Genomic DNA, 72,089 nt, shown 5'->3' with positions numbered 1-72,089 from the left:
TAAAAATCCTGTAAAGTCAAGATAGGTGAGAAAAATGCTAGTTTATCGTTTTAAAGGGACATACATTCAGGAGGCCACAAATATAATGTAGCACATATTATTAAATCAGTTACTCCTGAAACACTTGCAAAACAAATTACGTTCACGATAAAATGAATCACTTTGAAATAATAAATAAGTTGTTATGCATATTGCCATGGTAACAGACGAGAAGCATATTTGCTAATCTTCCTATGGCGACATGTACAATTTTTTTTATCCTGGGGTACTTTTTAGAAATGACAGAAAACCTATGACGCGCAAACACAGAGATACAGAGGATATTGCACATGGTTGCATTTCATATGACATATATAAAAAGATTTCATTTCTTATTTCAGTGAATGCCACAGGCATTGGTGGTTTTTTTTCGAGTTGAATAGCAATCTAAAACATCGACATTTTAGCTCATAAGCTTTTCTTTTATTTCATCACAATGTAATTGGAAGTTTGAGATAACATGAAATTGTCCTAATTGTGACGTCACAGGTAAAACAATAGGAATATACAGCCAATAGCAGCTCCAATAGTCTTGTTTTAACATGTGGTCAAAACGCAATTCATGTTACGGTTTCAAACACGCTGATAACAGATTAAAAATCTGAATATGTCATACGCCTTAAACAATAACGTTACAAACTGTAACAATTTTCATTTAATGACTAATACTTATTTTTAAAGTTATAGACACGTGCATTATAAATGGAAATATTCTTATCTATTTCATATTAGACATTAAAGTTAAATTAACATATTTGTTCATGTTTCCAAAACAATTGAATTTGAGGTAATAAGAAACAATTGATTAAATGATAACAGATAACAGATAAGTCATACTTGATTTAACTTCAAATGAATTTCTCCTACCAAATTAAATTTAATATTGATATCTGAGGAAGGGATTTTATTGATAAAGATTATTAATGACCCCTGCTTTTGCATGAATAACTGAATGAATAAAACGTGAAATAGTGTGAACAAATGTCATGTTTGATAGCAATATGCAACACCTTTATAGAATAATTTAAAAATAAGTATGTGATTAAAAATTTGTCATCAAAATATGATAAATCAAAGTCTTCCTATATGTTTCAATACAGAAGTATACACATTGTTTTAGAAATCAAATACAATAGGTAATTAATCATATACATGATGATGTTATTAACAAATGTATAATTTAACACCTTAAAGGTGAAGATAGATGCATTGTTAGAAATACATTTTTGATTCACAAAATGTCCTAACATCAAATACAAGGAGACAGCAGGCTTTAATTATGATATGATGGATTAAATAAAATTCATGAAAAATCACCATTGGAAGATTAATTGTGAAAATTTCAACATAAATGAAAAAAATCCCACAAAAATGTCAATTGACTCTACATAATAATATTCAATACATTTTCTCGGAATTAGATTACGAAATATCATGTTTTATTTTAGGATCGTATACAAAATGTCTCCATAAGAATTTTGCATGAAATATCTGTCGACTAAACATCGTAATTTACACAAACTAGGAAGTATTGGGTTGAAGTTGTTTGCATATATCATAAGGTAAGATAATGATCTACATTATTGCATGTTTGCCCTCAGCGTGAAACAAAAAATGCACATATACAGGTGGGTAAAGTAGTAAAAAAGACAGAGCAATGAAGACATGGGTTTTAGACAATACAAGAATCGACTATATATACACTGTATAGCTTATTACAATAAATGGTCATGGTAGTAATAAAACCAATAATAGTATAGTAGAAAATAAATGATCAGAAAAATGGGTGAGTGGAATAAGATTATTAATTGACTTACACATAAAATTAATACATTTTATTAGTTTTGAGCTTATAAGAATGCTAATAATGAAAGATGCAGTAGTAGAATAGCCTAAACCAAATAGACAGATGACAATGAATTACATATATTTATTATAACAAACATTCTCATATGGTCAAAACTGTTAAATGATGGTAAATATTTATATAACTATATATAAAGCTACTATCATATAATAATGCTGACCACAAGAGAATGCTTGTTATAAAAGAAGTAGCAAGCAACAGAGTATACCCAAAACACAAATGAATAGACATTTAATGTATAGATCATTTAATAATTTACTATAATTAGTTTTGACCATTGGATACTCCTCATTATAACAGTACCAGAGAATAACAAAATCAAAGTATGGAATAGACATAGTATTTGGGAACCATGCACATGCACTTATTTACATATATTTTTATATAGTTAATTATGGGAAGTAATTTTGATCAAAGAATGATGCCAGAAATATAATTAATAGCAGTCGTGGTATATCTTAAATATACGGCTCGCCATCAAATTTCAGAATATTATAAACATGATCAATGAAAATGTTTCTTTAAGTGTAGAAGGAACACTCTGTAAGTGTCAGTTACCAGGTAAGGTATCAGACAGCCGACTGAGTCGGACAGGTAAGGTAATAGTACTAACAATAACTGTCTATCTCCTCCGCTGATTACGACCGTGTGTGGTTTACGAGCTCCTATTAGACTTAAATCAAAGTCAGGAGCCGTGACGTGTGAAAGACAGGTATAACACACCTGGTGACCACCAGGTAAAAAGTCTCTTGCATACTAATTACGATACGTGGCTTTTGTTTAAGTGTTACCTTCGCAGGTGTTATAAAGGTAAAATCGATTGATTTGTAAATCTTACTGTATTAATATGTTTCGAAATAAGATTTTTTTCTTCAAATATATGAATCACGTGACTACATAGCATGTTTGTGATCTTATTTGCATGTGATATCCTTTAAAAAATCTTTTTATGACTACTTCTGATATAAATCCAAGAAAATGTACGCTTTGCATATGGAATATATAACTTTTGTGTAAATCTTTAAGTGTACTTGTAGTATCTATGTACCTGAATGATTTAACAATTTTGGTAGGCTTCTTTATCAACGGATGTATGTAACAGATCTATATATTGATAAATGTTCTTCTCTATTAAATAACTATAAAATTAACACTACATTAATGCATAAAAAATAAACAAATAAATTGCATATGATCAGAATACAAATTGGCTAATAGATATTCATGTCATATCGGTTAATTTGCAAGAACTTGCGTTTGAAAAATCTGGAAAACAAATAATGATTACTTATATGCATAAGTTATAGAAGGAGTACAACAGAATTGTATTTAGCTGATTATCAAGTGTTCTCAAACCCTGAATCCGTTCATGAATAATTAAGCATTTTAGTGTTTGAATGAAACATTCTTGAGGAACTACATATACATGTAGCTTTACCAGATGATAAAACTAATTACTATTAGAAAACGTATTTAGATACACCATACAGTAATTGCAAGAACCATAAAGTAAGAAAGTTCAACGATACAGTTATACAAACAAAGTAAGCATTTAGTACACCGTATTGCCATGTCGTCTATTTAGCATTCATCAGTTGTATAAAGATTTATCGAAAAAAACAATTTTATTTTTTCCCCGAAATATCTATAAAAAAAAATCAGCAAATTATGTCAGTAATACTTTTAATGTTATTATATACAAAAATGAATAGCTCCCCATTAATCTGTAGGGACAAAATACCTATGTTGAATGCTTTAAGTAATTAAAGGATCTGTTAAAATATTTATGAGGAAGAAGAAGAACAAAAGAATCAACGAAATGCATAGTAAAACATTATAGAAAGAAACGTCTTATTAAGGTGTTATTAAGCTAAAACGCGGTTTTAAAGAGATGATTTAAGACTTTTTAAAATAACTGAGGATGCACATGCCTGAGGGATATTAAAAAGCTGTATCACATGTGTGCGTGTTTTCGGAAAAAAGGTCACTAGACTGAGTAAATGTAAAACAATTTAATCTAAGGACACACATAATGTCTTTATTTAACCTACATATGTATGTTGGCATATATATATATATATGAACTCAGGTGAGTACCTTCACGGGTGATCCTATGACAGAATAAACGTTTCCTTTGTTTGGCTTTATGCAGCGATTTTGTATTCTAGTTTGCTATGCATAAATAAAAACCTTCCAGATCAATTTTAGATCATTTGATGACACCGTTGATTTTACTCTAATCCGAACATGCAGTATATCAACGATAGCACGTGACTGCTTTGATTACGACCTAACAGGCAACGAAACGGTATTGAATAAGTTATGCTTTATGGAATTTTAGGGTATTGTGTGGTTGACAACACAAAATACTGTTGATACATGTAACCCTTTCACCACTGTAGACCATATTGGACTCATCCAAAGCAATTCATGGTAGAGTCTACGAAAATAACGTAGGGATGAAAGGGTTCAGTAATTGTTTTGTTTATGGCTGCCAATTGATTTGTACGATATAATTCTTAAAATATATATAAACATAGTGTACAAATCGGGCTGTAAAGGGGGGTCAAATATTAATAATTCAATTTCTACTGAAACTTGACCCCATGTTATGACCAAATGTTGTTTGTCGCGCTTGCCCAGGAAGTACCAATTCATCTTACCTGGGCGCATTAATTTGGGTCAAATTTTAAATTCATTTCGAATGTATAAATCCTCTCAAAAGTAGAACTTCTTGGTAAATATTTTGAACAGACAGACAGTAAACAGAAAACATATTTTCTTGTTTTGTAAAATTAAAGATATTGGATCATAAAACTGATACACCTGTCTATTGATTCATTGTTATGTGTCTTAACTACTTGGCATGATATAATCTCTTAGTGTATACAAACATGAGAAATTATCCTTGATATCATAAGATCAATAAAGATACTTTTATGCGTGATCACGTAAGATCAAAAATATTTGAATGAAGTTTTCAGTTTTTGTACCTCATCAAATATATCAAATAATTTTATACTCAATCTATAAATGTATGATTCATGTTTTTTTAAATAAAATTTGGTTTCAATAATTACATTACAGACCTAAAATTATATTCAGTTATTCTGTTTGTAATTTCCGATGAAATATATCAGATTTAATCAAAAGGAAGATCCCATATACAATTATAGATTATGCAGTCACTGATTTCCACCCACGTTGTTCTTTAAAGTGTAACCAATATACTCAAAAGCTGGAATACACAAATGATTAATTGATCTCGTAATGAGGTCTGCTATTAATCCAGACGATAACAACGCGATTACCTCCATGTTGATGAGAATCTAAAACGCTATTTATCAATTAAACTATTTCAGTAACGATCTGAGTAAACGCACTTCTGCCGTTATAGAGAAGAACAAAGATGGTGCGTTGAGTGACATAGTTTTGTGTCACGTGATCATAAGTCTGTGTTTCAATTATCAACCTTCTTAATAAAGACAACATAACAATAAATTATTAGAATAAACCCTTCTCTCAAAGCAAAGTGACTGTAGATCTTTCTTATATGTTGTGGTATGTAAGTGTTCATGTTTCTGTCCTGATAAGGGTCGGATTGCACTGAAATCCTTTGTCTGCACTGTCGTTATTACATATTATTATATATTAATATATAATTTTCAGCTTCACCAGTGTAATGTGTTAAATATTCAACGGATGATTTTTGAATATAATTCATATTTTTTCAATTTAGAAATACGTGTATAACAAATATATAGGTGACAATCGTTATATGTTATGATGTTATGAATATTTCAATTGCGATTCAATGTTTACAAAATGTAAATTCATTTGACGTTGATAGTGACAAATTGAGTATGCATAATTGAAATATGTCTGACAGACATGAGTATTAAAAAAGCATAAACATTTTGATCAATCAATTATAAACTTGACACATATTTGTTTCTTAATTTGTGGCTTTTAAAATATCCAAATAACAATTAATATACCTACCTCATCGGCGACATTTTTACAGCATAATTGACGAATTTCTTTTCTGTTGTGAAAGAAAGGAGTATAACCACTCAATAAAGATATGATTCTGTAATTAAGAATGATGTCTATTAGATAAATATATACAACATTAACTATTAAAGCAGTTTAATTGTCCTTGCCTACTTTTGCGCCTTTTTTGTCACCTTGCCCTTTACCGCTTTGAGGACATGAATCAGAAGACGCTTTTGCCCTTCCATAACACCTGGTCATATGTCTAGTGTACACTTTGTTTTGAAGGGTTAACCTTCTACACTGTTGTACTGCAGTGTTGTCAAAATTTAAAAAAATATATATTACATCTTATGTTTCAAAATTGTAGGACTAATCGAGTCTGTCTTATGCAAATATGTGGGATATGGATATTCTACCCGAGGGTGAACACATTTGTTTCAGAACAACGGCTTTGCCGAGGATCTAATAACAAATTCTGAGGATGTACTTCTAAACCGAGAGTTTGGTAACCAGGTGATTGACATTGCAAATGCAACACTAAAAGTAGCAAAATATTTCATAAGAACTTCTAAGGAAATATTTGGAAAGAGACAAAACAAATGTATGCTTTAGAAATAATGATCCATGCAAGACCTACAGGAAAATATTGTAACAATTTCTTTGTCACTTGCAGACTATCGTTTTAAGACAGGGAATAACACTAGTTATCTAGTTATATTATCATCACAAATAGAGGAATAAGCATTTATTATACTAACAGTACGAGTACAGAAATTAACAAAAGTTATACTAACAGTACAAGGAAAGGGATTAGCATTAGTTATATTAACAGCAGAAGGAGAGGAATTAACATTAGTTATACTAACAGTACAAGGAGAAGAATTAGCATTAGTTATACTTACAGTACAAGGAGAGGGATAAACATTAGTTATACTTACAGTACAAGGAGAGGGATTAAAATTAGTTATACTTACAGTTCAAGGAGAGGGATTAACATTAGTTATACTAACAGTTCAAGGAGAGGGATTAACATTAGTTATACTTACAGAACAAGGAGAGGGATTAACATTAGTTATACTTACAGTGCAAGGAGAAGAAATAACATTAGTTATACTTACAGTACAAGGAGAAGAAATAACATTAGTTATACTAACAGTACAAGGAGGGGAATTAATTAGTTATACTAACAGTGCAAGGAGGGGAATTAATTAGTTATACTTACAGCTTAAGGAGGGGAATTAATTAGTTATACTTACAGTACAAGAAGAAGGGTTAATTAGTTATACTTACAGCTTAAGGAGGGGAATTAATTATTTACACTTACAGTACAAGGTGAGGGATTAATTAGTTATACTTACAGTTCAAGGAGGGGAATTGATACTTGTTATAATAATTGTACAAAGAGATGAATAAACATTAGTTATGCTTACAGAATAAGAATAGGAGTTAACATTAGTCATTCTAACAGTACAAGAGTAGGGGATTTAATATTAGTTTTACTAACACTATAATGAGAGGGATAAACATAAGTTTTACTAACAGTAAACGGAGACGAATTAGAATCACTAAATGTTGTTCCTACTCTTCTTTTGGGACACAGGAAAATTGCGATTTCCCGACCATTGTTAGTATTTTGTTGTTCTGTTTCTGTGTGGATGTGTGGAAACGGTTTTACCATGATTTCAGTAATTGTTTTTGATTTTACAATAAGTCGTCTTCTTAACATGTACATCATAATATGTTGTTGTTGTGTCTTTTTTGTGTTTTGTATTTTATTTTGTAGAAGGTTTATTGGTTTTATGCTTGTTTTTTGTTAATCTAGTTATATTTAACTTCTACAGTTCCGACTGTCAAGGTGCAAATTGTAATTAAAATAATCACATAGTAACAATTTATTATATTAATATGCTGAAATTCGATTTCTTCAACAGACTAATATTCCAATGCTTAAAATGCTACGGAAAAAGAAGTGCTATTATTTCAAAAATTATTTGACCTTATTTGTTTGCGTTGATTTGGTCGTAAGAGCAACAAAAGGAATTTGCACGGTTATTACAGATATTACATGAAATAACATACACCAGGTAGAAAAAAAATATTGCTATAAAAATTACAAAGCAAAAGTATGCCCATTAGTAATATTGTGCATTTGTGTTAAATATAATTCATGATATGCAATTTTATTCAAACCTACAACAAATTGACGTGGGATTCATCTGTTTTTTGTTAAAAGTCATATGTCATATGCAAGATTTCCTTATTTTTCTATAAATATCAAGTGAAGCTCCTAGAATTACCTGGTTTTATAATCACACAGGTAATAAACGGCATCGCCACACCTGTATTGATTAATGTGTTTTAGAGTATAGTTCCTTTATCAAAATGTTCATAAAAATGAAATTCATAAATTGCTCTAAAAGCTCAAGGGCCAAGATTTTATCAAACAAGCTTAAATATATATAAATATTTACGACCAGAACAGTTTTACTCATGCTAACAGCAAAATATTCATGTCCGCGTCTAAGGTTGTAGACAGTGGGCTCAAGATGGTAAAGATAAAAATCATATTTTGATTTTTAAAAGAAAATAAAAATCTCAGTTATCTTTGATACCATAGCGGGAGGCCCATTTGTGTTGTAAACACAAACCATATCAATTAACAATGTGGACAAAAAGTCTACATATGTGTCAGTGCTATAAAAAAAAACCCTATTAATATTAAACCTAATATTTCAATGTGACTGTACACCTCAATCTTGTTTGTATGAAAACATATCAAACAATATACTAAAAAATATTAACAAGCATGGTCTAACCTACTTATGTTTTCGGTGTCAAAGCAGGTTAGCGTTTGATAAAATAGCATCAGAGTGCAGTTACCTTAAACTATATTTTCAGTAATATTCAAAACATATCATAAACTAGAGTATATAAACATCAAATCTAACTAAACCGAAACTTAAGCACATAATATTTTAGTCAATATACAACATGACAATATCATAAACGAGCTTATATATACACATCAAATCATCTAAGGAACAGAATGTGTATTATATAACTAAACTGAATCTTTAGCACATATTATTTAAGTCAATATACAACATAAACATATCATCATAAACGGGGAGGGGAGGGGGTGGGGCAATTGCTTGTTGTTGTTGTCATAACTAAAATTGCATCCATCTAAAACACCCCCTAACTTAAAACAGCATACACATATATCTCTCTTACCACAGTTATGAGGGTAGTAATTGTATGGATATTGACTTCAAGTTTTTATGTTAAATATATTGCTTTAAACTTCAGTTTAGAAGTTTAAATAAAAAGCTCAGTTTATAGAGGTTAATATTTTTTCCCCCAAATTAAAGTTAGTCATGACCATATCCATAACACACTAATGGTTTCTAAACATTCTGTTCAAACTCCAACGGTAAGAATATCTTAATTTGGAATAAAATATGACATTGTGTAATTTCAGGATCCAGTGCAAACTTATATTGAACTTTCATGTCAGAAAAAATCAAAGTTAAAATCTCATGTGATAAATTTTCAAATAAGTCGGTGCTGAAATTTTAGAATATTGTATGGGATGAATTAAATATATTAATGTCATTATTCAATTTGAGTTTTTATTCATCCATGTATAAATCATGGCAGCCAGCATCTATTTATATTAATAACCATTATATAGCCATGTAAAATACATGGTGTAAAATTTTAAAATGAAAAATGTTGCAAAAAACATTCACAGATAAAAAAGAAGTATATGTTTTTTTATTTATTCACTGACATGCATATTTTTTTTGGTTCGATTTTAATAATAATAAAAAAAAAACTAATTAAAATTTTCCTTCATAGAGGTATCACGCTAATTAAGTTTTATATATATGAGCCAAGCCCTGTGTAGACTAAATGTTCCACGCTGTGTTAGCTTATATATATATATATAAGGTATTTATTAAAGAATAGGATGGAAAATAAAAAGGGACTTAACTTACACATAATACGACTATTATACAACATGCTCGAACTAATACAAATTGAATACGAAAAACCAATGATGATGCAAGCAATTTTCTTTTCTGTTCAGAAGGTTGAGCCAACACTACCACGTTGTCCCCCATTTAAGCGGTAAGTTGATAGCCAAAAGTCACAAGGGCGACAGGTATAGCCGAATGATGAAATAAGACGTTTGTCTCTTTCAACATAAATTGCCAATAAATAAGGAACGTATTATGTTCTTGTTTAAACAGTGCTTTATTTATTTTTCCAGAGCCCATGTAAATAACACCGTGTCAGAGACGGAATATAGCAATCTTAAAGCGACACATCTTCTTAAAATAGAAACATATCGCCAATATATTTTGATATATAAAAAGTTGTTATACTTTAGTCAGTTTACATACCTCTGTTTTAGTCAAATATTTTCTTCGTCAAAATACATAAAAGAACATTTTAAAGTGACATATCAATTGAGTTCTGAATTCTATTAGCATTTAATATGTTGTTTTTTTTCTCAAAATATAATATTTATAGACAGTAATGATAGATAAAAGATATACTTTTCCTGTGTCCGTACCTTGATTTTAAACATGTACATGTAAATATAATATTATGAAATATGAAGCCATCAGTTCATGCATTGACATTATATATATTGTCATTTTTGTTTACTTTTATTTTCATATAATATGCTTGTAATATTTCTCCTATCGAAACAATGGAAATAAAATGATATATAAAACGCCTAATAGTATGTATCAAAAATACTTAAAACCGCATACCCCATCCATCACTGTTGACAACATTGGACTATAGAAGGTATCTTGACGCCTTTTTAGCCATTGAATTTTCCGCACTGTCGCGCAAAGCAATAATCTATGGTATATACAGGCGAGGGTGGGCCTTTGTTGGCCTCGTGGATCCATGTAGATATGATATGTATATAACTCCCTAACTGTTCTCTTCTCACCTGTCTGTGTGTGGGCAGGCCTCAAGGTATACCTCGTACACCTGTAGGTAGTATACGCCGTGTGGAAACTTCATCATAGGTTTACAACTGGTATAAATATATACATGTAGTACCGCTGTATAACGTCTAATAATGTTTTGTAAAAGGGATATCGTCAACATCTTAAAGGTGTTTTTTATTCTACATGAAATATAAGATAACGATATGTGTTGTTTGCGCTGAGTCAACCTGTTTGATTGATTGAGCACATAATGCGACTATTCACCAAATTGAATATATTGATTAAGAAATAACTTATAAACATTAAGTGAAATGTAAAGAAAAACATAACTATTAAAGGGACTTTCATGCCGACAAGCCCCTTATTAAGGGGTGTTGGACTTTCGAGTTTTTCAAGCACGAGTACAAAAAATTCTTAAATAATTTATGGGGGAAAAGATAACCTTATTACAAGCACAAATATGTGTTAAAGCTATAGCTGAAAATCTATTTAAACAGATAACAGACAGTGGTAGTTTTTTAGGTATTGCCGTAAGCCGTTTATCATTGAGTGATTACAAAATAAGATTGTTTATGTAACTTGCAGCCAACAGTACGCTTATATATATAGTTAACCAGTAGTTATTTGACCAAAATAACAAAATATTTTCTTATTTAAGCAAATACATTCTGAATTCCATATAAATTATTTTAGTTTGATTATTTATTTTGTATTGTTTTGATATCCTTTCACAGTTTAAGTCGTTTTTGCCAATAATAATTAAAAATAGACATTTTCAAAAAGGTTTCCCCCACCCTTCACAGTTGTGTCTCCCGTTTTAGCCGGGACAGATCAGCATGTCACCCCCTAGGGGGTATCCTCGTGCCGATTAGCACGTGTTCAATTGTGACGTCACTAAAATGTGTAACCAGTAATTGTGACGTCATCAAAAGTGAATGACGATATTCATATCCCACGACAATCATCATCAACATAGTATAAAAACGGCACAGTCGTGTCCCGTCGTTAAAACGAACACATTGTCATGTTTGGATTCATTAATACATATTTATCAATAATTAATTAGGGCCTCCAAAAATCTTTCACACAACCCTTTTCTAATTACATCTGATAAACGTATACACCTCAAAGGTAAATTTGATCCTATTTATAGTAATTCTGAGCCAGGGAACATTAATCAATATCTTATTAATGAATGACAATCGACAATTGGGTTTTATATAAAATCTAATCTGTTAAGGAGACCACCTATGTAAAGCAATCAATTCACAAGCTCAATAACAATTTTCTGATCTCAGACAAAGCAGATTACTATCTATTAATAATCTATTGAGAGAGCATTTATATTAAAGGACCACTTCTGAAATTCAATTGTTAAACGCCGCGAAATACAGATTCGACATTTGTTGTTATTTTGTTTGTTTGTTATATTTGTTGACGTAAAAAAATATCTTTGCTGTTTACAACCTTATATTTACATTTGCTCTGTATCCTTCAATTGTAATGCATTGCGAGACAATTACATTATTTGCTATTGTAACGTCATTAGTTTCATAATTGTCAACACTTGATTTACTGTTCGAAATAACTAAATTAAGCGTAATAATCAAAATGTAAATATAAATAATGAATATTTTAGCAAATATTGTTATGGTCATATAACACACATTTATTTTGCCGACAATCTTACATAAATCGGGCTTTATTAAGTTTGTCATCAATAGAAATGTGTGTTATAGGACCATAACAACATTTGCTAAAACATTCTTTATTTAAATATACGCAAAAGCAAAAGTGAAACATTTATGTTTGACGTTTTGATGACTTTAGAACGACGTTGCATACTAGTAAGCTAGACTTATTATTGAAAACATTTTATAGGTAAGCAACTACACTCGGGTTTCCCAAATGTCCCCTACACCGAAGTCATATAAAAGAAATAATCGAGTATACATAGTTCCTACATTAGTCGCCTTATATGATCATGCAGTGGGAAGCATCAGGTTTACTCGTATACGTTCACAAAAGGAAATATATATTTTGAGTCTTAAATAACTTGTGGTGTCAATATTTTGAATTCACGAATTCTTCTTACCGTGAAAATTAACCGAACAAAATATACAGATTTTGAAGATATGATGAATATCTGAAAATAAAAAATGAATAAAATTAAACTATACACTTTTATCTGTAAGGTTGTTATCCTTGCTAAACGTAAAGAGAGATACTGTCAAGAAATTTATACATTTATAAAAGTGCATTACCTATAGGAGACAATAGAAATTAAGGAAAATACAACAGTGTAACAAATCAACAAAAATTCCTTCTTACAAACTACCCAGTCATGTAGCAAATTGAAAAGATGAAAAGATGAGCAGTATCTAATAAGAAGCGGAGTCCATACATCCTTATGCTCTTAAACAATTGACAAAAACAAAGTTCAATTGATGCATCATCAAAACCAGTCAATTTAATGTTAGACCGAACCAAACATTCGATAATGAAAGTCAAATGTGTTTTGAAATAGAACAAGAAGAAAATGTGGCAATAGTCTAGATGGATGTATCACCGATATTCCAGGTGTTACGCCCTCGTAAGTTCTCTGCACAGAACTAAAGTGAGTTTAACCCCTTAAGTTCCGAAGATATGTAAGATGTTAAGTACTGTGAGCTAATTTGATAACAATATTTATGTTATTATCTGTTGCAGATTTGAAGAAAAGATCTAAATATTATTGTTATATCAGACATTTTCGTTATGCCCTAATTTCTTAGTTTCCACCCTATAAAACACAATTTCGTGGGTTTAGAGTTCCCAATCAAACGGAGAATAGCTTTATGTCAAACCTTTAATTACTTTGTTGACACTATGAATTCTTGGATGAAGAGTATCCTCGAAACCAACAAAATGAAAGACCCCACGAAAATGTAGGACTTCAAAGCACGTTGTTTGTTTAACAAGAGGTTACTATGAAATATTAAACATACTATCAGTATTTACAAATGATATAATGGTATATAAAAACGTATCATTTATGCATAACCGATAATATTTTTTCTTGAAGAATAATAACAATATTGTACGATTAGGGTGATTTATGTTTTATTTTTCATGAGTGCATAGCATGAGTGAAAAAATATGAAAATACTTACACCTCGAGTAAACTTTATTAATCGTCAAAAAATACGAATATACTTTTAATTACATTGCTATTATTTTAGTCACATTGGCTTCTATGAAGTGATAGTAAATCTGCCACAAACAAAGTTGTTTTGGCAAGGGATACTGCGTTGTGATGTCACAATAGGTAAAACGTTAACGCTATTGGGATGCCAGTTTGGGCATTGCACATTATTTTTCTCTCTAAGCCTTGCTGTCTGATTTGTCGGTAAGGTGTTAAGTAACCAAGAAATGTTAGATAACATAGTCGAACATATCACTGTAAAACCTTATATTTTAACTTGTAAAAATGTTATAAAATGTGTCAAAACACTACTTTCGTTATGGTAACTGTTCTTCTAGAAGACAATGGTGGAATAACGTGCATTCATTTGGTAGAGGACAAAGCATGACAATAGCATGCAATGGCGATGAAGATGTTTTCTAGATATGAGATGATTCACTGCGAAAGATTAGTACCATTGACATCATGTCAATCAAAGATTAACAAAACTGAAAAAAATATACGGAATATATATTTCCATGTCAGTCAACAATATCCCTGAGGAGAAACAAGTTCACATTTCTTGTAGTCAAAAACTTTGAACAGTCTTACGGAGGACGTTGTATCCGCTTCAAACATGAACACATTAAAGAAGAGAATAGGTACACATTGGCAGAATAAACAACTTTATTATGACTAAAGGGTAAATGCAATTAATGAACTTTATAATTTAATTTGTACAATCGTTCAATTTTGAGTCCAGTGTTGAGGAGACTCATCCTTTGTAAACGTCAGAAAAAAAGTATTATGTCAAATATGTGAATATAATTATCATGTATAACGTTGTTGTACGTCATATATTATTATATTATATTTGAAAAAAAATGAAAATCTCGGTTGTGGAAATCTTCGCGTTGCCACTCTTTAAAACGATCGCAATGTGAAAATATCGCGTTGGCAGCGGTTTTGAAATCTATGTGCTTTTTATATCTAAAATCTATGTTATGCATTAAAAAATATGCGAAGATTTTTGCGCTTATTCACTCACGCGAAAACAAGCGAACATGTCCCCACACCGCAAAATAAAATCCAGTATTACATATACCCAGCATTAGAGATATGATGTTAATAAAATATTTGCAGGTACATTAATATAGTTTATTGGTGGCTAAATTAGTGTGTTATATTCTTATATGTGAATAAAAGGAACGTTCTCTAACATCATTCAGCACTTTCTCCAATATTATATATATTATGAAGTGTATGTGATAAACAAAATATAACAATTGACCTTTAACCTTTCATTTCCAATTAAATCTAACCTTGTTCTGTTAATTCAACCTTTACCTTTATCTCTTCCGATGTTTAATTGGTTACCTGTCAGTCCTTGTCGGTGCTAATGACATCCTTAACAAACAAGCTCCTTGTATTTTACTTCACATTTTTATAAAGTACGGCATAATTGGAAAAAGGCGATAAACGATATAATGTAATACCTATTTAATAAAAATGTTCGTAAGATGCTAGATTTAGAATAGATCTATATATCTCGTAACTCTTAATGACATTCTAGTTTATGAAACATTAACGTTCGGCAGAAGAAAAAAACCATTTTCCTGACATTATTACTTTAACATGAACCATATGGTGCTAATTTCGATATGAAAGTACACCAATAATTGGCCTTTTAGGTTTGCTTATGTGTAATATCTTATTTATGAGATAAATATGACCCTTGAAACTGACCTTGATATATCTTTCCGTGAACTAACAAATTGCCTATTGGAAGTATGCGTCATATACCGCCGGCGGGGTCAGCGTGCGTCCTGTGTGTCGCACACAGAGGTGCAGAACACATCCACTGAAAACATCATTCGTATATATATGTACTTATCCTTAACTACATGCTGGTATTTTAGGAATAAAGTGAATAGCATTTTAAAGTGCATCTGTACTTTTAAATTAAGATATTGCGTTGGGGATCCTTGAGGGGAAATACCGATTTTTTTTATAAATTCTGCAAAACACACATGTATTGTATTTCTTACATGCATGTTCTCTGGAACGTTCATCGACAAAAATCACTCGGTAAGAATAAATCTATGTTTGGAGATATTTTGTTTATTCTATTATAAGCAGCTGTTATTGTATGTATTTATTATTTGTTATTATTTATGTTTCTTATTGATTTTGATTAAAGTTCACAATAATTTGTTTGCTTGGTTCAAATGTAGGTTGCATGTAGCTGTATTTTCAATTTGCAGCGATAAATATGTTTTATACAGTAACGATTCATAACTATCAGATTATAAATAATTACAACGTTCATATTGATCATTAATAGGGAAATCAATCTGCTGTACTCCATTGCGAAATGCCAATCGTGAGAGAAACGGCTACACCACGAGAAAAAACTGCTAGATCGTGAGAGAAACGACAACACCTCGAGAAAAAATGTCAGATCGTGAGAGAAACGACTACACCTCGAGAAAAAATGTCAGATCATGAGAAAGATGCCAGATCGTCAGAGAAACTGCTAAACCACGAGAACAACTACCAGACCGTGAGAGAAACTGCCAGATCGTCGTGAGAGAAACTGTCTGATTATGAAGGAAAATAATACGTGTACTGTATACCAGTAAACTGTCTCCCTGTCATATATTCGCCCTTAGCCGGTACAATCCATATCCGCACATTGGTAATTTCGCTTTACACACACTACTTTATTGTGTATGCTGTTTTGTACTTATATTCGCTGTTACGATGTTAAGGTCCCGTTACGAGGGGCGAAAAAGGCAAAAGTTAAACTGCAGTGAAAATTTACAGTATGGAGTTTCCTGAAACATCATATTCAACTTTAAAAGGGCTTTTTTAAACACTAAACTTTATCATTCAGAATATGCTTTGATAAATCAACCATCTTTACTTCCAGTAGCTAATCTAGCCCTCTTCGTTCGTTGCAAAAGAAGCACGATTGTGAGATGGCCAGAAAAAAGGGTCATTCGGTCCAGTAAAAAAACAGGATGGATAATGGAACAGCTGAATAGGCAGTAATATGATTAACAGGAGACGACAGTGCCTACAATCGAATTAGACATAATGTGGCTTTTCTCAGTGACCGCTGCTGTGGAAACTGAGGAGACTAACATTGATCAGCTCCTTTGTCTTACTTTACGCCTATGTTTATCTTCTCGACTGTTTTTCCCTTGACACCCGTCATTGTTTTCCCGTCGTCGCATGACTGAAAGCATAAATTTAACCCAGTGTATGAAAGTCACTTCCGCAGCATATTTTTGTAACACAATCGAATATATCTTATCAACATGTAATTTAACACATTTTAACAAGATTGTTCTTATATAAATGTATTGTGTCGTATAATGAGAAGACATAGACGAAACCACGTTGTTTGTAATCCATGTTTTTGTGTAGTTTATCATATCAGGAAAGCTGTTGTCGACATGTTGTATTTATCTTACCTTAAATATGAAGCAGGTCGTTCTGAAGTGAAATAATTCATATTATTTACTGATATTTGTAAACATATAGTGTGGCAACTGTTTTTTACAGCAAAAAATAAATAAAAAATATATTCAGTCTCCATCCACACAAAGGTAAATATTGGAAAAAGTCTTAACATTATCAAAATGCATTTGGGACAGTGACCGGTTAAGTACGAATGAACATGTATATATATATATACGTATGAAATAGTATTGTACATTTTGCGGCTTCACTCTCGTGCTAATGATTCGTTTGAACAACCATGAAAATATGTGTCCGCAAAAATGTTAACACTTCCAGTAACTTTATTTACAGAAACTATTATCCATTCATATCAAGATGGCCTCCATTGTTCTCCGTGTGCATCAATCAACTAGATATATTTTCCCACTCCCCTCTAGATACAAATTACTAATTAAAGTGACTACTCTTCTGCCGTCAATGTATGCAATACACTTTTAGTGGAACTGCCGAGGAGTAGGTCAGCGCTAGGAGAATCAATACTACAGAGTTAGTTTTTTCGTTGTGATGTCCTAAAAATTAACAAAGGTTGACGGGGCTACCGAAAGTGCTAGCTCATTTATGACTATGTACCACCCCAGTAAAATATGGTGTATTTATTGTAAAATTCCTTAACAATTATAGCATCAATACGCAAACTTACGTTCTTTGCACACCTGTAATTTATCATAACAAATCAAGACACTCAGCTAGCCATTTTGTTACCTGTCCTTTGACGTTTTCAGAGAAGCGAACACCCGACTTCAAAACCTGTCCCTTTTACAGTTGAGGTGCCGCGCGATTCTTTTGATATACAGTAAACGACTATATTAGCCTATTTGTAGTATCCGCAAGCTTGCGTGTACGTAGCTTTTAATTTTGTCATGACATATCCAAGGGGTGCATAGAACCTGAGAGCGTTCCCCCTAAACTTTCGAGGATGGCTAGGTACTTGGTATAAAAAGCCCTAGCTGTACTTTATATCGTACCACATGATTGGTAGAGATAGTTGATATTCAAGGGTTTCTCACTCACTGTATTCATCTGTGCATATTGACGGAACAACCAGACATGCACTATTTCACTTCATGATTGTACGAGGTGATAATAGTTTTGGCCTCATTAAGAATCTCATATTTCTACTGTGTCCCCTACTTAAAGGATATTGACGAGACCAAACATATCTGTTACACGAGTTGAGATCTCAATCTTTTCCATTCCTTAGATTTTATTTAACATGTATGATTTGTGTCTCTCTTGGCACGCTATCAACCCATTTTCTACCATGTAACTCGGTATGACATTACTGTGTTGACGGGCAATTACTATCACATATTATATCATATTATATCATATTATTTATTATAGTTTTTAAATTATGGAAGCATCCCACTAGCCAAAATACTACAAACACATTAGGACGTGTATGTATTACACACAGCTGTCTATTGGCTTTCACGCACAGTACAATAAATAACACGAAACATTGATAGAAATTGGCACCACAGCTTAGTTTAATTACAAGTCTGTCATTGTCAACATTACACATAACGCAAAATACATTGAAGTATCACATTACATAAACATCACGTGACCGGAAGAACAAACAAAGTATTACTGTATACACACATCACGCGAACATATAAAGTATTACTTTATTTACAAATCACGTGACCTTAATAACACATAAAGTATCACTTTACACCAGTCACGTCACAACTAAACCAAAAGACGTAGTACATCAGGCCAAAAACACATTATCAGGTAACGCAAACCAATGTCACGTGGCATTAAACACCACGTGATTAACCTTTACACCACGTGACGAATACAAACAAACAAGAACAAGTACATCACGTTATGTTTACTTCACATTATTTTAACATAAGGAAATATAAAGATCACGTGACGTCATATCACGTGCTGTAAACATGTTGCAAAGTAGTGCGTAACATAAATAAGAAATTGAATACATCAAATCAAATCAAGTTATGACGTCACAAACCATAAAACTTCAAATAACGTAAAAAGTGTGAAGTGACGTAAAATAGTTTGGTCCAAGTGTAAAAAATATAATTGTGGTTATGAATAACCGGTATTCTCATCACATAGCTGTCAGCATCATACTCCATCACAAAAGCAAGTCCTGGAAACTATAAGCACTACTTGTGCAATTTTTACACAAAATGAAAGCAATGCTAAACAGAAAATTCACAAATAAAGGCGACAAATAAATGCGGAAACATAGTTTCGAAAATTGAACATGGTTAAAATTTAAGTTTGTCGGTTTATGTAGCTTACCATCAAAATATATTCTGCAATTATAATTAAGCAATAAAATTGAATTATAAGTAACGAAAGCTAGGCTTTTCTTAATTTATTACACTTAGATTACCGTTTTGTTTGCCAAATTAATAACATGTAGGAAGATAAAAAAAAATAAAACTTTTATCACAAACAGTCAACATCAGCACAAATTTTCAGAGCGAATTTCATTCATATTACTTACCTCTCATGAGTATCTTTATGCCCGAAACACCACATGAAATAACCAGGCAAAATACTTTTAGTTAGGTTGATCTTGGCTTCAGAACATTATAATATATGCATGTATCAAAATTCATTTAAAACATGCGAATGTCGCCTATCATATTCAGGTAATGGGCCACCAGTATCAAAAGGTAAAAAGCTTAAGCTAAAAGTATACCTCCCCATTATAGAAAAACATTAAATTTACGTTCTGAAACCGCAGACCATTTCTACTCCACGGGTAGTTGTTTGGGTTCTTTATCTATAAATAGCCATCACGGGTGGTATTCGTTCCGTTTTATAGCGCCGTTGTCATAAAAATGCTCTAAAAAGGTACTTCAAACAAAATTGATCTGTATATGTCTATAAAAGAATTTTCGGAATGCCTACATATGCAGTAAACACGTTAAATGTGTACAGGTAGAAAACAAGATATATCTAAGTGTTATAAAAACGCATTACGGGACAGAAGCATGCTGTCGCAAGACTCTGTGGCTACGAGTATATTGTTATAATAAATGCCATCAGAAACCATTACGTTTTCTTTACGTACGCTGTACCTACCACGGTGTTTATTACAAGTTAAGATCTTTGCTAATATACTAGTCATCATTCTATGGTAAACGAAACAGCAACCATTCGGCACATGTGCTGTGTAACAACATAGGCCTTTGATTTCGTGCCATTGGATAAAGAAAGTCTCAATAATTTTCTTGTCAGTGAAAGTTTGAAAAAAAATTCCTATGGGTGATATTTTATTCAGGGTTGTTAAGAAATAAGAATTAATTACAGGTATATTGTAATTTCATCTTAAACTAGCGAGGTGAGGGAAACTCATTGAAATAACTGGATACTTATTTTAGGAGGGAATTGAAACGAAAGCTCCTAAAAAATTATCCTCAGTGTTCCCAATGAATTTTAGACTTCTGGGTTTATTTGATATTTTGTATTTCATTTTTAACACAGTAAATTGAACCTCAGGTCAGGGTATTTACTATAGAAATAAAATATGACTAAGACAAACTTAATGATACGTCTTGTTGTTTAGTGTTTCAAGATACAAATCCTCATTAAATAAAATTTCTGGACAGATCAACTTCCATCACTATTTTAAATATAAATATTTTTGAAATGTATTTCATTTTCCATTTTATCTACGCATGTCATCTGTGTTTATACAAGATATCTCCACCGTGTTTAAGAGTACAAGGCTGTGAAAACTCAATTGTTTTATCCCAGAGTTGAGATTTCTGTCTGCATCACGAAGGGAACGTTTTTCAAGTGTGCCATTTTGACAAATCATCATTGAAATACAACATTCACAGCATTTGAGTAGCGCGCCACATATTTGTCGTTGACCAGCGTATGTATAGACCAGACGCCAGTTCAGAATATCTAGCAACTGGCACGAAATGTGGAAAATGCTCTTCAGTAGGCAATTAAAATTACAACTTTCAATTGCCGAAAATGCAATATTGATATAACGCCCTTTAATGCAAGAAACCTTGCTCCCTAAAAAAGGTTCCCTATAAAAATGCCCCAACCGTTTTCAGCATTCTTCTGTGTAGTGTTTGTACAGAAAACTGAGACAGTGAGTAGTAAACTTCCAAATTGTCTAAAAATCATCTAATAAAACCAGTTGAATCAAATAGGGAATAATTTAGCCATTCCAAAAATGACCACGGCAATCCATATGTAACACAGATTGAACTGAATATTCAACAGTAACCGGTAATGCAAACACTTCCATCCAAATAAGGAATATTTAGAACTTCGTTTTCCTTTTATGGCTATACCACATTTTTCTCAAAATATAACATTAGCTGCTTTCAGACTTTCAATAATCACATACAGCGAAGTGATTTAATCCACCATAACATACAACCACCGTTTAGTTACTGATGTGTCCATTCAGAACATGCGGCGTATAAATGCCATTAAATTTGGACGATTTCACTTTCCCTCTGATATCGAACAGTCCTTGCTTCTTCTCTTTTGTTGTTGGTTTGTTAGTTTTCGTTGAGTCTTTCGTTACTTTTGTCTTACTAGAGATAACTTGCTCCTGTAAGCGTGATTCGGCTATATAAGAAAGTTTACCGTTTGCTAATTTTCTTTTCTTTCCTGATGTCTGTTTTAAAGCCCCTTTACTGCCGTTTTCACCACCGCCACCAGAGGGCGACGTGAAAGCTGGAACGGGACTATCACGACCATCGTTAAAGTCATACACACTACCACTGTTGTTGCTGAAGCTGTTCACATCCTCCAAGGGTTTGAACCCAGCACTTTCTACGGGATGTTTACTCAAGAGTCCCTTGCTCAAAGAGGTTGGTGCCTGACAGGATAGTCGGTCCATATACTTGGATGTATTTTTCTTGATAACCGGAGCACTGGCTTCCTTTTGCGCTGGATCTTTTCCGTTCTGTTTCACTTGAAAGGAAGACTCTTTTGCATGTTGTGTTTCATCTCGTGTCACGGGCGTCACCGTCTGCACAGGTGCAGGTGCAGTAGCAGGCGTTGGCGTCGTCTGTGAAGGGGGACTGGCTTCCATGGCTGGTTGCATAGGAGATGTATCTCTCTCGGCTACTGGTGTTTCCTTCGGGACATCTTCTATTGTAGATGGTTGTTTCTCCGTAATTACCGTCTGTTCATTCTCATATTTTCGCTTGTGGTTTCTTGCCAATTCGAACACGGTGTACACAAGTCGTAATGGCGATTGCTGTAATACAATGGTATAGATAACATTAGTTGTTTAATACAGCCCACGTTAAAGAAATGTGTTCTTCTAGACACATACAATACATTTTGATTTATTTGTGTCGATCTAGGAACACAACAAAGTCAACGAGTACCAAACATTGGCAGATATTCTAATAACAGTAATGCCATGCTGCATTGCCACTATCTGAAGTGCAGTTAAGCAACAGCGATGAAGAGATTTGACTCATTCACCCCATGAAAACACATTTGAAGTCCAACAAACGTTGGAATAGATCATTACGAATTTTCAGTGGTGAATGAGTTAAAAAAAACTATGGTTAAGAAATATTCTAGTTTGTTGTGATTATGTTGTGAACTTACCCGCCTCCACGTGTAAATATATGCTACATCCATCAAGGTGAACAAGTCGTCTAACGGTTCAAATGAGTGGAAAATGTCAATCTAGAAAAGAAAAAAATAAATAACAGTATGGCTACACATGTAATACTGGACAGTCTTGTAGGAAGGGGATAGGTGGGTGGTGGTGGGGTTGTTTGATTAGAAGATGGTACATTGTTGGGCTATTTTCAGATGGAAAGATTTGGCTGGATGACGGTTATGGGTTGTACGCATGGGAGGAGGACACGAGTTGTAATGAACTGTTGGATTGGAGAAGTTGAGTGGTTGGTTGGGTTGTTTGAAAGGGACGAGATTGGTGGGTAGTGATGGGGCTCCTCATGTCGGGGCCTAGTAAACTAAGGTCGTTGAGTCGTTAGAAGGGGATGAGCAGGGCAAGTAGTGATGGGCCTCTTTAGGTCGGGGTGAAGTGAGCTAGGGTGGTTGGGTATTTGAATGGGATGAGTTAGGTAAGCAGTGATGGCGTTATTCGGGTCGGGGTAAGTGAATAAGGGTGGTTGGGTAATTGAAAGGGATGAGATAGGTAAATAATGATGGGGCTCTTCAGGTCGGAATTTAGTGAGCTAGGGTGGTTAGGTTGTTTGAATGGGAAGGGAAAGGCGAGGGGAAATAGGATATTCGGGTTGGAGGAAGTAGTTTTGGTATCGTAGGGGTTCCAATGTTATGATATGGATGAACACAATATCTCAAATATATTAAGACACGGATGAAACAAAAGGAAGGAAGACAATCAAGCAAGTAGCGGAAAAAATTAGCTTAAGTCTACAGGTACTCCAACGAATAGTGGCTGGTTTTCAGGTTTTTCCTTAGTCTAACAGTATAATTTTCATAATTTAAATGCCATGGGGTCTATGTTTCACAAATTGCATTTTTACGAATTCAGAATAAACAAATGATAATTCAATAACATATCCAGACATCACTGTGACGGTCGTGTGCTGCCAAAAAGAAGTATTTTATATATGTTCTATTGTATCACCATGTACGTACACGTTACATATGACGTCACAGGTCATAGGTCGTTATTTTATCCATATCCTTAGTTCTCACAGCGGTTAACATAGGCATTGATGTTACTTCCAACCTTTTCACCACGTGTAAAATATTTTCACTATTGTGGATTTTTTAAACAATATCTGAGTTGTAATAACAAACTAAGTTATGCTATACACCGAAGTTCCCAAAGGAAAAATAATTGTTTGTCATTCGAGTTCATTAATTTTCAAACCCAAACAGACAGGAAGTTTACCGAGTGTATGAGTGTTGGTTGGCTAGTTGTATGGGGTTTAACGTCTTTTCAGCTTTTAAGGTCATTTAAGGATGGCCCCAATGTGTGTTGTGCATGCGTGCATGTGTGTATTTGCCCTGAGAAAGGGTACGTGTCGGTGTGTAATCTAAATAAGTTTTACGAAGATTTAGACGACAATGTTTGTCAAACATTAATCGTTGGGGAACAGTTTTTATCATAGCAATACCAATAACGGCTGCATTTGCCAAAATAACAGGGGATAGCTAATGGCACGTAGAAATTACGTTGTGTTGGAACTTTTCATTGGGCGTCAAAATTACATATGGTTTTATAAAATCTTATAGTATCAAATTAAAACCAATACAACTTAATCCCTTATGCCACATCATGAATTAGCTACACATGTGAAGTACCTTGTAGCGAGGTGGCAGGTCAAATTTCATCCTGATGAACTTCTTCAGATGACCAATGGTCACTGCTGCCGGACACTGCAGATACCGGACATCCCTCTTCTGTGGCGGAAAAGCATCAAGTGTGACTTACATACAAAATTAATGAGGCTCGCAGGGACTTGTAATGTTTGATATAAAATGGTAGATTACAGTGGACCGTGTCTTTAGAAATCTGCTGAGAGTATTTGATGGGATGGGGGTATTTATATAGCATACCACTTTGACCTTATTTTACAGATGCATACATTGTCGGACCATTCCTTGCAACAAATATATTGTATCACATGGTACAATCTGTTGTATTAAATAGGTCACATGATCCCATTTTCCAGTAAAACCTACTGACTTTTGACTCAAGCATTCGCTGATAATATTGACGGGCTGAAACATTGTCTCCAAGGAATTGTAACCATTTTACAGTATATTGACACAATGTCATTATTTCATCTTCGTCTTCGTTATGCTCAGCTCCGGTCTTCGGAAATCAAACATATGATTTATTCGTATTTATTCTATATTCTATAGTGTTATTCTATAGAAATTATAACAGGCATCTGATTAAAACCTTTAGCTGTGCAATAGAATGAATAGGACACTTTTTATGTGACGTCACATATGATCTACTATCGTTACCTTCATTCGATCGGGATTGACTATTCCTGTACTGAAATCAAGGACTTCCTCTGGCACACATCTGTTAAAAGTAAAATATATAAACAATGAAAACTCGTTATACGGCCACTACTTGTCCATATAATTTTTTGACATAATAGAGGGGTTTGGAGATAAATGTGGGAAAACATATAAAGGAATGCTTAAGAAAAACGAGAAATGGACCATGGAATATATTGGCGGTAGGCGAGGTGGCAAACGAAAAGAGGGACATTATATAGAGGTTATACAGTAGCATATTTAGTTTTTAGCAATATAAATAATAACAATAACAATATTTGTGTTGCAAACCATCTAAATCGATACTTTCCCGGAACTGTCATGATTTAAGCGTTCAAAAGATTTAATTGATAAGTTCGTATTCCAGTAACAGGTTGTTTACATCGAATTCTTCCAACTTGAGGTGAAAATCCGAACATATTACCAGTGATAAAAATTTAGCCGATTTCCATTCTATAAATAGATGTTATGTAGATTATTACCCATAATGGTATACGTTCTTCTGCTTGTGTATACAAAGCAGCCCCGATGATAGACGTATGACATGGAGATCCAAGTATGCATCACCACAATAAATATATCTTTCCCTCCGGGACTTTGTTTAAAATTCCTTATTGTTGTAAAACAAAACTTGGCCGAATAAAATTGTCGGTAGGATTGGTCATTTCGCACATGTACAACAACTAAGTGTCCACACGTGTATAGCGTGTCCGAATTGACTTCAATTATATATCGCCAACTCGTACATGTATATGCTACACCTTTATGTACACACCCTTCACTGGCCATTTGTCTGACGAAGGTGACTTGGTGCGTATCGTACTTGTCACTGAAACGTCACGTATAAACACTTACTGGTTGTGATTCATAACCTTTCTACTACTTATCGGTATTATTTTCAAATAAGCCCATTATAACATTGTTTTAAAGTCCTTAGCTCCGACAAACTTTAAGTACTTACTCAGAGTACAGCTCAAGGGAAAGGCTGATTTTTTCGTCGTATGTGTAGATGAGACGGTCCTGGTCCTCATCTCCTTTCTCCTCACATGGTCCAGTGCAATGATGAGCTGGAAAAAAAAACAAAAAAATCTTTGTTTTATTTGTTCGAGGTTTTACATCTTTGCAACAGCTGAGGTCATATACAGAGGGGTATCCAGGAGGAAAACACCAAACAAAAAGGAGCGGGGAAGTCAGAAAATATTGCAGCAGATTTATTTTTTGTTTCATAATACTAACTCGAGGTTCTTATGTACCGCTTTATCACAACCTAGTTCGTAGGTCGTCTCAAAGCGGTTCACAAATTATTATCCGTGGTTATAGGGCCTTTGCAACCATCGAATATCTTTCTCAACTCCCCGGGGAGCACACAGCCGGTGGTGCCATAGCTAGCATTCAACAATTCCAGCACTTCTCAAACACGTAACTCATTTACAGCTGAGTAGACTGGAACAAGCGGAGCAAAGTATCTTGCTCAAAAATACAACACAGTGCCGTGACGTGACTCGAACCGACAACCCTTCGATCACGAGCCCAGCATCCTACTACTATAGACTACGGTGCCTCATGAATGTCCACAAAGCAGAATACACAGAAAAACGCCTAATCCCGATGAGCAAACATAAGTTGCCTCTTACAATAAAATGATGTAAAATACAGTAGGCCTCTCTTTTTTCTCAAACAAGTAATGGGTTAAGTCAAGATCTCTCTTGATTCTCACATAATCCAGTGAAGGTTGCATCGCCCAGTTCTGTGTTCAGTTTTGTTGAAATTTTGTAGCATCACGGCTGAACTTTATCTCAAAACAATATCAACAACTTGCATGTTAACAAACGTTAACGATTATTTTAAGCCAATTGACATTTATACCGCCGAGGTTCAAACGCTTTGTACCGCCGAGGTTCAAACGCTTTGTACCACCGAGGTTCAAACGCTTTGTACCGCCGATGTTCAAACGCTTTGTACCGCCGAGGTTCAAACGCTTTGTACCGCCGAGGTTCAAACATTTGTACCACCGAGTTGATTGATCATTTCAGCCTCCAAAAAGTTAATGTCATATACATTTTTCACGTTTTATAAGCTAACATATATTCCTCATCTTCTGAGATTCCGGATCGATCGAACTCTTTCTTAGAATTTTCTTAAACCTAAAACTATATGCTGTCTTACAGCGAAATTTATTACTCTCCATTATTAAAGAGCTCTGTAAAATTTAATGATCTTCGCAAATTAATTCACACACATATTTCAAAAGACCAACATTAGAATATATGAGCAATACTAACTTTCGGGTAATGATGAATCAGAATGGTCGAAATATGTTATTTAAAAAAACGATGCAAAGTTGTTTTTATGATCGCTTTATACAGTCTGTTACTAGCGGTACAGTTTTCAACTGACAGCCTGGGTGGTGAAAATAACACCAATCTCTCATACATGTCACAGTAACTTAACGTCACTGTCTGTATAAAGTGTTAGATCAAGTTTCCCGTGGACGCACGTGCTCAGTTACGCAACCGTTAACATAAAATAAACAAATAATTCATCACCCTGTCATAGCATAAACAAAGTCAAACTCGTTCGAGCGGAAGTGTCAAAACCTCTGACGTCACAACTCGCCGTTTTGATATTTGCCATTGAATTGGATAGTTTAATTTTGTTTAGTGTTTTGTTTAAAAAAGATGTCCCATTTCAATTCTGATATTAATTATGCATACGGAAATTATCTAAAATAATTTATGAGGTACATTTCCGATCTTACCTGCTTCTGGGTGGGCATTGTATAGGTCTCGTCTGCGTTTCATCTCACCTGCAAAAACAAATCGTGTTCGTGAAAATGTCACATTAACATTTAAATTGTAAAATGACCGATCTTCTTATGAATAGTGAACGATTTTCTGTCGTAGATTTGTGCAGTTGTAGTAACATACCTCAACGGTAGAGAAAACAAGGTTCAAACTTCCTGTGAATCGTATCCCCTATAATCTAGATACGCCGCTAACCTCGGTCGATCATTTACCTATATTTTTATACGGGCCAACCTACAGGGACGACCCTATTAATCAAAAACTGACACTTTGTAGTTCTTACCGCTTTACACTGCACAGCATGTAATTGACTATGTATGGACAACCACGAATCGAGTTTGAAAGAACGCATGTATCTTCTACAAAGTTCGAATGACAACTCATTAATTACGGTATATTGGACAGGAGGCGACATGTGTGTATATAATATATAGTGGGAAATCCTCCGGGCGGCTCTGTAGAAATCGTACCTACCTGCTGAATAGCTAGGCATGTCTCGTGATATAGGTAATTATTGTGACAACAGATCCAATGGTATACATTACTACAGGGTTACAAATGTCGAACAAATTCCAAACTACCCCCTTACACTGCCAAGGCTCCGTGTCTAACTCTGTTATAGGCCAAATATGAATAAAACTGTTTCTTTTTTTCACCTGTCTTTGCTCAATGATGGATGAAACGAGAAATATTTTGGACAAACACTTGCATGAATTTACACATGTACTATTGTAACGTTTTTGTGTAATACAACTCAAAATAAATATTTTTGTATACTCCAGTTACTAGTTACAAGAAATTAGAGCATTCTTTGCTATGGCCTAGCTACTAAACAAAATAAAGGTTTATAGTACAACTACACAGTGTAATATATCATCTATTGTGATGTCATAAGTACCAAAACGATGACGGGAAGTGTTACAATAGGGACAATGCTATATACAATGACAAATAGTGTAGTACTTACTTTTGTATAATCCTGGTACTAGCTTATACACAAGGTCCTGTAGTGTTTTGTCTGATCTGAAATTCCACAGTATAACGTTATTAGCATACACAACTCACCCTTTCGTGATGACCGACATTAAAGGTTCGAACTATAGAACACACACGCACTAACTAAAATGACTGCTGTCTTTGAAAAACATTTTTTTTACTACATTTTCTTTTTTGCAATTTCTGTGAGATTTCAAGGTCTGTACGGTTTATTGATAATGCTAAAAGAGGTTCCTAAGAAGAATATGAAACTGAACACTGTTTTATAGGATTTCGGATATTATGTTAATGACACTGTGATACTGTGCTGAGGTGCCGCTGGGTTTCAAATATCCAGTTACATCAGTGTTTCTTGGTCCTGGTCCTAGTTAACTGACTTGTCGGTAAGGTTACTTACTTGACATTCTGTAGCGGTTTTGTCTTGTGTACCATGACATCACAGATTGGACAGTACTTGCTTGATTCCAAGTAGCGGACGATACATGTCCGGCAAACTGTAAAACAGGGAGCGGCCAAAAATTAGATATCATATGCAATACCCGATATCGACATTCGAACCCTGCAGCTTCAGAGAACAAGTAAACCTACTGAATCCAACTGTATAGTAAGAGGCGACTTATGTGATGCCACTTGTAGAATCGGGTTTTTTCTTGTCTTCCTATGGGGCATTCACGAACCAAATACAGATCTATTGACCCATTTCAACACTTATGATCTTTTCCATATATTTGCTTTTCTCACTTCGCGAATTTTTATTTTGTCATTGTTTGCCTCGGCACCCGTCTTTTATTTGACCTTGGCTTTTGCGAGGACATGAAACCTTGTATAAACATAAACTCCACGCCACATAGCTATGCTGAACAAGGGTGTGAGAAATGTCCTCACTTATTGCTCTCAGCGATATTGCGTCCTCGCGAACTTGGAACCATGACAAAGCTATGAGCATTGTTTTTCCAATATGAGAAGCAGTTCTCGGGTATCAGTTAATACCAATGAGATATATACCGTGTAGGTCATTACTGGGATTTGGTGTGTTATGATCTGATCTTCATTGCCTACCAACACAATACACTCATACAGAAGAAACATTGGGAAATTAAACGGACTGTGTGCCTCTAGAGACAATGAAATAATCAAAGTATCAGTGTGCTCTTAGTTCTATCAATTTGTTCCCTAAGCAGATGCTTTGAAGAGGACCCACATAAGTCGCCTCATATTGTCAGTCTTGGTATATTTTTTTCCTCCGATGATTGTTTAGGGTTTAACGTCCTCGCAACAGCAAGAGAGTATTTAAGCGGCAACAAAACCATCATTCGAACTCAAAACCGATAAAACGAGAGCCAAATATAAAAAAAGGAAATATTAACATGAAGACTGGTGTATAGCGAGACACCACTTAAAAGAAAAAGTAGGGTAGTGGGGAAAAGAATAGATTGATATCGGAAGTGCTACAAATGGGGCTTTATATCTGTTTGGGTTTATTCAATACCACCTAAGCAGACGGCACAGACGACCCCTCCCCCAGTTCTGTAGGGAAATGAGGTGGAGTACACAAGTCGCCTCTTGCGATAGCATGCAATAGGAGATACAACAGACGTTTTCTTCACCCGAACATGATAGGGAAAAAATAAAGGGACCCGTCGAGTCCCGTAAATGTGGACAGTCTGGCACAAAATAATTCCGTAATTTCCTTAGTTTTATTTTTTGTCTCTACGGCAGGACTATAGTATATGAACACTGAACAGTGGCATTGTTAAGTACTTACAACACTGCTGTTTGCAATTGTGCTCTAAACGACATTTTTGCCGGTATTTGAATTCATGAAAGAAGAAATAACAATATCCAATTCACTAAGGTTAGCAGGACTGCGGGAAATTATCGACTGACAGCCAGGAAAGCTTCCCTGTATTAAGTAAGTAGTACATTAACGAAGTGAAACAGCTAAATCCGGTTTAAAATAGAATTACTTTTCTCTTTTCGGATTTCATATTGGTGCTTATCCGCAAAGCATTTCCCCCTTTTCAAGAAATCAACAATAAAATGTAACCGATAATGCTTTATTTTGTTTGTATGGCTATCGACCCCCTTGCAGAATCGGGGGTGGTTTCTTTTTTTGTCTTCTATTTTAGGGGATATTGAGATACCAGGAAAAGACCTGCTGTATCTCACTGCATGTGTATATTGTAACAGGCGATTTATGTGTGGGCCCCTGCATAATCGAGGGATTTCTTCTATGACTTCTACTTGAAGGACATGGAACAGCCCAACATTGATCTGCTGCCCTTCATTGCAACGCTCGTGATCTTTTTCGTTTCCTACTTGTGCTCTTTTTCGTTTCGTTCTCATGTGACCCTGGCTTTTGCGAGGAAGTTTAACCGCAAACAAACAAACAAACTAACAAATTAACAAAATCATCGGCTACCGAGATCTTCAGGATGGTATTTATGCTGTAAATATATAAGAAAGCACGTGTCAAGTTATTTATAATAAATGTTGTTTTTACTCACACGAGTGCAGACATTCAATAATGGTGGCCGCGTCTATGTAGTACCCCCCGCAGAGCACACAGATCAGGTGGGGGTTGAGTTCCGTAATCTTTATCCGAGTTGTCCTGTGCATCTGTAATCAAAGCAAACACGTGACATTAATATCAGTCTCATGAACTATGACCTTCAGGTGTAACGGTTTCCTGTGACCTTCGCATATATACCATGAACGAACTTCATACATAATGACCGTAGGACATATTGAGTGAACTGAAATATAAATAGTACTAGTGGCTTTATACATAGCAATATCCGAGACCGTCGTGCAAACAATATTTTAACAGTCCCCATCAAACGACAACATTGATCGTCAAATATCATTTGCAATGACATTAAAAACAACATAACCACTGTTCTCAGACATCATGGACATTGGACATCAGACAACAATAAAAGTTAACAATCAGAAAAATAAAACGAAAACGATGACGTGCTGGCAACAATGGTCATTCAAAAAGCTATGCAATATAAGTGTTCTGAAACAAAGCATAACGATGTTATCTCGTAATTAGAGATTCGTTCAGTTATATGTCCCAAAGTGCATCTGTCCAGTTATATTATGTCTGGTGGAAGGGTCAGAATATACTCAAGACAAAACTACGTTTTTATCGGCAGAAAAGCTGACGTCCTCCCCATTTCGATATCTTAATTGTGATGTATTGGTGCAAGCTGACATGTATTGTATACCACACAGATCCATATATTTATGTTAAAAGTGACAATTTTGGAAGAGACGTAACAAATTGAAGTTTAACGTCAATTTCTCCCTGTTACCTGAAAGCTGTACATTGTCGCGAACCCTTCTATTGTTTGCATTTTGCTGCAACATTCCGTAGAGAAACTGTTTTACAGTTCAGTTAGAATGAGAAATCCATGGTTTGAAACATTATTTTCGATGAAATTACTGTGTCAGCATGCCAAGAGCTCCGAATCGCTCCCCGTGGAGTTGACAATAGCACCAAAAAGCGCTATTTATCGAAGCAACGGCGATAATTGGGTTTGGTTTACGAGGGCGTCACTAAAACGCGGAACCAATAATCGATATGTTTCGTCCGGAAAAATTAAATTGCCAATCGCGTTATACGTCATGAACCTACGTGTTCACGTTCATGCTGGTTTTTATGCCGGTACACACAATACGAGGTCCGTACACGTCACGTGCAGTTCTACTATAGTAAATACCGAAGGAAATGAGAAGGTTTGGGTTAAGCCTGATATCTAATGCCTTTGTGTTTTTGAATAGAACTATATTTGGCCATCCATAACAGTCCACGCCTATACTAATCTAGAATGCATGTTCTCGTCAAAGGGAAATTATATTTTGATTTCTAAAACCTAATTTTATTATCGTTAATAAATAAAATTAATTTAGGTTCTTATAAATAGGTTTTTCTAATAGCTTGAAAGGCGCAACACTTAGTAATGCCAACGGCTATGAGGGAAGTGTTACAATGTAAGTTAGAATATGCACTGCGATTCTTGAAACGAAGTTTAATTACAGTAAAATTTCGATGTATTTTGTACTTTTTAAATAAAATGTCAATTATCTCATTTATAAGACAGCAATTCGCTAGTTATCCTGTATCGTTTCTGTTTTTCTTACTTATTACCCTGTTTTTCTTAAATATTTTTTAGTTATTACCCTGTATTTCTTCTACATGTATATTTCTTATCACAATTTTAGTAATTACCTGTGGCAGTGTTTTCAAGGCAAGAGAAAGCAGATCGACTGACATGAACTCCGGGATCCACACATAAAATATTAACGCTATTACAAAAGAATAAACGGAATACTACGATTTCAATCGTACGCAAATAATATAAGTAGGTTTCATTGTACGAAATTGTTAACGTTAAAACCTTGGACCATATTATATAATTATTGCAATGAACAGGTTATCACAAAAACTGAGAGATATAATACCAGATTCACAGTTAGAGGAAGCGATTATTGCGTATAAACATTCTAGGGATACACAGCATATCGCCGCCCGGCACCGCGCCATCAATGTGTTTTGCCTCACAACTCCATACGTTAGACTGACTATACGCGTAGTAAATGTAGGACAGCGAATTCTGACAAGTGTCAAAAACAACACAGAAAATACCGTGGTTGAATGTCAAAACAAGACTCCCGAGATGCCTCGATTCATAATATGAAATTACGATTTATATACAACTTTGACATCTTCTAATTATGGAATCCAAAAACACACAAAATTCTTAGATGCAAAAGATACGATCTTTAAACTGGCAATTGAAAAAAATATTGCCTCGACGTTTTAATAAACTACGACTAATTTTACCAACCTGACAAACGATTTACCCTCTCGCTCGGTCTATGTTGTTCGCCCTCCGCTGCGCCAAAGTAGTGCATGAGGACCTCCGCAGGTTTCTATACGCTAAATGGACGCCTGGCTTACGTTGACGAGACTTCCATAACACAGGATACTAACATGATAAATTACATTGCTATTAAATGCAGGGAATTTGAGATAATAAGCCGTTGGAGTGTCGGACCATGAAAAGCCCCCACGATATCATTTTATGATAAGTTTCACGTTAGCTTTTGCGAGAGGCTCACCACTTGCGCGATATATATATATACGTACATTTTTATACGTAGTTTATCTTTTTAATGGATTTCTTCGTTGGCTGGGCATATCAAGACACAGCGCGTTTAGACTTTGTACACACGGAGCAACGACTCGTGATTTTAAAAATTTACATAACGTCGATTTTTCCATTTGTGGGGTCGAAAGCGTGTGTGGTTTTTATCCACGAGAGTGCGTACAGTAGATATAGGTAAAGCAGGCTAGTGTAGGACCATTACCCACCGGGACACACAGCACACAGACATAATGCCATTCACAAGAGACCCCAGGCTAACTTACTTTAACTAATGCCATACTTCTTGACGGCGAATAAGCAAGAACATATGAGGTATTTTCAAATGTTTCTCAAGTTGTTTTTGTTAAAGAAAAAAAAATCATTGATTAATGTCTGTTTTCATTTGACAAGCGTTAGACTAATTTAAATTAAAAATACATTTTTCAAGAAAAAGATAAAAGGAAAAATTTACTCGATGCGACGTTTGGAAGTGAATTTTATGTTTAGGATAGGTTTAATGTGACTAATTCGAGAATAAAAATATTTCAGTGTTAATAATAGGTGAAGTGGGAGCTCTTCAAACTAACCATCATATTTCAATTTCAATATCTGACAACACAAACTTCTCTTTATCACCATATATTTTAATTATTTATTTATTTTTATTTATGAATCTGCATATATTATTATCAATATGTAATTATCTTGTAAACAAACATTTCACTACGTTTCTCTTTCACGTTTTACATTTTTTTCATACTTTTTATATTTTTGTCTTTCAGTGCATAAAACAGACTCTTAATTAATTAATTTGATGATCTGGCGTAATTCAGAATATATAGCATAAAATACAATCAAAACAGATCACAGAACGTAGGGTTAACAACACCAAAGATTCGATTTTTTTTTTATTAATAAACAAAATCTGTATTTACTATGTATAGCATCTTGTGTAAACAGTATCAAACCGTTTGAACCAAACTTTGTGGATTCAAAATCCCATTCGAAATCTCATAATAGGCATACATACAATCAGAAATAAACATTAAAGGTCCTTGTGATGGTTAAATATAACAAGAAAATATGCTAGGGAGGTACTAAGACACTCTTCGTATTTGTTTTGGATGCAGGTGTGTTACGGAATTGGTCCATCACTCATATGGTGTGACGTCATAATGTGCTTTGGTTATTTTCGGACTATGGGAGCCACAAAACGTCCTACTGTTGATGTCAGAGTTAGACTATGATTCTTATTCATAATGATAAGTTATCTGTCATGCTTGCTTATTGATCTATTCGGTCAAGCTCGTAGAACTATACTTGATAAATAACCCATATGAATGTATATAATAATCATCAGTTTCATAAACTCTCGGTCTATATTTCTACAAGATTAACTATCGAGGAAATTGTAATTACGTAATTTGCTCCATATATCGTTTTCTAAGAACATGACTTTGTCTGTATCCCTATATCAGGAGAAAAAGATACGATTGTCCACTGGGTTAGCTGAATGTGAGTGATGCCAACTGGCCCAACCAGCCCCTTCTAAACATGTTTTCGTAAGTATTTCAATAAAATAATTTGAGTATTCGTGAAGGAATGTTTTCTAACAATTTAGATATTTATGTAAGCAGAACATTCGGGTCAGGGAGGGGGGCTTGTTCATTTCAAAATGAATATGACCACTGAAAAAAAACTCACTTGCCTGGGCAAGAGAGCTTCTTGCTTTAACTAAACCCTGTTTTATTGCACGTTAATTAAACATTATTTTTTATACTTGATAAGTTCTCACCATAATATACTTCTCGGTCAATACCACTTGTTTAAGGTTCACGGCACATTATATTCACCTTCACAAAGGTAATTAATTGTATAATATTATACTGTGTTATATGGTATGTAGCATAACTTTAAATGCATTTGTGGAGATTTCTTCAAAATATCCATTAAACGAAAATGTCCGATCAAATTTCTTCAACAAAAATAACAAAATAATGAAAGATAAACATTATGGCTGCTATACTGTACTCTGACTTTTCAAATTGGTCTGTATTTAGTGAAAACAGAAACGTATATACATGTACAGATATAAAGGTCTCTGGTGAATTCTTTCACTATGATATATAGTCATAACTTCGTGGTAATTTTGCTGTTTAATCATTTTAACTTGTTTTGAAAATTATAATTAGGCGATAAAATAAAATCGAAGTTTATTATAGTAATTAAAAGTTTGCTTGAGATTTTTTAAACCGGCAATATTACATAAATTTTGTTTATTTCACATTTATTGTATTCTACAACTACAGTTTTACAACTATAGTTCATTTACTGTCTTACTTTAACTAAAGTATTAGTTACATGTAGATGTATAGTATATTAAATAAATAATTAAGATTGTAAAAAACAAATCTTGAAATCTTGAAAAAATAAGTAAACGAACCGTCAACGATACCTAATAGCTGATTTCAAATAGTTTTAAACTGTAAAATGTGATTGTATGTTCTTGTTATTTTAAAGAAAGAAAATTGAAACACCATAGGTAATGTATTGTCTTGCCTCGACTTTTAACTTCCAAGTACATTAAATTAAGAATTCACAGCAGCTTACAGCGTATTTCATATATTTTTAAACTTTAAAATGTGTTTGTATTTCCTTGTTACTGCATAAAAAGAAAATCGGGGTATATACATGTTGAATATTTTTTGATCCCTTGCCCCTTTGTAGTTTTTATTATATACTTAAAACTTTCAAAGCTAAACTCAGTAGTCAAATATTTTTCTATATCTATTCTATTCAGCATTTGCTATTAATTTTGCTTTTTGATATGGAGCATATCTGTTCACATGAAATGCTTAACAAATTTGGATTTGTAAATCATACATGCTACAATATATATATATATATATATTCCTTTTTATGCTGGACCTTCCAATAAGTATATTTCAAGTTTTTACATATTGTAAAAAGTAATATATTAACGTAGCATGTTGTTACTTGTCACGAATCAATGTGTACCACTACCATATTGTGAACATGTGTAGTTCGAGGACAGTGATGTCTATTTCAAAGGAATATTATATTATATTGCATATCACATTTTGTCGTCACCATTTTGAAGGCCGTCAGTAACGTCGTATACATGAGGTTACACAAATAGATGACAATGTTTTGAGTTTATATTTGATTTAGTTTCATAAATAAATACATTTATTTTGAAAAGCAATATGTGAAACAAAGATTTCTGAATATCTCGATCCAGTCCAACTTCATAAATACCTGAAATTCGTTTCTTTCATCCGTAGTTTTGAGGTTCATCAGAAAATATAGCTAAAATGAAAGTAGCATCTGTGTACTGATGTGGTGCTCGACTGCCATTCGCCCATTAAATCCTTCTAGAAATTATATTTCTGACACAAAGCTAGACCTGCTAATATATGGATATGCAAATTATGCATACCCAGTAAATGTGTTTTACTGAGTGAGTAACCAATCAGAATCGCTATCCTAAGTCACGTGTTTTAAATTCCAAAATCCATTCACACGCATACATGCACATACCGTGTAGACGCGTGATAACAAGAGTTCAGCTACAGTCTTCGATAGGTTCAGCAGAACCAGGATAGATGAAAATAATAGTATAAAATTTGATACAAAAATGATGGCCCTATTTCGTCATCATGAATATGACCTTTTTCAAGGGAAGGTCAACCCCGCGTGAGAGGAACGAAACCACAGCCACCATGAAAGGATGACTGACCACCCTGTAGAGTTAATGCATTAAATTCCCATCAATCACATCACGTGATGTAGCAACCAGGCTGATAACGATCGGCCACATAGTAAAGCCTTACCACAAACGACCGGGCCGACTCGGAGATCTTAGACAAGTCTGTAGGTCTATAGCATACATATGCATTCTGCGGGTGGAAATTATTACAAGTGGTAATGTATAAGTGTCATTAAAAAAATGATAGACCAAATTTATATTTTATTTTACACGAGAAACGGTGAATCTGATCTAGTGGCGGTATTTTCACTCCTGAGTGGCTTTGTCGCCGCTAATCATGGTATCAATACGGAGTTGAACACGGTATTTACGCATGGTCAAATAGCATACATCATATATCCTTTGAAGCAATATTTATCGCATTCGTCACAAGATTGTTTTGTGCAGACATGCAATATGTTATCATGGAATTGCGAATCAAATCTGTCACAGAGCGGGTTACCTGACGGATGGTTTATTATACTACACCGCTAAAATTTGATTTTTTTTAAACAAGAAACACTAGCCATCAAGTAAAATATGGTTTGGGAATTTAAACATTATAGTAAAATATTCAGAAGAGCATAACGAATCTCAGCAACCATCAAGTATCACTTACAATCAGGAAGCATGTTATCGTATTTGTATACGTGACATATCATTAACATGCATGAACTTATTTGCATGAAAATTAACCATCATATAATTATGTATACAGCAACATTCGGTTATATTTTTCCGGTATCCGTTTCTTATGTTAGTTTGTACCTGAGAGAGGTCACGGGAGGTCACGGGAGGTCACGGGACAGACTTAGGTACCACCCCGGTGTCCCGCCAAGGGTGGCGAGGTCACAAAAAAAGCTTTTGTCACGAACTTCGAGTAAAATATTCCAAATAAATATTAAATGAATCCGATTTCACCGAATACACTTCACTCATAAAATATGTATTTACTGTTCAGGTATTGTTTCTGTTGTCTAAAGATATATATTTTTCATGTGTCTTGTAACAATTCAACTGTTTGATAAAAATATATATTCAAATTAAGATACACATTTTTAAAATAATTATGAAAATTAATGTTCCCCAACTAGTAATAATTACGATGATAATAATCATACATTGATGAATACAACATTTTAGGAATTGAAATATATTTGTTTATTAAGGTAAATAAACATCATGTTTAAAGCTCATATCCAATATCTTTAATTTATTTTTCACAATAAAAGAAATGGTAAACAAGGTAATCCTATAGGTGTCAGGTCCTGTTGCTTTCTGTAATAGCTAGCTGTGTAAACATTAGTTGTATGCAAATTAGTTGGCGAAGCAGCTGTCGGGCCGTTACGAGAAAGACCCTGGCAAAAGCTGCGCGCTGATTGGCTAATTCGTATACGTACTGGGAGAGTACATCACTGGTCCATATCGAGTATACACACACTATTCAATTACAGGTGAGAATTGGGCAATCTTCACAGGACTTCAAAATCTTTTGTTTCGTTTTCTTATAGAAATCATTCTCCAACATATTTTTAACGCAGACCCTATATTGGAATACATCTAACCTTAAATTAAATTAATCTTAATTAACTCAGTGCAATATTTTTCCATTTTTTTCACTATCATAATACCGTTTTTGTTTCCTTAACTATTGATAATTTAATAAACTTTACTATATTCATAACTATTCCCCGAGTGATATTGCGGGGTAAAAAGATAATGCTACTTAACCTTATATTATTTGAATGTCTATTTCATAAGAAACATAAGTAGCATATATTTTATATGTTGATACGGTTTCATTATTTTTTAATACAAAGATATTCGTAAATTGTTTAGTTTTTGTTTTCATTCGTTTTGATAAATATAATGTATAACTACATTATCTGTCCATCAGTTTTCTTTTGTAGAAATTATATGCACAGCATAATTTATGTTTGTCTCTCTTTTCTAGAAACACAATATTTGCACGTTATTTCTTGTGAAAAAATAAATGTGTTTAATCAATATATGTGATGCTTCTGTTGGAATTGACTGGTTTCAGTACATTTTTCTTCTGACATTTACTTCGGCTTTCACAACTTCTTTTCCCTTTTATTTGTAAATGAGTTTTAATTAGTACAAGCCAACAAAACAATGAAAAATATATTTTTCATAAAATTACTAGCATGCAATATATATGGTAAGTGTTATCTAGAAGCCTGGATCATGTCAAAGTTCAAACGGGGCATTATTTTAAATATTAGGTATTCATATAAAGTCCAGCTACCATATTCGACGAATTATAATGTTCCTTTGATAAAGTCTTCTCATTTTCAATTACCTTGACAATTGCTTGAATGATGGGGGTATTTCTATTTTCAAAATATCATTCTTATGTTTCTACCCCTTTATTTTTTATTAATTGTTTTGCGTTTTAAGGGTCTTCGGCGCCAAGTAACTCAAATACCGGGCTAAAAAACGTATATTATCAGGTATCAAGTAACGGCAAAATATCGAAGTCTAAATTATGTGCCATTTAACTACAACAGTAGAATTAATGTTCTGCAAAATATCTGATTTGTATTAAACTAGATTTAAAATTTAAATGCACATTGGACAGACACTGTAATATAATGGAGAAAAAAAAATAAGCAAAGGTCTATCACAACAATCGTCTTAGCTGGTACCTTTGGAAACCTATAACTTTTCCTATCATGCATTTTTCTTCGGAAGATATACTACATTCATGATCTAATACAAGTGCTACCTCGAAATCCACGTGTTCTGTTCTCTGCAAAACCCTAGATTTCAAGAATGAAATAAGTTTCATCCTCATCTATACAGTACGTTAAATTTACTACCTCAATAGCAGGGTTGTAACGAATCTGTACCGCAATTTGATTGGCTAAGAGCGTGAGTATAGTAAGAAATGTCTACGTGACGGATTCTGAAAATTTTCAATATCTATTGAAGCCCATCTGAGAAAGCTTCACATGATAAAATTGAATTCCTGCATTCCATTATTTTGTAGTTTTTCATTCCGATTCATTCCCCCACCCTGATTTTGACGAAACATTCACTTGGCTGCAATGATAAAAACTTGGGGATAAACAGATTATACGTTCTAACTGTCAAAACGGATACGGAATTTTACGTTCCGTTTAATTGAAAATGTCGTTTAATTAGTAAGATCAAAACAATATATTCCAACTGTATTTTTCAAAGATGTCTCTTGTTTAGTTCTTTTCCGACAGCTGGTAACCGTAACTTAGTGTGAAGAGGAATACAAAGCATGGCCTTTTGAATTTCAATACTGACTGGCTAGTCTAAATATGGGTTGATTTTTCCCTTAAATCCAATTTAGTTTTTCCCTGATAGAACATAAAGAAAAATGTTATTTCTATATTTCCGGTCGGGACACAGTTGCCTAACTCTTTTAAAACACGAGCGAAATTACGAAGGACAACAATAAATCTCGTGAATCGCTCCGGCCTGCCCATCACATGGCGAGCAAACACACCTCTGGTCGGTCGCTGTCACTGTTACATGATCCGATTCTCAGGTTCTGTTCGGTAAATTACATAAGTTTAACATGATTTATGACACACACATTACCCACACACACGAGGTTGGAGGTACTCTACACACAAGGCCACGGTGACGTCCCGTAATGCACAGGGACATGAGAATCTGTAACAGTGTAGCTCATGTTTGGACCTACACCGATGTATATATATATGGTAATATTAGACATTCTGCAGGGGAGTTTAAATCGACTTATAATACAATTTTGACATCAATGAGACGTGTATATCTAATTATCATTGACGGTAGCATTTGTAACGAAAGCTGATGTATAGCCTTAAAATTGATTAGTATATAAACCGCATCAGTCAATTTTGATCAAATCATAACTGAACTGTAACAAATTTCCAGGTCCCTGTGTCGTAATGTACTGCTAAATGATTTACAATCATTTTTGACGCTTAGATGGAGAAGAGGTGGCCTATTAATGAAGCTGGTAATATAGTACGGAACCCGATGTGACACGATATTTACATGGGCGATAAATGGGCCATTATTCTCACACTTTATAGCGGCGACATGGCGACGGCCGGGTCAGGCTCAACGTAGTCACGTGACGGTCACTTCGCACCACCGAAGGGGACACACGCGGGCAATAAGTGTGACGGCTGATCCAATCTCAATATAAATTCATGTAGTGATTTTTTTTTATCACCGCCTTATATGCATGGGATTACTGTTATGACCGGGCGGTGGTTACAAATACGAATGTGCGGGTCAAATATCATGACACAGAATTGTATGTATTTCAAAATTGTAGACAAGGGCCTTCACTCATAGGTATGATGTTGGACAGAAACATACATGGACAATTCCCAACCGTTGTGAGATGGCTGATTTGATTGGACAATACAGGGACTGGCAAGTAACGATGAGCCAATTAGTGTGATTGGTCAGTTACATCATACACAAAGTCCGATTGAGTATGAGACGGTTTCTTTGAATGGTTTCTTTGATTGCAATATCATATAGACAGACTGAACAATTTCATATAAAATGAACCCTTTCTTTTGCTGATACCGAAAAAAATCAATGCTTTATGCAGTAATAGGTTACCGGGAAATGTTATACGGTACTAGGTTTGCAAATATACGATAGGCATCTGCTGCGTACCGTATGCATCTGCTGGGAGAATTGTATCTGTTCCTTTGAATAGTATCGGTAGATGGATATAGCTACGATCAATAGAGCACTATCTCTCGTATACGTAGCACATAAATGTATGAACTCACAAAGATTTGTTCATAGTCACAGGTCATCGTGGTCATCGTGGTCATCGTTCGAGTGTCCAGCATGTTTTGGTTTTCGAGATTTATCAAATATTCGCGGATAAGGAATGCTTTGAAGGCCTTCACAATGCAGAAGTCAACCTGTGACCTTCATCAACGACAAACAAACATGTCCTCTACGATCTGTATTCTCTTGTGTCATGTGGTGATTGAGGAGGGAAAGGCCATACCATCATAACCCCTTAATGTATTAAGAGTTGAATATATATATATAAAAATATAAAGGCATGCAGATTTATCTATTTTAAAGACATACGTTCCTAAACTGAATTGTCGACAGAGGTATCAGCTGTTTTTATTTCCGTGTTATTTTCCGGTCTCGGTAATAAACTTCCAGTAGAAAAGTATAATCTATATGAAAAGGTCGCCACTGGCGGAAGGGTAAACACGTAAGGTGACGTAACGAACCCCGTGGTTTTACACCAGGAACACCCACACACGAGGTCAACAAACACATTTATTAATCTCAATCTTTTACACACGATAACAAGTGTAAACACAACATTATACGGAGCTGTATCCCGTCGTTTATGCACAGGGTATGAATCGTGTTTTTTAATGGTTACTATATATTGTATATAATGTAATCCCCCCATCCCCTACCCCCACCCCCTACCCCCACCCTCTCATGCCCTGCTGTATCGTATCAACACCAGTCTCCGTATCAATCTATTGGTCTGACTAAACTTATTTTGTTCCACGTATCTCCGACCAGTGTAAGCGATAAACCTCGTATGATTTTGGCAGCAGGGACGTTCTGTTCTCTTACAAAGTATTTGTAGATTGTAGCCCTACTTAATATCAATCAAAGTGGACCAAATCGAGAGTAGACTTCGTATGTTTTCAGTAACTAGATCTTTCTGCTCTCTTGAAAAGTATCTTGTATAGTGTAGCTCTGCTATGAATCGAAATGGACAAATTAAAAGGCCCATCGCCAATGTCATACCCTTGCATTTCCACAAAAACTTTAAAGAATACAAATGCAGGGCCTTATACTTACGATAATTACGATATATTAATTATCACTTTTAATTATTTTACACCGGCACAAAATACATGAATACACTAGTTGGATATATATGTATAGGATTAAAATTCATTTTTAATGTGACAGGCCCCGGACATAAGTTATTAAGAACCAATTAAATGATATGTGATTTTATATAGAATACTAAGTGAAATTCTTAAACACTGTGTTTGCCCATATGCTATTATATTATACATATATATTTTGTACATTGTATTTATGATAATGATAAAAGCATTAAGATCAAAATATACTCAATTTCCACAAAGAAAATGCTCTTTAAAATTATCATTAATTACAAAACACCCTTAATTTTCATGTATGAAATATACTTACAAAAAAAATGTAAAACAGATTTCTCCATAATAGAAATTTTAGAAGCAGGAGCAGAAACACTATGTGTTTCCACAGAAACACCATGTGTTTCCACTGATATTACCTTCATGACTTAGAGCATTTATAAACATTTTTTTCCCAAAATAAAAAAAAACCCTTTAAAACAACTTACCAGCATGGAGTAGTCTGTAATGTACATGTATAGTCCACTCATTACACTGAATGTTGAAATTATCATACACAAATATTAGGAATGTAATATTACTGAATATAGGATCAAATTCACCAATATAAAATTATATTTGGCAGAGCATCCTCCTATGTGTGAAGTTCAAAATATGTAATGCTTTTTAAATAGCAAAGAGAAAATTACTTCTCCTCTGCACAAAATACCGACCGACTAATTTAGTATGAAAATCATGACGCCTTTGAAAATTTACCACTGTTTTAAGTGAAAACAGACAAGTTACAAGGATGGTTCGGTAAAAGTGTTATTTATATATCAAACTAATTATTTGACCTACATTTATAATCACACTTATTTTCAATATAAAGGATCTTACACAAGTTTCCACTTAATTTAAGTATATAATTCGTAACGAGTTTAATAAAAACTTAAATTTGAAAAGGAGGGATATTTCAAATCTTTTTCGTTTCATGATGAAGATTAGAACTTTCGGGATTATAACGAAAAAAATGCTTTTAGATACTGTTCTTAGACTACTGGTAGATGGCCCTGATAAGGCAGCTCCTGGGAATTCATCTAAATTATATTGACTAATGAATATGCTAATTGTATATTTTGAATTGATTGTATCAATTGTATATCTATGTACTGTAAAACGCTTTAGTTGCTTATTTTAGATACATAATGGCTATATATCAAATATTGTATATTATTATTATTATTTTTAAAAGTCTGAAATTCACCTATCTTTGCTCTGAGTAATGTTATAAGATAATCAGCAAGTCTGTGACGTCATTCAATATTTCATAACGTCAATATTATATCTTCTATTGAAGGAGTTCATACGTAAATTGTAAATTTCATTGGTGTATTTACTGAATAATACCGGAATTATGTGATATTAAAAATAAAGTTATTATGAAGACTATGTTATAACATTGCAGTAAACCGGTCTACATACAGCGCTAGCTCAGGGGAGTAGTAATACACGGCCGTTATCGACGGGGACCATATATATATATACAAGACGCATATCCTAAATGGACTGATCAATCAAGAAATGATTTCAGATTTTCAGATTTTATTTCCAATGAAGATGGGACATTTGATTGTATATATTCTTTTATGAAGTCCAACTGCCGGTCATTTGTGCGTTTCAATTTTGCCTACCTAAAATATAGAGTCCCTTCCATATATAATCAATACAACCGTTCAAAATGTTATATTTAAAATCAAAGGGAGAAAAGGTTCCATTAATTTAGAAAGAAGTTTTAAATAAGGATTGGTCCAAAATTATTTGAATGACATTTTTGAAACGAGTCACCAGTGAAGAAATGAAATCTATCAGATCATATCAAGGAACCAAGTAGTAAGTATCGTTCTGTATTTAGTTTATGATTGTCTTTCACTTCTTTAAAATGGAACTGACAACAACTATAAGAATTATTGTATGGAAGAGCATAAATTGTTACTGTATAGACCTTAATAATACAACAACAATAAGTTCTTTAAACCTACCATACAATCTCTGAATATTTGAGTTAATTAAAATGTCTACAGTCTTACATAAAAATAATAATAAAAGAATATGTTAGTAAATTAACAAGAAAGAAACATCTTATTCAAGAACCGCGTTGTTCCTTGTAGACATTTTCCAAATGGTCAAGAAGCTCTGTGATTGAATGTTTCTTACTTTGTATTGGTAATTTTCTAACAAAATACTGATTTATACTTAGAATAAAAACGTCTAAAACGAAACACAGTTTTACAAAAAGTAATATAATTTTATTTTTAGATACCTATTCATTTCAACTGAAATGTTTTGTTTCAGTTAAAACACTTTTCAATCAATGATTTGTATAAATTATGGACAGTAAGATCACATATCTGACAAGAGTCCTTTTTCTACCGAAATTTTACAACAGCCTGTTCGAAAATCAATTTTGAAAATATGGCTTTATGTTCATTGGAATTGGGAAGATATTCCTCATTTTCCATTCATTGCGGGAAAACAATGCACATTTTGCTAAGGGAAGCAGTCTGTATTCGGTTGTTGAAATATAGACAAAAAATCACTGGATTATATATATATATAGGAGGTTTCTGGGTCTGATGCGCGTTTGTTAGGACAGAATTGATGCTGAGGAATACGGAATCAAGTATAGAGAATTCACAGCATGTAGCAAGTATATTGAGTATATCGCGTATAACTTCAATGAATCAGATATCCTTTCACCCAGCAGGACTGACCGCTACGTTCTGGAATAGATTCGTCGATGTCAAGCTGTGTTCGCGGCCCACCCATACTATAACTCGTACTATTGGACTCCGGAGACCTATTGAAGATGGCGTCACAGGAGAAAATTACCTTTGTGGAGGCGGAGGCACATTTTGGTCCACTTTCTATAGATTTCGGTTAATTTTCTCTCGTCGCTTCGTCAACATATTAGTTAATTCCTCAACGAGGCGATGATAATGGTCCTATAAAGCTTGTTTGCTACGCTCTATAATGAAGTGGATTTCAAAATTGAGTACATCTCTCTATAATGAAATGGATTTCATTTTTTTTAAGGCCTGATACAAATTTAAGTTAATAATATAAGTAATTACGTAGTACAACAAAGAGCTTCAATTGCCTTCTATCCAATACAGCCGAAAGATAATCAATTCCAGTAAAATTTGTCTAAACCAAGAACCTCCCGACACCTATATTTTTTGTTCGGAAAACTTCCATTGGCCGTGTAGATACAATAAATGTATAATGTATTATTCATACAAGTTTCTGGATTAAACAGTTCCTAATTAGAAAGTCAACATACAAAGGAACAGCGGACGACGGTCTTTCACAACATTCTTCCCGGCTCGGCGATGCCTATTTTTACAGATATGTAGACATATAAGTAAAAAGATAAAGATTAATGTCGTTTATGATACCGATGACATTTAATAAACGCGGCACATGTATACACCTTTAGTGACGTTAGGTCCGCGTGCGATGACGTACATGGTGCGGTGACGTACATGTACGCATGTGTGTATGTCTAGTCCGGACGGACATCTTCGATCTGGATCGAGACTGACAACGACAGTTGTTTTATGTTCATAACCAATACAGTATAGAGAATACATATATACAAATGGGTGACAATAATACATGGTGGAACAGGACGGACATTAGTATTGTAAATAAATTTAGCCGATGATGACAATTCTTGACTGAATGTACTTAGTGTCTGTTCCTGGCTGACGTCTAGATGGAAGCTGTCTCCCATACTGATATAAGCTACGTCTCGTGAATGTCTCACGAGACCGACCGAGATCCACAAAAGTCTCGGATACCGACCGAGAACTATTCTATTTATAGACTGATATAAGTCGGGGATGCCGATGAAGACCTATGCTATTTATAGACTTTCACATCAGGAATGCCCACAGAGAACCAGTCTATTTATCGAATTGGAGAACTATGCTATTTATAAACTTATATGTCGGGGATGCCCACAGAGAACCAGTCTATTTATAGGCTGTTATATGTCTGGGATTCCCATTGTGAACTATTCTATTTTTAGACTGTTGCATGTCTGGGGATACCAAGAGAGAATTATGTGTTTGATTGCTTTTATATGTTTAAGATACTAACTGAGCACATTTATACTCTAGCAGATATTAAGATATCGAGTGAACGGAGATGTAAAGTCCTACACATTTAACTTTCTAAACTTGAATGGTTCAAGAAAACTAGTCCCATAATTAACAGAGATATATGTATATACATATTTCTGATACTGTTTAACACTGGGTCTACACACATTGTTTCTAACCATCAGACCGATCCGCAATCTTGACTCATTTTAGAATTCATACACGTGAAACATAATTACATTAAATTCCCTTAATTGTGTGCCGTCGGTCCAAAGTTTACTCAAATTTACATGTAGCGTAGACCTAATGCATGATCAAGTGGCGCCAATATATCGAGATTTCGTAACGAACGATCTTTCCGGTACAATGTGAAGTAGTTGTGACGTCACAACGTTCCGTCTTGCTCCGATGGGCATCGTGCGCTGCAGTGCAGACATTAAATAATATCAAATGTTGCGAAATGTGCTTTACAACAACCCGTCAAAGCTATCTCTTACGAATTATCAATTGTAACTGGCCAATAACATGGAAGCATTTTGTTTTTGCACGAGATAACCTCGTGCACCATATGCGCCAGCGAGTCAGTTGAGCGGAACGACGTTGTACGTGACCATGCGCTGTGACTCGCGATACTGCGCAATCAGAATACTTTGCATCTGTACCGAGCCTCGAAATGACGTTGCTGCTTTTCGGTTTCCATGACAATACAAGGATGCGACATGTCTCTTATTGACGGGAATGAGAGAGATTATTGGATTTTTTCGACGATCTTGTGTACTAAATGGAATACACTTTTGACAGCGCTCAGTATCGTAGATATGGAATATGATGTTTATTGCTATTTAAACATATTCATATAGATGTCGTCTATAGACCTTATAGATAATAATTGAATGCGTCTGTTGTCTGTATATTTTAACATATATGTACTTATTTTTATTTACTTATCTTTTCTGCACATAAAAATATCATAACCAAGCACTAATCATAATTCCGACAGTACAGATATGTAAAATATGATTATTTAAATTCGTTTTTCACTTCAAATTCAATTTTCATATCAACATTCACTACTACGTATTGACTTGCCCCGATGTACGTGTCACTTCGTCCCAATAATCCCTTGTGGAGACAAATCCTCGCACCTGGTCACAGACGAAACATCTCGGGCTTGCTAGATCAGCCCCGCATCTGTTCTTTTATAATCGAGAGGAGAGGCGAGACAAAAATAAGCAAAAATTCGTTTCTAATTTCGCTTTGTGTGGACACACGAAAGCCCTAGGCTTTATTCATCCCGGCCTGAACTGTCCGTCGACCTCTCAAGCGCGATTGGCAACGATTTTACAAACAACACAGCTGTCAATTGTCGCGAGAGAACGTCCTAGGCTCAGCTAGACTCGGAGGCCTTCTTGCGTGGAGAGTTATCAAATCTGGAGGCTGAAACATATATACGTCACACTTTGTGACTTTGCCCCCCGCGAAGAATCTCATAGCTACTTATGACCGTTACGCTGAAAGTGCAAGTCGTTCAACGGATTCAATATTTTCTTTTAAGTTGATGTTAATTCAGCCCATATTATAACAGGCACCTGGTTCAAGTAATTCTGCAAAATGACTTATAGGCAGTTAAGAGTTTGAAATTATGAATATAACACACATCAAATTTTAATAATCATTTAATTGTTAAGAACTTCTTTCTTAACATTATATGATTAATATTGTATCTTTTACACATTCAGCAATATCATTATTTTTTTCAAAATAATAAACTTTTTTTTTTAATTTGAAAATATACAACTTTTGGAGTTTGGGGAAAATTTCTATCAAAACGTCGAAACCTTATTTTTGAAAAAGAATTATTGATATTAATAAATATAATTGATTAAAAAATTAATAAGGAAAAATATATATATCAAAGACAATGTACAGTAGTAGAAGGACGTATCGTGTTAACGTTACCACAATATTAATATAATATTTGTAGTTACTTTAATACAATATACAAACTTTATATACTGTTAATGTGACCAGAGTGTCTTTAAATAATAAATTAGAATTCTTTGCAACAAAGATACATCTTTATTTGAAATTATTTTTCAACTATATAATACCCATATTGTAATATAATCATGATAATAATATTATATTTAAACAGATAACTTCATAGTTCCGTATGGGAAGGAAACAGTTTTCTTTACATCTGGCTTGCATATGATAGAGAAAATCTTTAGAGTAACTTTATACTATACATAATCACACACATTGTAATTTTACTTTGTTATCCACGTGCACATATATATCATCAATGGATTCATATGACCATGCTTCAAGGTATTAAATTTAATATAATATCAACCGAAAGTAGACAGGTCAATCTCTTTGTGACATAAATGTTGAGTTTCAGTTTACAGTCAGATCCGTATACAGAACCCCTAGTATGTGACCTGCAAGCTTGCCCGAGTGTATTTCTATAGTCACCTTCGGTGTGGTCTCTATAGCCCACGATAGTCAAAATTACACACACATACGTAATTGTCGTCTCCCGAGTCTTACCTATATATATTAAGATAAGGTAAGTATATGTGATACCAACTCTAAATTCCGGTGACGACAAACTTTAGTTAACGCATACACAAAGAAATGCCTTGGTTGCTTCCTCGATATCGCGGTCTGCTATAACACTAACTGACGCCATTTTGAAACGTTCAGATTAGGAGCGTGTGTGAGGTCAACTTCGCTGTGTTGATCATGACAAGATAAATACACATGCAAAAAGCAACATTTTACGAAATTAACAAGAACTTAAGATAATAAACAAAGTATTCTTACCTCGGGTTCTTTACCAGACTGCAAGTTAGTAAAAAATCTCCCTCAAATAATAAACGAATTAATATACTCCGGGCTCAAAAATTCGCTACAGATCACGTGATACTCTCATTATCTTGGGGGTATTATATATGCGCTGTGCCGTTATTTATAGATGATTTTCCCCGCGGACCAATCAGAGGCGAGTAAGAAATCGCTGGCCATTCAGATGTCAGATCGCCGTGAGAAGCGAACAATGAAAAGCGGCCTGTTGTAAGGTCGCTTGAGACTTGTCTTTCACGCATCACTGATTTCCAATAAAAATATACTCTGTGTGTTTGCGACAGTTTCACCGAGCAAGCTGATCCTCTCGTGCGGAAGAAATATGGCTTTATTTAATTATAACTTGCCGGGTCGGGGAATTTTTTCCTCGAAATAAACATGAAAGCTATTAGAAATTTATATAAACTTACCCTATACTTGTTAGCTTGCAAGACCATATATTCCCTCAATATAAGGGTTATATATTTACCGACTATATTTGATATCTCCTAACTCTAAGAAATTGTCCATTTGTTTGCAGGTTAGAAAACGTAAAGAATTAACATTTTAAAATTCAAGAAAACTTAAGACAACGGAGGAAAGTTTTTTTTATTACAGTTACAGATTTTTGCACTTCTTTTTTGTAAGTAAATAAATATATAGCATATATATATACATAATATGCTTGCATTTTGATTTTTTATGTTTCTCTCAATATTTCCATATCTATTAATTTGTTTTTCACTAATTTGAAAATTAATCCAATTTACTGTAGACAATATTTTTAGTAATACTCAATTTTGCCCAAATGTATAATTAAAAAATATTAAAAAAATTACAATAGTCATTTTCTAACATACAAATATCAATTTAAAATTTAAAATAGAAACTGTTTATTTGTGTAACTTATCTTAAAAAAGATAATTATTTTTGACAGTGGATTGGATTGTTTTTATCTAAATACACATAGAAATATAATATTTCAACATATGTTTGTATTACCAAACAAATTGGTAAAAAAAGAGTAAAATAAATCCGAAATGAGAAGGCTGTAATGGTGGTGATTATTAAATCAAAATGCTCTGAAAAAGTAAATAATAAAATATTCAGTACATATATTTGTTTTTGGGGATTGTGATATATTTTTTTCTCTTGCTTTGGACATAGAATTTAAGACGTTTAAATAATTTTAATAATAATTAATCAATCTGGATCTGTCCTAAAAATATCTGTTTACAAACAAAATATTCAATTTCAGTACATTTTAAATGTCTATAATAAGAAGAGAAATTATTTGATATTATAAACTAATTGATAAAATTCACAATCATATCTAATACAAGAATGTTTCATTTATTAATCACGTAGCAAACTTTAACACAAACTGGACGTTGAGAAACACGGGCTGGAGATACGTTTTACGTTTACGTTAATTTGCATAAATGTTAATTTATTCTCACGAGTATTTCTATTCCATTTATTCGTGATGTGTTGTTGTTGATTTATATTTATGTTGTGTATACGTATATATACATATATACACCAATGAAAATGTAGTATAATTTGTGTTGAAATACTAAACAGCTTACACTGTTGGCTGATTGGAATACAGGAACTTTTCTGCACAAATTAACAGGGATGAGGCCAAAAAATGAAGATATTTCATGAAATGTGATTTTGTTTGTTTGTTAAAAGTACATTGCAAGTCAAAATTAAACACAAGTTTTTGATCTGACATTCAAGATTTTTTTGTATACTCAGAATACAATGTTGATTTTACTGGTGCAGACTTTGCTATATTTGTTCAGAAATACTGAACTTGCATGATTTTATAAACTGAAAGATATAAATTGAACATTTTTTTTGCCAAGAATACGCTTAAACTAATACAGATATATTATGATTTGAACAGTATCTCCTAATTAACAAAATGAATAAATCTAAAAATATTTTGCATTCCACATTCCGACCCGTTATCGAGCTCGCTCCCATGGGATAAGTACGGCTTAACCGTTATACGGGGCGGGACTACCTGCCTAGCATACAGATCCCATACAGCACAGACATCAATCGTCGAAAAACATTTGTCGAAACATAGCTATTGAAAAAAAAGTATAGTCGCAAACACATTATTTCGAAATATTTCGGGCTGTCACGTGATTCAAAATCGGCAAGGTCGCGTGGAGGTCACGTGCGAACGTAGTAACACTATAATGGTGTGATGTTTGTATTTGATGCACGTGTAGACTATAATGGCTTCCGTTTTACATGCATGATCTAACATAACATGTAAAAATATCGTGATATTTGTGTTTCTCAGTTTCCGGTTATGACCGGAAATATATGTCGTCGTTGCTTTTGATGTCTTTATGATGTAAATTATATCTTATAAATCCGATGCTTTGTAATTAGAAAAAAAATATGTATGCATTAATTTTTTGACCCATGTAAATCACATGAAGACTTTGAATTAAATCTAGGTCACGTGACGTTACAGAATCCCTCCGAGATATGTACCGTTATGTAGCAGATACACATAATCACCGAATTACATGGATCACGTGTCCATGCGAGACAGCCGTGTTACAAATCGACGCAAGTCGGAGCTGTTTTCAAATTACACTGAAATCACGGACAATAGGCAAGATGCGAATCATTTAGATTCTTGTCGAACGAAATCATAAAATAACAAGCTTTACGGAATATTTTGTATATCCTAATTTATTACGTACATGTTCAAACCGATCCAGCTTATATATTTTAGAATTTGATTTGGGTGAAAAGTGGGGATGGGAGAGCAGGGAAGGGGTATTTCAAGGTAATTGACTCTGGATCACAAGATGTACCATTCCATAATACTATGGGAAATGGGGAAAAAAGACATATGGGGGTTTCTCTTATACTCCCTCGATCCTCCATTGACTATATAAATCTGTGTACGTGTCGGAATATTTCCATCAATTTAACCTATCAAGCACAATGACCTAACACGCCGAATTCGACATATCTAGTGCAATGTCCTAACCCACAATAGTCACACTTGTAATTCGACACAAACATGGGGCTACATATCCTGACCCGAACGCTTTTTATGTGATAGGTCGTAATAAATGCGTCTTTGAACTACGGTAAATAATGGACCCCGGTTTTGCTTGCACTCTGCACGTCTCTCTTCTTGATGGTCCACGGGACTATGTCGTAATATGTAGTTCATACCGCGATGAATAACCTCGTAATGTCTGACCTATAAACGGGTTATGGTAATCGGGAACCTCACCGGACTAACGAGTGCGGTCCTCGACCCCGTGTGAGGTCGAGAGTTGCGTGCGCAATCTGCCAGCGGATTCCATTTCGTATTTGACACGTGAACCCATAGGCCCCGCCCCGAGTCGTTAGCGTAACAACGCTGAAGTATCTGACAAAACTCGAATAGTAGGTAAAAAACGTACCTATCACGTTAAAAAATATATTTGTTAATGCATATGATTTAATTGACAAGATCTTGTTTAAAACTCATACTGAATATTTGTAAAATATTATCAAAAATAAATAAAAAGATAAATCATATATCACATTTCTATTTAGGCTAAAAGTCGATGTTAAACTATCACAATCAAATTACATAAAACATATGACACAACATTTTTTTTCGTTTCATATTTTAAAAGTTGTTCCAAAATATGAGTTGGTATCTTAAGATAACTCATACAGATCTAGGTAATATTTTTTAATAACATACTCATATTTCATAGCGAAACAAAGTTTAAATAAAACTTCGGTTATTTTCACCGCCATATAAATATGATTATGAAATATTAGTTGTTCTCTTTTCAGGCAAATTTTAGTTCTGTACTTTACGACTTCTCTCTGCAGTAAGTCAAATCCAAATACAGCCGTTTCAAGTAGAGTATTTGTATTGTGTTTTGATATTAATACATCTCAGACATGAATTATTGAAAATTTATTGCTACAAAAATCCTGAACTTAGATGAATTTACCGTTTCATACATATCTTGCAGGGATTATCTAAAATAGTATTTCTTCAGAAATGCAGCAAAACTTTATAATTTCTATTTGTGTTAACAGCATAGTAATTTGAATTGTGTCGTAAAAGTTACCGTTTGCTAAGTTTAAACATATTTCATTCTAAATGGGAAACATCGGACAAGCTGAAACAACTTCAGATAGTCATTTCCCGAAAACGAATGCAGACAATTATATTACAGTCGGCAGTGGGATTAGATAATAGGTTAGAGCTCGATTTTTGTGTGTTACTTTTGTTATCATATTAAATAACATTCATTGAATATAAAGACAATAGTAGGACATATAGACTATCACGATATCATTATTAACATGAAATTAATCACAATAAATTATTAATAATGATAATTTCTTTACTTCTTCATTATTTATTGACATTATGTGAAATTAAGTTTTTATTAGATCTGAACTGGCAACCTAAAGCACTGAACAGAACACTAAATGATATTTAAGATTGTTTCCCATATTCAGATCCTGTTTCAAAATTATTATTGTAATATTTTGACAAAATCAGTCAATACAATGGTAGTTAAATTAATTAAGGATGTGGTGTAAATACTGCCTACTAAAGTATGAACATTTATGTTTAATTTCTTTGTGAAAACCCCCAACTAATTCAATTATTTGCTGACATCTCAGACATGGACGTATAAAATGCGTTCTTATAATCACCTCTTAATAACTATATATGCTCTTTCTGCATCGTTTCACGGAAAGCTTCCCAGCTCAACTCCATCAACTCAGACGGAGAATAAAATGGCCTGGGGTGGATGTTGTGCTGTAGCATTCAAGTGAGGTGGCACTTTACTACAAACAGAACACAATACCTCTCCAGCACACACGCAGGCATACACACACAGGGATATATAAGCCAGGTTGCATAGGATCAGTAGTTAGCGTCTGATAAGGCAGCTCCTGCGAATTCCCGAAATTGTCTAGATTAATGTATATGCTAATTGTATTGATTGTATAAATTGTATATCTATGTTCTGTAAAGCGCTTTACAGTTGCTTATTCTAGCTGGATAGGGCGCTATATCAAATGTTGTATATTATTATTCTTTGTTTGAAAATATATCAGAAAATTGTATTTTAATAGCCTAGCGTAAATAACAAAATTGTAGATCGGAGTCGACCACTTAATGTACGAGCAAGTCTGTCTGTTATTTCTGATCGTTTTAACAGATGTTTTTATTTATATTCCCCCTCATTATTATCGTTAGAATTTAAAACAATTAAATTCAAATGATAACATGAGACATGGGATAATAGCTCATTACTCTCATTCGTTTATTAAATACCACAACCAACCACTATTCACCCACATCCGCTATTTCCTAATAAAATAAAACAAACAATAGTGAAAGTGTCAATATAACCGTAGTTCGAACTCAAAATCGATAAAACCTGAGCAGGGATTCTGTGCTCAAGCAAGCTTTCTTGTAACTCACCTTAATCATGTCAACGATCAAAAAGTATAATTTAAATATTGAAAACAGTATTCGGCTATAAGTCTTTTCCATTTTTGTCCAAAACTTTAACAAAATAATATTTTTAAAATAATTTATAACTGGAACAAGAAATTAGGATTGAGCACAAAATCCATACTTGAGCATGAGAATGGTTTCATGAATGCGGGCCCAGGTGTTCCGGAAGGGTGAGCGTCTTCTGCTTCTAGATCAAATCCAAGTATATTCATGTCGTGAAAACGAGGACCGATAGAGTGACAACGAACGAGAATGGTTTCTGCTGTGATATTTCTAAAAAATCACTACGGGGATCGAGAAAAGAATGCACCTGCTGTTACCCACTTCATGTATCGTAAGAGGCGACTAATTTGGGAACCCCCTGCAGAATTGGGGATTTGCTGTAAAGCGACCAAAATAAATTTGCTGCACCCATTGCAACATTTGGGATCTTTGTCTTTCTTTCTACTTCTAACTACCTTTTATTTCCTAGCGCCTAGCGTGGCAATACCTGACTTCTGGCTTTAATATTAAGCGTTCGCCTAGGTGAGGAAGGCAATGGGTTCTGTTCCCAGGCCGAGGCATACCAAAGTCCTTAAAATAGTAGTTGTAATTCCCTGCTTAACGTTCAGCATTGAGGGTAATGGCAACATCTGGTTCACCCGTTGTCAGTATAATGCGACCGGGCGTAAAACTGTGCTGGGTGCCTTCGGCATGGTATTTCAGTGAGATAGCACTATAAAATCGCCATCAGATCCTCGCTATTACATGGAGGCAAATACACCAACACATCCTGTCTCTGGCACACATACACTTGCACGCTTACACAACACACATGCAGGCATGTCCTTAAATGACCTTAGATGTTAATAGGACGTTACACAAAATAAAACCAAACCAAACCAAGATCACAAGCCTATCCCCTGCTCGGCCTAATATCCTAATTGCTATGTATGAGATACAATGTATATGAAATAAAAAAATCGATATTTTCCATGTTAACAAATTTCAGTACGAATTGCACTGGGGAAATATAATTTATTGCAAAATATGTTTATCTTTTTAATATCTCTATACGTGCGAGAGTCAGCTCTAACTTGCTTAAGCCCATCTGTTCTGTGAATATATAGATAATGTCAAGTCTGTCTCTATACCATTTATCTTATCACTTTATCATTGTCTCATTGTCACGAACGGACTTTTCCTTCCTTGACGTGTTCTCTTACTATTTTTTAAAGTAACAAAAATGTGACTCATATTTCTTAAACAATGATTATCACTCAGTAATTATCAAAAAAGAAAGATTAAAATCAATTATCTCAAGAAAGGAAGCTATGTGTGTAGTATGGAAACACCTGTCAAGCCATCCCTATCGTATTAATGTTATACAAATATGTAAAGTGTACATAACAAACTAAAGGTAAAACAACAGGAACTGATGAAATACCAAAGAAACAGGAACTGAAGAGACATCACAAAATGAAAAGCAAACAAGAACTGAAGAGACATCAAAACAAAAGGAAGAACAACATGACATGCAGGGACATCAAAACGAAAGAACAAACAACAGGAAACAACAGAAACTAAAGAGACATCTAAAATAGAATAACAACTGGAACTGAGGAAACATTAAAAAGGAAAAAACAACAGGAACTGAGGAGACATCAAAAAGGAAAAACAACAGGAACTGAGGAGATATCAACAAGGAAAAACAACAGGAACTGAGGAGATATCGAAGAGGAAAAACAACAGGAGCTGAGGAGATATCAACAAGGAAAAACAACAGGAACTGAGGAGACATCAAAAAGGAAAAACAACAGGAACTGAGGAGATATCAAAAAAGAAAAACAACAGGAATTATCATATTTTTAAGACTTCTTTACAATTAATCTGTGAACTTTTGAAAAAAGCTTTGATGTCGATATTTGATTTGACAGGTATCACAACAAAAGTGAAGTACAATTATATTAATTCAAATAAATCAATGAGTAAAAGACGTTTAAATGGCACCAAGTCATCTTGCTTATGTTTAAAGACATAACAAATGTTCATACTAAGAAAAGGCATTTGAACATTTCTGAAAATTCACATACATACTTGATATTTGTATGGTTTATATACAAACTGAACTGAATAAACTGTGTATCTCTATTAAAATTACGTTGAGGATACTTGTTCAGTATCAACTTAGTTAAAGCTTAGTTCCAATTGGTCGGTATAATTACATATTTAGAGTTATTATTACTAAATTGAGTGGTAATTCTATTGATCTTAAGAAGTTTACCCTTTTTTCCCTATTGAAAAATGCTGTAATGCGAAATTATAAGTTTGATATCGATCATTTTATCACCTACGCAATGCTAACTAAAAACATGAATTGTCATGTGCAATGAATGTCTACGACAATGACTTCACATAGTGGCAAGCGACCAGAATCGGAAATTTCACAGATCTTATAATCGGATAGTTCTTGAAATGAGTTACGAACTATATGAAAACATATCTATTGCCAGGATAACGAAACAGTATTAGATTTAAGTTCGAATTCAAATGTCATGAAAATAAATGTTTCTTTTCTCATAATTGTAAACTTGATGAAAAATTCTATGTTGCCAATTCGTAGATGCTTTGACATGAAACTGAAATATGACACAACTTTTGATGGGCATTAGTTTAAATTATTTTATGATTCTGGGGCCAGAACTCAAAAGTCGACACGAAAAGATATCAACAGCACCCAAGAAGACACGAAAGTAAAGGTATGAAGAACATTTGATTAACGAACCTCCACAAAAAACCCAGAGAAAAAACTAAGTTCAGCGACAAGTTTACCGTTATACCTCCCGTCAATCATAGTTGTTTTATTCAACGTGTATGAAATAAATCACCTACAATCTCAGATATATTGATGATAGAACCTAAAACGAAAAAAATGATATCACAGTAAAAAAACAAAATAACAAAAGCTTCGAGATAAAATAGCTTATTGAAAGTAAAATATGACGAAAAGCATGCAAATCAAGTGCACCGAAGAGTATATCTTTATCTGCCCCATCTGTGCATGATAAGCCGCTAATATAGAAAAGATTAGTCAGTATTGTTTTCTTCCTTTGCTCGCTTGAGTGTGTTGTGGTTTTTTGTCACTACACAAGTTCTCGATGCGAGGACGTGACATAACTTGGATTGGAGTTAGACTTACTTGGCTGGTGTGATGGATGAATCAGAAGACGCTTACCCTCCCGGAACACTTGGTCTTATTCTCCTACTTTTATAGATTTCGTATTGTGGTTTTGTTGACACTTCGGATTTCTCTTTGTTTTACATGTCGCTACGTTCATTGTAAAAAATGGCTAAGAAATATTATGTTTTTTTCTTTGTTGTATTTAAAGGAATTCAAGAGATGTTATTTTTCTGCACCTGTTTGAACGAGAGACACCGTTTATTTTGTTAAATATTGGAATTTCTTGAAGAATTTATTTATTTCTTTAACGGTAGCTTCTAACAGAAATGGGAATTTTTTGGTATTATTTTCGCAATAATTATAAAACTTTTGACATGCTTATTAACGACTTGTTTAGTTCAAATATAGTTATTTAGTAAGTTCAGAATTACATTCATTTTAACCATACAAATATACTATTTATGCATATGCTTTTTTTTTCTAGTTGGAAAGGAGTCACAAGATGGCACTTTACACAAGAGAAAAAGCGAAATGAGATGGATTCGGGGAAACACCAGAATTAAGACTGCACACAACTGGTGCTATGGAATGATGTCCTACAGGAGGGCCTTTGTCGATAGATGTCTTTCACCAAATGTGGAGCCCGTCAAAATATTGTTTTCACCACATATAGTAGTACCCAGCGATAACGTACGTGATCAAAGTCACACATTTATAGCACAATGAAGAAAAGAGCTGAGCTGTAACATCGCGTATGTTCATAGCGCATTGAGGAAAGGGGCTTATCTGCTAGTTTATCAAACGCTTCTTATGACGTAATCCTGGATTACCGAAAGATATCAGGCGGAGTGCTATACCTGCGCATTCCGCCTCTGCTCTGTTGCATTGTTAGGTACCGTACAATGTAATGCTTTTCCTTTTGTCACCGTTTCCATTGATGTTGCTTTTAGAAGTTATTCTCGTGTGGTGTCGCTATAACAATTTTTACTTTTTTTAAAAATATCTTTGTTTATTAATTTACATCGTACATTAAATTGCATTCTTTATCTATTTATAATAGTTGTTACTATTTTTACAATCCTTCTTAGAGTTTAAATAACATCAGCCTGATATTCCCAAAATAGTCCAATTATCTGTTTCGTCGATGTTACCTAAATATGACGTCATTTCATTTAATTAATTATGACAGTTAAAATCTATACGTAGAGAAAATAAAGACACGGTAATACTATCCCCCGAAAGAAAAATATTTGCATTTGAATTGATGACACTTCTAAAAGTATTTAAATACAGTAAGAAGAATAATAAAATATAGGAATAATATTGTAACTTGCAGTTACAATGCAAACATAGATTCCATGGTTGAATGCAAAGTCCAATCCCATTTGGTTGCTATGGACAGTGTGCTAGACTGGCTACCAGCCCTTAAAGCATCTCTCGGCTGCATTTTACTACTAGCTCATCTCCCCCTAGTTTAGGAATCAGACATCCAAATGATCAAAAATTATTAGGGTTAATATTTTTTTCTAAATGATTCAATATTCTAGAGACGGGGACAAGTCTGCCAGTGTACTGGTAGCTTGGATATATGATAGTCCCAGCCTATGTATTACATAAACAGTATTCACGTAGCTGTAATATTGATAATAGTAGCAATCTATGGTTGATTTGAACAGTAGACTCATTATTGTAATATATGCAGTCTGTGTATTAAAACATCATCTTGTGTAAAAATATATAAACAGTAATCTAGTAGTTGTAAAATTTTGTTGTCGGAATAAAAGTTTTATTTAGTTTTAACGATATTTTATTCGTATCAATAAACATGTACAATCACATATACATTTCATTCAGATGATTGGGAAACAAGTACTTTTGTACTTATACATAGTCCTTCTCATCATATATAACAAGCTTTGCTGATAAAAGAACATGGATAAAGATAGTAACTGATGGAGTTGTACCCGGTTGGATGGGTAGTTGAGTTTACATGATAACTTTATGTGGTTGACTTATAATTTTAAAGTTTTATTTGAATACCAGCGATAGCATACTTGTAGTTGTAATATATTGCGTGTCTTCTTATAAATTTCTAAAAAACGAGTATACTAGTAGCTGTGATATTCAATATTCTCAATTTATGTAATATTTGACCAGCAGCTGGTAGTTGTAATATTTGATTGCTCAATTTATGTAATATTTGACCAGTATGCTGGTAGTTGTAATATTTAATTGTTCAAGTTATGCAATGTTTGACCAATATGCTGGTAGTTGTAATATTTAGTTGTTCAATTTATGTAATATTTGACCAGCAGCTGGTAGTTGTAATATTTAATTGCTCAATTTATGTAATATTTGAACAATTTGCCAGTAATTGTAATATATACGGTTTGATCTCATGCATAATATAAATTATATACCAGAAGCTGTCATATGAAAAAGTATCAAATAATTTCAACAATGAAATTGTTCGTCATTTCTTTATTGTTTTCAAAATTTCATTATGTTTGTTGTCTCAAGAGTTCAATACGTTTGGTTGAATGATCTTGCCAGTGGTTCCTGTATCGCCATGTAGTTTTGCTTGGTTTATTTTTATGTTTTTTCCTTGTGTATCAATGCTGTGTTTTGTTGTTGTGGTATATTTCTTATTATTGAATTGCAATATATTTTGTAAATGTATTTATCTAAAAGTAATATGTAAATAATTACTCATGTCTTATTGATTAAGTGCTTATCAAGAAAAGAGGAACATTTCAGTTTTGAGATCACATTATATTATTGTATCTATATCCAAATTGCAAACATAGTTATATGTGTCCATATATCAAAACTGCAAATACATTGTTTCGTTATAAACTGTTAGTAAAATAGCCATATCATTGTGTTGACTTATTTATATGATAACGAGTGTTTCTACCTTATGCAACATTTATATTATAATTTCATTCATGGTTCAAAGCTTGTGTAGAGGAATTAAAAAACAATTTATGTTTAACCTAATTAGGATCGCAGGAATGATATTGACTGCAGTTGTACTTGAACACTTTTGAATCAGATATTTACAATTGGAAGTAAGTCTGAGAAAAAATCGAAATTATCAAATGAAAAAATATCAAGAATTTGAAAGCATATATATGTATATACACTGCCCTCCAAACGTTCTGTTACATTTGCATTTTACAGAACTTTTGGAGGGCAGTTATATAGTACATGTATTATATCAACTATAAAACTCGTGTCAAATATTTTAAAACTAGCAACATGTCTTGAACAAAGCAAAACGCACTCTACCATTTCAATGCTTGCACAACTAAAGCATGCAGAGAAGCTTGATGTTAATACTGTTTTGAGGAAAACATAGCTTTGGATACAAAATGTGGTATGTATGAAGACATGTGCAAACTTCAAACTTTCTCTAGAACCAGTTTATGTTTATTTACTTTTAACTTATATTATACAATATTGATTTTGGCTTTCTTTCGTTTTGATGTGTTTAACTGTCTATGTAATTATCCGTTACTAAAATGTAGATTTTTAGTTGATACATTTTATTATTTGTATTTAAATGCCGATGAAATCATCCGTTTTTGAAAATGGCTTGCTAAGTGATAATGACTTGAGCTAGATTCCTTCCATCAATTAAGAAAATACAAAAACAAAAACATATTTTCCCCATGGTTTCATGACCTAGTCGTTTGGTGATTCGTCATGACCTGATATCATACTATGGTATTTCAGTTTCTCCCGGGATAAAACAAAATGTTAAGTCTGTCTGTTGTAATTGACACACTTTCCTGGCTTTGACAAGATGCATCTTGACGTGTGACACACGCTTTCCCTTTAGCCATACATTGTTTCACACCCTGCTTTTTTGTAGAATCATGTTCTCTTTTCTCTTTGTTTGTTATCATCATTTTTTTTCCTTCGTATACTTACCGGTGTTAATATCCGGGGTTGTCCTTGTTAGGCCAAAATGAAATTTGTTTATGTTTCAGATCAGTCCGGATTTATTTTTAAATCCTTTTTTAAGGGAGGGGGTGCTACTTAATGAAATTATAAAAAAAATACCAAATATTTTTTTAGGTATTTTAACTGGTAATATGAGATTTAATATTTTGGTTTTGATATTTGCCTTTTAAATAGAGAGAGTATATATATATATATAGTTGTTTTGTTTGTTCGTCCACCAATTTGTTTAAATCCTGTTAACAAGTTATTCAAACACTGGATGGATGGTGTTCGGGTGACATGAAATAGTTGGGGTCGGAGGTCGCTCGGTGATGGAGGTATTGTTTAGTGTTACATATGAAACTTATGTGTAATCTTTTAGGCCTTAGCTGCAGTTATATTTTTTTTATATTCAGTATTATATATAATGCTTGTGGATATCAAGAAGGTAGTCACTGCTATATTAGCATACATCCGAGGTTTTGAATATCTTACTATATAAATATATAGGATGAAAATTCGTGAAAGACTTCATTAATTATAATTTTAATTGCTTATCATGTAATTGTTCTATACAATGATTTTACTACAACTAGTGTCTACAAATGTTTGCATTTTTATTTGAATATTGAAGATTCCAATATTTTTTGTGTACTTCTGTATACTTTATCAAATTAAGGCTATGTATGCATGTATTTGAATGTATAGCTTTCAAACATTTTATCAATTTAGATAAAATGATCACATACAATTCTACGTAAGTGTCCTTGCGTGTATATTGTTTCGAAAGGGGAGTCATGTTATTGGTTACATATGTCCTTAAGATTTTATGAGTTTAAGATTTGACATTATTTGGCACTGTCTTGGTGATGCAGGTATTGTTAAGTGTTAAGTACTTGTTATATTTTCTAATTCAGTTTTTCTCTTTACCCTTTTCCCTTCCTTCACAGTGTTCCCTTTTATTCTATTATCTTTCTTGTCATGTTAAACATGTCATAAACACAATGAAATTTTTAATGATTTTTATTTCCCTCATGCTTCCTTCATATATGACATATATCACCCACCATTCACTCCATCTGCTAACTGTTTTTGGATAAACATATTTGAAAAAAATGAAACAAAAAATGGATATCAGTGTGTATTTGTATTATTGAATTCTGGAGATAGTTTTTACTTATTAGTATTAAAACGCATATTTGAAATGCCTTGCTAGTATTAAGAAAAAACTATGAAAAAACCCACTTGAACACTATATGTTTACATGAAAAACCTACGCACGGAATTTGTTGATTCTCGGAATACAATGTTTTTTTTTTTATCATTGTCAAATGATTGTATACACATTATCAATTACTGAGTGTTACATGTACAAATGTATATATATAATTGTACTAGTAGCCTTGAGGGTAAATAGCAGATAATTATTCACTTACCTGTATTTTGTCACAAAATGAGACACATCTAACGGCTACAGAAAGTCGGCACGTTTGTCTATGTTACCTGGCCATAATGCTGTTTCACAAACATGTCAGTCCGTACATGTATACCTCAGGTAATATAAGCAACAGGCGAAACAGCTAGTGATCAGAGGTATTACTATATAAATCTATCAGAAAAAATCCTATCCGTTAAAAGATTTAGTAAAATGCTTTGTAACATATATACACTGTACTAATTCCATTAAAATGTACTAAATACATTGAAAGATTTAGTAAAATATTGTGTAAAATATAAAAATTTTACAATTTTTTCTTAATTATTTTTATTCTTATAAAGTTTAGTTTTTTACATGAACGTCTTTACTCAATTATTATATCAATACAGATTTTTTATATTATACAAATATATCACGGTATCGAATTTATATAAAGATATATTTAATTAGTTTTTCACTATTAAGAATATATTTACATTAATAACATTAATCAACATATCTCGTAAAATTCATGTAAAATGAACTTATAAAATATACTTTCTTTATCAATTGCAAATAATTTCAGATTTAGTTTGTTTTAATTTTATTGTTAATTCGTATTATTTTTAATTTTACTATTTTTACCTCATCACTTGAATACGTGTCAAGTCAGATTTAAATGTTTATTGTTAAGCTACAGAAGGAAATAAGACATATCAAATTTTATTTGCTGGTTTTAGTTTTTTAGCTAGTGAAATTTAAATGCTTCATGACACACATACATCAGGGGATGCATAAACTAACCTCTCACGCACAACATTGCAGTGGAGAACAGTGGTTCCTCGTATATGGCTAGTTTTTACAGAATATACCATTGCAACATGTGTCGTAATGGAGCGTTAAAACAACATTACAGTTCTGTTATGTTTCCTATTAAAATAACAGTTACTCAGTTATTAACCAGCATTTATTCATACATTCACACAGTTTCTCAAACAATACGTATTGCGTGATATATACATATATATAAGCAATACACAAGGAGGGGTAAAGGTTTGAAACACAAATAGTATTATCACTATACATATTTGTACATACATTTATATTTTCATATTAGGCACAGTACAGTTTTGACGGGTAGTTCATATGTACAACCCTGCGATAAACGTACGCTAGTGTATATTATGTATTGCGTTTATTAATTGAAAATACAAGTGACAAACAGAGACATGCATATATACATTCTTTACACACAAAACGTCAACATTTTCAGAAACAAATATCTTTAGATCATGCATAGTTTTTTAATAAGCTTTTATTGTGTGTATTGGATTTGTATGTGTCCATGTCTTTTTGCATATATAAACACTTATCTTTGTTCTTTCTATGTTAAAACCAGGACATTTACTTTGATATTTCCCTCTTGAGCCCCAGAATCATAAACACGTCCAATAAAATCACGGTTGATTTCCTACTGTACAATTTAATCTTATTACACCACTGTAATACGCAATTTTATCCTGGACAGTAGCTCGCGCGATAGGCCGGTAGTGAGCCAAGACGTATAAACACAGCTCTGACCTAGATTATGACCGATAAAGTCAGACGGAAATAGATTTTCCCTGAGCCAAACAAACATAGAAAAATGGGCCTTAATAAAATTCCCTCAGCTAACTCCCCTATGACCCCCACCAACAAAAATATGACCCCCAAATGCACTCGTTTCGTTTGACCTACATACGTCAACTGAACATTCCAGTATGGCCAGCCTTAGCATTTAGCAGGGAGCCCGCACTGGTGGTGGCTATGTACATGTGTGTGTGTGTGTGTTTTGTGTGTGAGCTTGAAAATGCATGCGTGTTCTCATCCAATTATAGCTAGGAAACTATTTGGCGGATTATATCAATGCTTTTTGCAGCAATGCATGCAGCAGTAAGGGCGAAGTAGGGACCGAAACCATCTCGCTGCAATATCTGGATACAACTGTACGTAACCACTACAGTTAGTTGTCCGTGCACCGTATGTTTCCCGGCATATGCACAGTGGTGGTAGCGATGCAGTGTGCACGATGTGTTTGGTACGACGACCGCCATAGAGTTGTACGGGGACATTTCCTTATCGTATACAAACGTTACCGTGACTTTTATTACAGATTTTAAATCAAACATGTCGTTTGAGAAGGCTCGATGCATAGCATGTGATGACATCGAGCCAGAACAGCAGTTTTATTATTTGTACACGGTTGACCTTCACCATCATATGTGATATAGGCATGTTGATCGCTAAATATGGTGGAAATATTATGCAGAATTGTAAATGATATTTTAGAAAATAAATATGACATATACACAATGTAATATGACTATGTTTTTCTTGTGATAACCTGTACAATTTGTGAGCTTACATATTGTATATGGTTTTGAGAGATGTAGGTTGCTAATTTCAGTATATAGACATATATGTATTGATAGCGGAATTGTTGATTTCTATGCAAAAAGGTATTTGTATATTTTCATCAGAATTTCTGGGTTTCATTTTATTGTCCATTTAAATAACTATGAAGTTATAACCGAATAAATACATTTTTGTATTCGAATTTGAATTTGAATTTACAATGTCTATTTCATCAAAAACAGATGTCCCTTTTCATCAATTCAATTCCCACTTAAAAGACATTATGTTGTATGTTGTCAAATAATCATAGCAATTTTTAAACTACATAACTTGCAACCTCATTTCCATTGGATGATATATTTTTTTAATTTGAACAACTTCCTAATAAAATGTGCATGACACAGTATATTACCCAGATAATTTGTAAATTGCAATTTTAAAATCATGACATCAAAGTAATGAAATGCATCATTATTTTGCAGTTCAAAGAAACCAATGCTAATTCACATTTAACCCAATGCTAAATAATACATAAATATTATTATGTAATTAAAAACTTCTACCTGCCTAAGGAACACTATGTATTTAACTGTCACCTGTCTATTAATAAAATCAAACCTGTCTTAGACAATCATCACCTTTCAGTTTATATCTTGCCTTAGTGACCTTTTGTATATAATATGTATATGTCTTTATCTTCTACCTGATTATATATACTTTCTATCTAAAACTACCGAATTACCTATTTCTACCACGTGTAGATATATTCTTTGTATCTAAAACTTCCAACTGTCAATAACTACCACGTGTCTTCATGCAATTTCTATCTAAAACTACCACGTGTCTATATATACTTCCTGTCTAAATCTACCTATTGCTTGTAACAAACACCTACCAAATGTCTATAACTACCACCAATCGATATCTACCAAATGTCAGACAAACACTTGTCCATAATGCCCACATTCTTTATTCACTATCATTCTAAAATTATAACAATCTGTTAAAAATACCACTTGTCTATAACTACCAATAGTCGAAAACTACCAGTATAGTCATTACCAAAGTGCTTATTTCTTTATATATTAATTGGTCGTGCAAATATATTTGTTAATTTGTTTGCTTCCATCTTGGATTTATTACATTAATTTATTTTAATGTGAAAATAGTCGACTGATCAAAAGATAAGATAGTGAATTTTAAATATACATTTCTGCTTTTTGTTAACGAAGCGATTTAAACTCAGAAAATTTGTCGTTTTCTAATTGGTTAAAATAAATGTTGAACAATTTTATATTCGAAGTAGACGAGGTCTAGACGGACAACTAACAAAAATGTTTTTAATTGAGACCCAGTATCTAAAACAGGTAATACTACCATGACGTCTAACCTTTGTTTATAACGTCACAACAAAAGCTTAGTCAGTTTTATCAAACCTATGTCTCAAATAGCTACTACGCATTACACATTCTGCAGGTATGTTACGGTGATGCTCGCACGTTTTATTGGTAATTATCACTGACAAATATCATACTATAAGAAAGAATAAGCAATATGATTCGTTGTTGTAAATTTATTTTGTTTAGGCGAAAATCCCTTTTCTATATTAAAACCCCCATCTTCAATCATAATTGCCCTATTATATGCATCTTCTGCCTCTCCATCAACCTACTATTACCGGTTCAATAATTTCGGAGCTGATGATTGCTGTATGTATATGATTGAATTGTTTATGAAACCATTTTTTCTTGTTACTTCCAGTGAATGTGCATAGCATGGGGATGACCTATTAATTGAATTTTTTTTTTTTTTTTTTTTTTTTATAAAAAACAGAGATACAATTTCATTCATTGGCTATGGAAGTGAACAGAAAAAATCGTTTGGTCCTTGATAAAGCACGAAAAAAACAAATTACACAGCAAAGATTACGAGGACTTAACAATATAACATTAAAGAAATAATGAATAGGACATGTAAATATATGCTACTTTTTATGGTTTTCATATTTATGTTGATAAAAAAACGTTTTATCGGAACAGTCGAAATTTGCAAACTGAATAGTACAAAGACAGCACAAAAATGAAATAAGAAAATTGATTAAATGTGCCAAGAAATATAATAGCAAATCGGGATATTTATCAAAAAAAAATCAGCTAAATACAACATATTGCAAACGATCACTGCTTTGTTTTCTTTCATAAGGGTAGGTATTTTTTTGTCTGATTGATTTCAATAATTTAGCCTGTTACAGCGCTAATGTGAAGTTATTTAATTAATCAATACATGCATGCCTTTGCAATTTATTGTGTTAATTGCAGTGTCCTGTACATCAGATATATTCCTTTCTTATTGTATGTAGGCACACAACTATAGCACAATAACATGTATGTCTAGACTTTGTAATTATTGTACAATAACTTATTAATGACATGAATAATGCTGTCACCTATTCAATAGAGGGGGATATACTTACAATTGCACTTAAGCACATTATTCATTGAACTAGCTATAATCTCAATAGAACAATGAATATCAATGTTAAACATGATAAAAAAAATGTTAAACACGAATACTTATTGTTTAATGTGTTTTTATGCACTATTGATTAATTTTACATACATTTAACAAATGATGATATACCAAACAAAACCCCTATTACATTAAAAATCCTTTCTTTGGTAGAGAGTTGAGAGGAAAGGGAAAATGCATCGTTTGTATTTTTTACCTTTTGTTTTGGTGTCTCCTCAGTTTCAATTTCAACAAATTTTATTTCATTTAGAAAAAGGATTGAACTACAGGCATAGCCTATATTAGGTGTCTCCTAAAGGTAACAATGAGAATATACATATATGTATATATATATATATAATAGAGTATGCTGTTATTATGAAATTTCAAAGTTATTTTAAGTATGAAACATAAAATGTTTAAATACTGGATATGAATTTGGAAGTAAGGACAATATTTAAGAGTTGTTATAATATAGAAAATAGTGTTTTCACTATGTTTTCCAAAATGTATAATTTTTGAGAGCCTCGAGTCCAGCATCCATGACAGGATTCCCTCAACTCATGGGATACAGACCGAAAAATGTCCACATTGGCTTATCAGCCACTAATCATCATCCCATGAGTTTTGGGGCCAGTCATGGATACTGCATTCTGATTTTCACAGTTAGGATAATTAAGAAAGAAAGAATTTGGCAGATTTTGAAGTGTTGGTGGATTCAAATCAATATTTTGTATACATGCATTTTGTAGGGATTTGTTAATAAGTAGGTAAATCAAGTATTTAAATTCTCTTAAGAAAAGAAAATTTTATACTACATGAATGACAAAAATGAGTTAACAAAAAGATGCAAATTGAGTTTTTGAATTGGTCCACCATTAAACAATTGTCCTTACTTAGTAACTATTCTATCACATGAAACAACACTATGTAATAATTATAATGAATGATACATAGCATACAAAACATACAAAATATATGCCTATCAGATCACAAGGGGGAAAGGCGGCCATAGTAAAAGGAAAGGGTGATGATGACACACAATGTTTATCCTGTAGCAGTGCAGTCGTAACTGATGGTCTTCATATTTAAGAGACTTGATATCAGTTCAGAAATATATAATATATTATATGTGTGGAAATCTATGTGTAGTCTCCTCAGTTTCTGTTATCTTTTGACTTTGAGTCCGAGTCTTGTACTTGTCTTTTTATTGTACATAAAATAATTGTATTTTACTGTAAAACACATAGTTCTGTTTAACTCTGCATAGCATGGTTAAACTTCTATTTTTCCTGTATATAACATAGTTCTATACCACTGTATATGATGTAGTTGTGTTTTACTTTATAACATAAAACAGCTCTATTTTTATTTTACTCTTTATAAATATCTCTATTTTTCGGTATATAATAAAGGTAACATTTGTTGTACATAGTATATAGTTCGTTTGTCCTTTGCACAACATTATTTTATTTTGAATAACATATACTTCTATTTAACTTCATGTATAACCCATTGTTACTAAATCGACATGTACTTAGTACATTGTCCCCAAAATAATGACACCAGAATATCATTTCAGACTTATAAATACATACAAAGGAAAATATATAAAATACATTACAAAATAAAAATTAAAAAAGACAAAAATATAATCAGAAACATCAGCAAAAACACTTTGAAAACCAACAAAACATGACATTCCGAAATGATTTTCTTTGACACATACACATTGCATATCTTTAGTGTTTTCTATTTCCAATGATGGTCTGTGAAAAGCCTTTCGTTTACTTATATCGAAAATCGAATACTATGGTAATACATGCTGTTACATATTAATAAATATCTGTTTATGATAATCTATATCAGCACTTCATTGTGTTATTATCACATTTTGATATCATACATATATTTGATATATATATTATGATATGTGACACTACAAAATGAA

The 72,089-nt window shown here is 33.4% G+C and overlaps 1 protein-coding gene across 2 annotated transcripts; it reads right to left on the bottom strand.

Annotated features, from left to right (window-relative positions):
• Nucleotides 1–19,037: 19,037 nt before the first annotated feature.
• On the bottom strand, nt 19,038–51,259 carry LOC110445339 (polycomb complex protein BMI-1-A-like). Of its 2 annotated transcripts, none has more exons than XM_021489896.1 (10): nt 51,164–51,259; nt 31,869–31,980; nt 29,759–29,855; nt 29,333–29,388; nt 28,320–28,367; nt 26,523–26,628; nt 25,523–25,583; nt 24,851–24,949; nt 23,153–23,233; nt 19,038–22,790 (listed from the first exon to the last, which is right to left on the bottom strand). In XM_021489896.1, the coding sequence occupies exons 2-10, from the start codon at nt 31,978–31,980 to the stop codon at nt 21,966–21,968; spliced, it is 1,485 nt and encodes a 494-aa protein (XP_021345571.1). In that variant the 5' UTR covers nt 51,164–51,259; the 3' UTR covers nt 19,038–21,965. The 2 variants fall into 2 exon arrangements, with proteins under 2 accessions (XP_021345571.1, XP_021345572.1); XM_021489897.1 differs by lacking the exon at nt 51,164–51,259 and adding an exon at nt 34,218–34,321.
• Between the last annotated feature and the right edge of the window lie 20,830 nt (nt 51,260–72,089).

This window comes from Mizuhopecten yessoensis, unplaced genomic scaffold, assembly GCF_002113885.1.
Source record: "Mizuhopecten yessoensis strain PY_sf001 unplaced genomic scaffold, ASM211388v2 scaffold2213, whole genome shotgun sequence".
Classification (NCBI taxonomy): Eukaryota; Metazoa; Mollusca; class Bivalvia; order Pectinida; family Pectinidae; genus Mizuhopecten; species Mizuhopecten yessoensis.
The sequence above is the reverse complement of the archived record's forward strand: the minus strand, read 5'-3'. Positions and strand labels throughout refer to the sequence as shown.

Coding starts and splice junctions, on each gene's coding strand:
- LOC110445339 (XM_021489896.1), bottom strand. CDS start 31,980: ATGCACAGGACAACTCGGATAAAGATTACGGAACTCAACCCCCACCTG. Junction 29,389..29,758: donor AAACCGCTACAGAATGTCAA/GTAAGTAACCTT, acceptor GTGGAATTTCAG/ATCAGACAAAACACTACAGG. Junction 24,950..25,522: donor TCAATCCCGATCGAATGAAG/GTAACGATAGTA, acceptor TTTCCGCCACAG/AAGAGGGATGTCCGGTATCT.